The sequence below is a fragment of the Molossus molossus genome, unplaced genomic scaffold (genome assembly GCF_014108415.1).
Source record: "Molossus molossus isolate mMolMol1 unplaced genomic scaffold, mMolMol1.p scaffold_m16_p_11, whole genome shotgun sequence".
Lineage (NCBI taxonomy): Eukaryota > Metazoa > Chordata > Mammalia > Chiroptera > Molossidae > Molossus > Molossus molossus.
This window is the reverse complement of record NW_023425346.1, coordinates 36,153,351-36,225,439: the sequence shown is the minus strand read 5'-3', so window position 1 is coordinate 36,225,439 and position 72,089 is coordinate 36,153,351.

Here is a 72,089-nt window from a genome sequence, read left to right as displayed (position 1 = left end):
TCACCTGAGGACATTTTTCCATTTATCTTCAGATAGAGTGGGAGGGAGGGAAGGGTGGAGGGAGGGAGGGAAGGAGAGAGAGAGAGAGAGACATCAATGTGAGAGAGACTCATCGATTGGCTGCCTCCCGCAGGACCCCGACCAGGGCTAGGAACTGAACCGCAACTAAGGTACCTGCCCTTGACCGGAGTCAAATCTGCAACTCTTTGATTCGTGGCCAATGCTGTAACTGCTGAGCCAAACCGGCCAGGACTATACATGTCAATATTTTAATGACTGCTTTGTATTCTATTTTATAATATTATGGACTGATGATTATGTAATACATTCTCTATTGTTAAACATTTCAAATAATGTTACAGTGTGTACACACACACACACACACACACATTCATGCATCTTGGCATACTTTTTAATTCAAGACATGTTGAAGACCTAGACTAAGTCAGTGACAGTAAAGATGTCAAGATGGAGGGTGTGTGAAATGGAACATGTAGGGGAAAAGTAAGTCTAGGGCAAGCCTTGGATTTCTTTTTAGGACAGATGGTTCTGTGGGATGATATTCACTGAGCTAAGGAATTCCAGAGTAGAAAGTGGTGTTCATAGGGGAGATGATGGCTACAGTTTTTAACAGGTTAAGTTTCAGTTGTCCATGGGGCATCCAAGTCAAGCTTTCCAGTAAGTAATTAGATATAATTGTCTGGAATTCAAGAAACAAGTCTCTGCTGCCAAGTTTCTTCTGCAGCAGACTGTGAAAACGGACAGTGTCAGTAATTAGTAGTCTGGCCTAGGAATTACTTAAAGTCAGATTCTGGGTGAGTCAGAAAGGAAGAACACAGTTATATTATGGATTGAATGCTAAATACAAGATAGAAGGAAACTAATTCCGCCTTGCAATGTGTACTGATGTATAATGGTCATGCATTTCACTTTTTAAGGCTGAATTCATATATTTTGGTAATTATATATTTTTAAATTTAAAAAGACCATACTTTTAATTCTTTAATTTAGTTGGAAAACTATATATTAATTTCAGAAAAATGAGCATATTTTTATACCATAAGTTTTGTTATTTGGTCCAAAGTACCAGTTGGAGGGGAACTCTTTAAGTTGGCAAACAAACAAACAAATAAACAAAAAACAGTAATTGCTGAAACTGAAAACTCAAAGTTATGAAATTCTCATGACAACATGTCAGCCTGAGATGGAGCCAAGGTCTGGTATAGAAACTTTACAAGAGATGTCAGCTTTTTAGGAAGCTGCCCCTCAGGTTCTTTTCAACTCTAAGTCGGATTGCTATGAAGGAGAGCCCACGTTTTCCTTTAGTCAGAAAGCCAGGGCCTATTCCAAAACCATTCTCTGAAGGCAAAAGAATCCTCCATGTAGTCCCAGGAATCCCCCATCCAGCTAGCTTCATGGCTCTGTCAATCAAGAACAAGCCACCTGTGTCTTGCACCTATTCAGTCTCCTGGGGCTACACCTCTAACTGCAGTGAGAAGGGAACGCAATCCTCTTCTGGAAAGCCTGGGAAAATTCTTTTCTATTTCCTGCACTGCAAATTTACAGTGTAAAAAAACAAAAATTTCTCCCAAGCCTAGAACAAAAGCATACAGTATACTTGAACTGTTGTAAAATGCTTCTTGTAGTGGAGGACCTCAGAACACATGACCTGGATCTGATATTTAACCTTCTCTTTCTATACTGCCTGACAGTTGGGCTCCCTTCCCTTGGTAACATGGAACAGAGGAAGTTGAATGCAATCTAGTTTTCTCTGGCCCAGTATCATGTACTTGGGGACAGCAATAAGTATTATTTCATGATGATAGTGATGATGAAGGCACTGATAGATTGGGACTCTTTTTCTAAGCTTGAGGAGAAAAGGGTTCTCCACATTTGTAAAGTCTAATAGATAATTAAGCAAGGTGAGTTTTTGTGACAATGGTTGGTGTCACGTATGGGTTGGAAGAGGTTACTGAGGCCAAGCTATTGCTAATTCTATTATGAGGTAAGAAAAGAATCCTCTTTGTTTAGATGAAAATGTGGAAAGGAAATAAAGAAGCACAGAATTGGTTAATGAATGTTAATAATCTTAGGTCAAAATATAGCTTCTAAGGTTATAAATTAGACAATTTTATAGTTTCAATTAAAATATTGGTATATTAATATTTAATTGCAAAATTGTTTTTTGATTGAATGAGGATGAAAATATGTAGCAATTGAGAAGAAAGCATATCACATCTCCCAGGGGTGTTTGATAAATAGTGAAGTATGATAATGAATTGTGTACAACAAACACTCTATATTTATTATTGAAATTATAGAAAATTCTCTCTGTAGGACTTTTGACAGGCCTTAATTAAAATCTCATGTCATGTTTCCTTGCAGCCCTCACTTGAAATATCTAGGTCTTGAGGAAAGAAATCAAAGTGAGGAACATATTCAGACAAGTTTCGAAGTGGACACCCATCAGCTTCTTCTAGCCAATTGAGACCAACTACCATTACAAAAGAGAGACTAGATTACTATGCTACTATATTACAAGGTCAGCTTTATACTAGAAGAAAATTCTTTGGATTTTCAGATGATAGGCACTCATCAGAATATAATAGACACCTGCAATCAAATTCCATCCAGAAAATATTCTGAGAACAATTTAAAGTGTGCTGAAAAAAAAAAAAAAAAACTTCTTAAACTTAGGGATATAGAACTCAATTATCTGTGGGAATCAGAACTCATTACCTAGTACACCATCTAAAGGACCATCAAATGTCCTTAGAGAAGCAATCACAGTGACAAAATCAGTGTCTGAGTTCACGATTTCTCTGAGTCTCTTAGCAGTAAACTTTATCATGAATCATTTTGCTTCTATCATTTTTTTCCAGACTGACAGATATTTATAACAAAAAGAAAAAAGTGAGAAAGAGAGGAACATGAAACAAAATAAAGAAATGAATGCCATAATTTACAATATGCTAGAAGAAGCTTTAACTTGCTCGTGTGCTCTTATAATAAATATGAATTATGAGAGAAAAAAGATATTACTAGAAAATGAGAAACAGAGTTCATATTACTAACTTGTCAAGTCAGAGTAGATTGTAAGGACCTTCCAACAATTATTACCTAAAACATGAAGTACCTAAAGGACTCCTTCTAACCCCTGAAAGAAAAAGCCTGGTTAAGTAAAATGCCGTGGAGGAGTAACACTCTATCCAAGAAAGCTGGTGTCCCTCTAGGTCTAACCCAGAAAGAGTTAACGAACAGAGAACAGTAAGGCAACATCAGGAAGCCACTGCTATTTCAAGGGCAGGAGAAACGATGGCAGGTACTTATTCATCTGGTGGGAACCACCAGACATGTCTTGATCAGAATTGGGACCTCAGAGTGAAGGGCTTCCTGAAGGGACCTGGAGTGACAGAGAAGCAGCCACTGATAAAGACACCATGGGAAGCAGAAGCAAAGGGGCAAAAAACACCAGATTTTTCTTCTCCTGCCCTCTAGTCTTTGGCCAGTACCTGCCTATATATGTCTGCGTGGGCCGTCATGACTGGGTGGCTTCAAAAAACAAATTTATTTTTTCACAGTTCTGGAGGCTAGAAGTCTAAAGTCAAGGTTTCTGGGGAAATTGTTCTTCCTGGATGACCACCTTCTTGCTATATTCTCACGTGGCCTTTCCTCAGGGCGTGGCAGGTGAGAGGGGCAGAAAGAGAAGTCACTCTCTGGGGTCTGCTGCTCATAAGGACACAAATTCTATCACATTAGGACCCTGTCCTTATAACCTAATTTAACCTTAAACACTTCCTTAGAGGCCCCATCTGCAAATGCAACCACATTGGGGGTTATGGCTTTAACATGTGGATTTGGGGTGGGGAAACAAACATTCAGTCGGTAACACTGCCTTTGGCTGAAATTACCGAGATGCCAACGGGCAGGGGACCCTGGGGAACGACCTGAGATACAGAAAACGAGGGGAGGAGGAATAAACATGAGGGTGTTAACCTGTACAGTCTATCTCAGTGTTATTTTAATCTGATTTTTGATAGAACTTGGAGAAAAACAAAGAGTAGAATTGGGTGGATTTAATATAACTTGCTGAAATATGTGTTCCTTATTTACTATAATGGCAGATCAGTTTATGCTGGCAGATTTGATAGTTGCAACCAAATTCTTAGCAACAGAAGATAGCAAATTTATCATAAAAAATACCTCCCCCAAACCTAAAATTTTATGATTACTGAACCATTATAGAAATTTTATATCTGGGCAACAAACATTTGTCTGCCTGGTAAAAAGAAAATAAACATTTATAGAAATAAAATAAAAATAGGATTATATTCTAATAAACTGAAAAAACACATAAAAATAGGTTGGCTTTAAGATTTCCTTATTAATCCCCCACCCTACCCACTCATACGGTTGCAGATGCTGCTGACAAATATAAAAAAGCAATATTCCTCATTTAAATACGACCAAAACCAAAAAAAAAAAAAAGTCTATTACCTTTTGCACAAGGGGTAAGTCTTTCATCCCAGTCAGTACCCTAAATCTGGGAGCTCACACACAGTACAAATTTCATTCCCTGCTACAATGGCTTTGCAAACCTTCTCAGGAGAAGCTGCAATTACTGTGTATCAATCAAGACACTTTTAGGTTAAACTTAACAGATACTGTTCAGGTAACAAAGGAGGAAATGCATTTGGTCAATCAAAATCAACAACAACCCATTTGGAGAGTACAATGGCCCTTTATGTGAGGTTTCCTAGAACACAGTGCCTTCCCATTTACCTTTGACCTCAATGAATGCTCCAAAACCTGGCAATATATGCCAAGAAACTTGTAAAGTTTATATATTTTGATCCATTGATTTCGTTTCTGGGAATCTAAGAAAATAAAAATTCTGGAAAAGCTTTGCACATAAAGGTGTTCATTAAGTCATTATTTATAATACTATGAATTAGAAACTACTATTTTTGACAGTAAGATGTGAAAGGGGTTTCTGGATCCAATTCCAACATGTGTATAAAGGTTTTCTCACACCACAAAGCAATTATTAGACTCCAACGGGGTATCTGAGAACTCAGCTCAATTCTGGCACTATCCACCAAGAAACAGAATCAGATTCCAAAGGTAAAGGACTCAGTCCCACAAGCCCTCCACTTCAGATGCCAATTCAAATCCAGGCTGTTACCTCTGCTTTAACAGACTGTCTACAAATCAGAGGTTTCCATGACCCCCTCCTCAAGTTTGATTAATTTTCTAGAACAGCTCACAGAACTCAATGACACGTTTACTCACTAGAGTACAAATGTATTCTAAAAGGACATAACTAGGAATAGTCCAGCAGAAGAGATGCATACATAGGGCAGGGAATGGGGAACGTGTGCACAGCCTTCATGCCCTGTGCAGGTGCCCCACTCTCCCTGCATCTCCAGGAGTTCACCAACCCAGAAGCTCTGTGGAAAAGAGGTTAGTGACTACAGCTCTCCTTTTGGGATTTTTTAGAGGCTTCATTATGTAGTTATGATTGACTAAGTCATGGCCATCGGCAACTGATTCAAGCTCCAGCCCCTTCTCCCTTCCCAGGTGGGCAGGGGTAGAGTTGAAAGTTTCAACCTCCTAATCACATGGTTGGCTCCACTGGTAACCAGTCCCCATCCTTGGGTGGGGTCCAAAAGTCAAGACATCATTCTTACTATCATCACTTACGACATTTCAAAGATTTTAGGAGCTCTGTGTCAGAAATGGGGATGAAGACAAAATATATTTTATAATACACAACATCACAGACTGCTTAATGAGTCTAGGATACAGAGATATAATGGACTGTTACATAACCAATAAGAGCTATGATTATAAAGAGAATTTATACCATGGTGAAGCACAAGTATAGAATACTATCAGAAAAAAACATTATATAAAAAAACAGGGCAAAAATGTAGCAACTGTTAATAAGCTATAATGCTACAAATGTTAATAATAGTGAAGTTTTAGGATTATGGATGTCTTTCTCCTTTCTACTTTACTCATATTAAAAAACAAAATTTGCCAGGCTGGTGTGGCTCAGTGGATTGAGTGTCGTCCTATGGACTGAAAAGTCCCGGTTCTATTCCTGGTCAGGGCACATGCCAGGGTTGCAGGCTCCATCCCCTCCCTGTAGGGAGCACGCAGGAGGCAACCAATGGATGTTTCTCTCTCACATCGATGTTTCTGTCTCTCTCTTCCTTCCTCTCCCTCTAAAAATATCAATAAAAATACTTAAAAACAAAACAAACAAAAAATCCAACTGAGTAAATCTGAAGATCTAACGGCTTTATTAAGCAATTCATAAATCTGGCAGCATCCCATCTAGCAACTAGAAGGGCACTCAGAGGTGTTATGCAAAATGGAAGGTTTTTATGGAAAGAAGGGTGGAGCAAGGGAATTGTTAATAAGAACGAAAAAGGACTATTTTTAGACCAGGACATCTTCTGCGGTATGTGGGGGGTGGGAGTACGAATGAAAGAGGGGCTATATAGTAGTAACCATGCAGGATGGTCTGATCATAAATTTCTAAGTGGGCAGGTCATGGTGGGTAGTCATGCCTCAAGCCTATAGCTTCCTTAGTAATCTTCCTAATTAACTTTAGGTGAATCTTTGCCTTAGGTGAGCCCACTCCATTGTTCTTGTACATCTAGCACAACACACCTTTAAAATACTCCCTCATGGGAGCACATGCACCAGAACTCCTCATTATCGTGTTGCCCTCATACCATCTCTATTTACTGTAAATGTTAAATGTTAAGTGTCCTGTACCTGCCAATGTAAAAAAAAGTAAGTATCCCTCTGCTTTACACTATTTATCAAATTGGATTTCCCCACTTTGCTTTCTTTGACCTCCTTAATCTACTACCAATTTTAGATTTCATGGGATCTTCCTCTTGTTTTCCCCTTTGATTTAAATGTATGAAATGAACTGCAAAACTGCCGCTCTCTGGAACATTTTCTTAATTCTTTGAGATCTTTCTTCCGGGTAAGTCCTCATTTTGGCTCAAATAAACTGTAATAAAATATTTCTATAGGTTTGGACATCCTGTACCCAAAGAAGGGAATGGCAAGGGTTCTTGCCATGCAGATTACCCCTCTCTCTCTCCCTCTTTTTCTTTCTCTTTTTTTTGGAGGGATGTATTATGATGGAGAAGTTTCATGTGACAGATTACCTTATTGATGCTTGACTAGAAAATTCCAAACTGGTGATTAAGATTACTTTTCTGGGAGAGGTTGAAACAGCAGTTAGATCCAGTATTAAATAGAGGTTTGGTATCATGGATTTTTGGCAGGAGGGACACCAGTTTGGGCCTGTGGTTTTCTCTTTAACACTCTGTAGTGCATATGTTCTATGTTGACCATCTAATACTTAGTGGCAACTATGTGAAAATAATCATTGCTGATACCTGACACCTTTTGTCTTATTTAGTATTAATGTAATTGTAATTAGCTAGTTATTAATAACAGAAAAGGAACAAAGGGAAGGTCAGACATTATAGGCATGTCATTTAGGGCAGCTTCATCAGGAAGCTGCAGGAAACCAGAGAAAACCACCAGCCCACTTCCTGCAGAACTCTGGGGGAAGGATTCTAAAAGGGGAGAGAGCCTCATGCACAGTGAAGTTGGGGTGACTAGGAAAGTTGCCTGTCAGTCATGCCTGGGAACAGAGATCACTGGCCAGGATGGGCGTGGCCACTGCAAACTCATGAAAATTTGGGAATACATAATCCCCTAAACAAAGGAATTCTCTCTTGGCTCATGGCTCTCTCTTGTGGCTCTTGGCTCTCTTGCATTTGCCTGTATGGCCCATGGTCATGCAGGCCCCACATGAGACTAATGGGCTGCAGTGAGAAGCACAAGCTAAGCCAGCCTGATGCTGGATTGGACTGTCCCAACATGGAACAGAAACTCTGGACACTGGCTCTGATTCTAGCCCTATTGAAGCCACAACTACACTTCTTCCTTGGCGGGACAAGGGGAAAGGGGACCTTGGAAACTCAGGGATGTTAATTCCACAAAAATGAAAATCACTCCTTCTCCCATGCACGTCTCAGAAAATTATTTTTCTCAGGATATTGCAAGAATTCCACTCCCACAAGCAACAGGTGGGGATACTCTCCCTACTGGTAACAGCATCTCTTCAGTTTCCTTAAATTGACACAACAGTTTTGGAGGCCAAGGAGAGGAGAACTGAGCAACCCATTTGGCCCACTACTCACTGCTTCTCAGTGCTAAACTAGCTTCTTCAGCTAAATTCACAATTATTTATTGAGAATCTGTTATTTGCTGAGCATCATTTTAATGCAATAGGAAATCCAAAGAGGTATGCCATGTCTCTGATTTAAGCTTATGATCTAATTGGGAACAAAAGTCATATACTTGAAATAAAAATTAGGAAGTAAAATTGAATTTAATCTGATACTTTGGGCCACAGACTCAAGCTACAACAGAAGAAATGTTATTCTATGAAAAATAAAGTTATAATTTTTTCTTTTATTAATTCAGAGGAATTTTTAAATTATTTAAGAAAGCATAAATATTGCCCGATAAGACCATTATTTCTGCTTTTCTCAAATGTATTTTTTAATTTAACCATATTAAAACTCTTCTCCCCAAAGAGCAAGAAGTTGTTAAAGTACACAGAAAGCTGTTTTAATTTTTAAAATTAAAGAAAAACTCTGTTTTATCAAACTCTGACTTGCATCTCTAGGTATTTGCTTTTTTTAAACAAAGAATATGTTTCATTCCACAATAAGACACAAATTTATTATTAAAATAGAAAGATGTTACTTAGAAGTTATATAAAACAGTAAATATTCATTTCAAAACAATAACAATTTTATAGAAAAAAAAGGAAAGTGTACATTATTTGACATGAAAAATTATACACTGATAAAAAAAAAAAAAAAAAGGTTTGCCAAACCTAATTTGGTGTGGAAATTAATCACCAAAAGCATTGTATATAATCGTCCTCTAAATTATGCTTGACATTAAATCAAAGGGAAACAGAAACAGCTTAAATCATCACATTGCCACTTCAGGTAAACTATGGAAATATGTAGTAGATGAGAACCTAAGACCATAATTTACCTGTTTTAAATTAGAGGAGCAAGGTTGAATTTTATTTTAAATTCTCTTCTTAAATCATTGATGAGAGTCTCTCTCTCTCTCTCTCTCTCTCTCTCTCTCTCTGGCCATTTCTCTCTTGTCAAAATAAAATAAGCCTTTCCATTCATTCCTTAAAAAAAGTTTCCTATTCATTTCAATATTCTGTTATGGTTAATATCTCACCTCTACCTACCTCATGTTTGCATTGAGAGATAATATACACAGGGGAGTCCCCAAATGCTCAGTGCACTGGGGCACGTGGCTCTGTGTGTGTGTGATGTTTAGTCATAAGGAAAAAAAATGAAACACACTGTTGAAAAATAGGCAGATGGTTAAATCAAGAGGGATTGTATAAAATTCTCTGATAAATACATTCTGTTTGATGGTCATTTAATATTTTTCAGGAGAAAAAATCAATCTAGATAAGGCTATTCTCTGTCTTATTTTTATATCAAAGCATGCTATAATTCATTCTCGGATAAAAATAAAACAATAAAATGAAAATGCACTGATTGCAATGTCTTACTCACCATCCCACCCACTCCAAACAAAACAAATCCAAACAAAATGTTGCAAAGGGTATCTTGGGGGTGGACCCTCAGAGGGGGTCCAGAGAAAAAAATGATGGCAAGATCAGGTAGACCACAAGCAGTGGGGGAGGGGGAGCTCTGCCAAACAGTGGTTGAAACTGGAACCCCAGTGTACATTAATCTAATCAACTCGTATTGTCATTGACCTTGAAGTAATAAATTTATCTTCTGGTCAAATACGTTCTGAATAGGTGCTTGCAGTGTAATCAATTTTCAAGCCCTCACTCAGGTCCAGATTAATTTGTGCAACTCAAAAGTTAATTAAACCCCTTCTTCCAACAAAACAGATTCTTTCTAAACCATTTGATGCTAGTAGCTTACATAAACCATTTCTCAAAAATGCTCCTGAAAAAAAATCCACTTGCAGTAATAGAAACCGAGACTCCTGGGGACCCTTGGTTGTTCGCACAGGCTTTGGGACCTTGTCCTGTGGCTACATAGGAAGGTTAACAAATTTCAATGGTACACACGTGTACTACTGACCTCGGTTAGAACCCATTCTGGCAGTCTCAAAAAGCAAGGTTGTTGATTTTATGGAAATTGAAAACTACAAATAAATTCCTCTATGACTTTCCCCCCTTTCATTTCCAATTACCTTAATATTTCCCAAACCAGAAGACTAAAAGAGAAACAAAAGAAATAGTTAATTATTTAAAGATGTTATACAACTAAAAAAGGTAGTTTGAAGTCTGTGTGTTCCTGGAGGAGTAAAATATTCTGGAATACATTTAAAGCTTCCGAGCAGCTAGTCTAGCTGCAGTGCTTGAGGGGGAAATAAATGTAGTATGCAAGTGTCATTCGATGTAATGTGACTATATTCTAGCTATAAATCCAATTGTCTTTCTCGATTGTTGAGAAAGCTATGTTATGCATGTAACTGGTTATTTTTTCTTATAGCCATTGTATGAGAAATATAATAAATGCTTAAAAGCAATGGGTGACCCCTTTAAAATATCTCCCTTAAGAAAGAACTGAAAAATCAGATCTTCACCATGACCTTGGTAGAAACAGAAAGCCGAAAAATAAATCCAGTCCCGTGCTACGTGTCTGTTCAGTAGAGCTCTTACTTAAAGCAAGGAGAGAAAGGCTAGAAGCCCCAAAGGAGAAGGGAGGATGACTCACACATACTGTGTCATCTTTAATGGGCTAAAATGTGGTCTTAGGAACCAAGGGACAAAACAACTGCCATCTTTACTTTTTGCACAATTGTAATTTGAGTCAAGCAGAGAGTACACACAGGAGCTTCTGTCCCTGCCTTCATCTGAATAGCCACCTCTTACAAGCTCAGTGTGAAGACTGTCATTCATTAGTTGAAAGACTTTGACACATGACACATCTCATGCTTACCTCTGACACGTTAAGTTTCAGAGCTCAAATAATAGTGAGTTCAGCAGAGGAAATCTGGAACAGTTGCTTGAGGTTTGAGACAAGAAAGAAAAAGTAAAAGTAGGTTATTAACTTAAACTAGGCAATTCTAGGAGAATTTCAGGAGAATACAATTATCACAAAACTTTATGAATCACATATATAAGCATCAATTGTAACAGTATAAAATGTTATTTATTTAAATGTCTAATCATGATGTTGCAACAGTGGATGGTATTATAAAGACTATCACTGAAACCTGGCCGGTGTGGCTCAGTGGATTGAGTGTTGACCCATGGACTAAGAAGTCCTGGTTCGATTCCCAGTCAGGGCACATGTCTGGGTTGCAGGCTAGATCCCCAGTAGGGGGTGTGCTGGAGGCAGCCCATCGATATTTCTCTCTCACATCAATGTTTTTTTTTCTCTCGCTCTCCCTGCCACTCTATCTGAACAAAAATGAAAAGAATGTCCTCTGGTGAGGATAAAAAAAACACAACAATCAATAAAGACATATTAAAAAAAAAAAAAGACTGTCACTGAAGATTATTTCCTTAAAGTAAAGCTATAACTTTTTAGCAAACTTTCACTATAACATTTAAACACAAATTTTTCCCTACAGAAAACACAGATTAAAATCGGCTATTCATTTTTCTCTAGGATTTAAAATATGTGAAAATTTTCTCAAAACTTAATACTCCAGATTGCTGTCTCTGTACATAATTACACATTTAATGGGTCTAATCTAAAACTTGTCACTCACGGTTGAGGCAAGGCATCTCATACTGTGAAAACCTAATGATTCACACAATTTCAGTTATTATAGTTCCTATTCGCAGTATAAATGCACACAAAGCAATTCTTGTAAAAATTTCTTGTAAATAGAACATATTCTTACACCTATTAGAATCTCACTCTCCTGGTGAGGATACAATTTACATTTGCTGGGATGACTTAAGTAATAGTAAGAGCTTGTTCCCTTTTTTGTGCTTGAAATGTGGGTGAAACATTGTGACAAAAATAGACAGCTGTGAGGGCAAGATGAAGTAACATATGTCAAAGCATGTGGATGGAGGCGAGTGTATGGTATTTTATAAATGCAAGATGTCATTATTTTATCAATAATACGGAGTGCAGGAGTTTTAAACTTCAACATTACTTACAAGATCACTAAATGTTTTATGACATTAAAAGACTGCTCAGTTTCCAAAAGAAATAGGCAGCACATAACATTGTGGTAGGTAGTTAGACAGACATGAGCAGATCAAGGACATTGGGCCTGAGAAGGTCACCAGGGCATAAAGCACTGAGTGCCTAGCATGATCAAAACATTGGGAAAACAAGAATATTGCCCCCAGGGCTATTTCCCCCTCCCCCACACCCCAGCCCAGCATATGGCTGGTCATGTGGTTCAGGCCCTCCCCTGAGCTTTCCTCCCCTGGCATGTTGCTAGTCATGTAGTTTAGACCCCTTAGAGGGGGAACAAACAGGGGGATGGAGAATAGCCCTAAGCATTAAGCCTCCAGGACAGTGAGGTTCTGATGCACATCAAATACATCTAGGTCTTAGTGGTGTTTCAGCTCCAAGCCCAGAAAAGCAGCAAAACCAGACAAGTGATGCCATGGCTGACATCAGGAAGAGCTGCATTGACTAATGGCCTTCTGACCTGGCACTGACCAATCAGTAGAGACCACAACCCTGAAAGGACACACCTAGAAGCTGATGAATAGTCTATTGGGATCTTGTTCTGGGACCTCCAGATAAATACCGTCAAGATTGAGGACTCACTCCAGCTCTCTCTGGAGCACACCTTCACCTCTCCCCACCCTTCTTCCCCCAGGTGTGTTTTTCTTGCCTCTCTCTTTCTCCTAAGCTCCAAGGGCCCTTCTTTTTCCTCTGTAACTTGTTTCCTGTGCCCATTTCTTCTATGACTCACGTCTTCTACCTCTGTGACTTTCTAAATAAACGTCCTCTTATAATTTGAGTCTTGACTCTGAACTCTCAAGTTCCGAGGTTGCTGAACCAAGGTCCAGTCTGATTCCACTGGTCTAACACCTGGTGCCATTTTGCTGCCAACAAAATGAAGTCATTTCATGAAAAAGAAGGCACAAAACAATTTTCTAGAGTTCTCTAGATAAGTACCAGCAGCAGGTAAATTAAGAAAACCTATTATTTTTCTTTTCATTTTTGAAGTCTGATGTTAAATTTGCTCTAGAATTTTAACTAATGCTGCTACTCATTTCTTGTAAGGTATTTGGGAAAGGCAATAAACAAGTATATAAAGTGTAAGGTGGTGACAAAAACTAAGAAGAAAAACAAAGCAGAGTGTGAATGGTAGGGAACAGGGAGTAATGGTGGGGTGGGTTGAACCATATGAATTTCCTGTTTTATAGGTAAAAAATAGTCTAATACCTGAAATTTCATATGATTCAATCAATATATAGTATGCAAATTTTTTAAAGTTCCAAATATTCCAAACTTTAACGCATCTTCTCCAGCTTCCTATCTCTTTCAGTAACTAGATACCCATCTTTTTCTCCAAGGGTAACCTCTAACTCTGTTATTTGCTTTTCTTCTACATCTTTCTTTGACCTTGTCTACTTAATAAACTCCTTTATAACTGTTCTGGTCTTATTTCTCTAACCTTATTCAGTGTACTTTTTTCAGAATTTTTATCTTTAAAACCTTTTTCAGCCCTGGCTGGTTTGCTCCGCAGTTGGAGCGTTGGCCTGCAGACCAGAGTCCTGGGTTCGGTTACGGCTAGGGGCATGGCACATACCAAAAAAAAAAAAAAACAACACACAAAAAAACCTTTTTCACCATAAACTTCTGTAGCTCAAAATTGTATAGATTTGCTCATTACTTAAACCTATTGTGACCTCTTATCTTGGCCTTGAAGTTTCCTAATAGATATTCTTTGTCATTCTTGTGCTCATTTCATCTATACTGGATTATTATTCTTTAACTTTTCATATGCATATAATCTCAATTATATTGTAAATTCCATGATAGCAAGATAGGTCATTTACTTTTTAATGACTTCTCAAGACCTAATTAATCATTCATAGAGTAGGTACTCAAAAGTGTTTGAAGACTGCCCTGGCCGGTTTGGCTCAGGGGTTAGAGCATTGGTGTGTGGTCCAGAGAGATCTGGGTTTGGTTCCCAGCAAGGGCATGTACCTCGGTTGCAGTTTGTCCCTGGCCTTGGTTGGGTCATGCAGGTGGCAGCCACTCAAAAATAAAAATTAAAAAAAAAAAGGGTTTTTAAAGACAAATGTATTTCCAAATGAATTAGAATTTCAAATGTTTTTTGGTGTTCTAAGAAAGTGAATTTTAATTTTTATCACTCTTATTAGTTTGCGGCTTGAGACATCTTAAAATTCCACAAAAGGAGTAATACTGTGAGTGGTTATCAAAAGAAATGCAAAAATGTATGCGAAAACATAAATTTTTAGTAAGATTTATTTTGACTTATTTCTTTAGAGTGTTTGCTATCTGAAAACTCAAAAATACCTTCACAGGGCAGGATACAATATTTAAATTTTTTGAATCGGCTCTGCCAGACAATAAGGAAGACCCACTGCTCTGAATTGTCCAACTCCACAGTTTTGTTTCAGTTTTATAAAATGACACAGTATTGCCTCAGGTTGTGCATGCCAACAAAGCATAAACATGTTGCAAATAAAACGGTTACCACTTAGTTTCTTTTACTAATCATTCTCTTCCTAGAACTATAAAAATAACCGAGACTTATAATGTTAGCGTCAATTTTGTAGCACTGAATTTCCTATACATAAAGCTCTAGGATTCGGGAGAGACATTAGTGAAGAATCCCACACTGTTAACATAAAATTTAAATCTATATTTGGTACTAATCATTGTTAGCAAAACAAAAATATATGAAAATCTGTTCTCTCTGCTCAATGGAAATTCTGTGCCCTGTGGTCTTATGCTTTAAATATCTCGGCTTTATGTGTTTTCAAGACACAGAGGCTATGAAGCTGAGTAAGTATCAATATAGAAAACTAAGATCTATAAACTAAATTTCCATCGTTGATTTAGGGCAACAAAGCTAGAATAGTTGGAGCTAATATGAGCTGGCTGTGTTTATAGAGTTTTCTGTTTTAATGAAATAATGTAATGATCAAGTCATTATTCACATTTTATCTTCATTCTCACTATTAATATTAAATCATAAACTCAACTAATTTAGAATTAAACCTTATGTGACCTAATAAAAGAATTGGTGAAATCTAGAGAAATTTAGGGCATCAAGATGAGCCAAGAAGCTTTTTTTTCTGTAACACCATGACCAATTAGAATAATTACTACTGAAGGAAAATGAGACAGTAGAGCAGAATGACTCAGAAGAAGAAAAAGCCAATCTCCTATTACTAAACTCAAAGAGAATGTAACAGGAGCAGTATCGATTATAATTGCTCATCATGCTTTGTAACATTTTAAATAATACAAGTTTTTAGACTGTGACTTATGGCACTATTTTGTCAGGCTTATTGAATTGTTTTCATTTAATAACTTTTCATATGTGTAGCTTTACTGGAAACTTACATGGCATATGTGTACTTTGTATCATTTTCTATAGACTTGTTATGGATCTCAGATACGTGTTCCTCCTTTAATGTGGCAAGAAAGAAAATGGAGATTTCATGAGTTAGAATTTTAACATTTATTTCCCAAGAATCATGCCTTTATCAATTCCCCACCCATTGTATTTACTTCTTTCTGAACACATGCATCCCTGAGCATCAAATTCAAATGCTTTTTACACACTCACTGAAACCCAATATTCAGTTTTCATGTGTAGTTCTCAGTGACGCTATGAAACCAAAATGTTTAAGCAATCACAATGTTTAATGTATTCCTGTTTTCAGTTGTGTCAATTGTTATATTTTCAAATAGCTTGTTGTTTGAATACAATAATTTCTTTGATTTTTTAAAAATATTGATCATTCTCCAAAGCTTTTCTGAAACTTTCATATGCATAATTATAGTATCTACAAATGAAACAGTTCTGTTTACTTTTTCTAATTCTTATGATTATATATTTAGCATACCTTATTGTTTAGCAGAGACTCCACTATAATGATGAACAAAAGAAGTCTTGAAGTCTTGTTTCTGACTTTAAAGACAATGTTTTAATATTTTATTATGAAGTATTTTGTTTCATGTAGGTAATATTTGGTGGCTAACTTTTAAACATAGTAAATGAGGTCTGTCTCTTTTATTATTTACTAAGTGTTTATGTCATGAATGGGCCATGAGTTTATTAAACAATTTTTCTACAAGTATGGGGATAATCATATTTTTAAAAACTTTTAACATTTTATTGTGATAAAATACACTAATAGATGTTTTAACATTGTTATACATACATTCTTAATTATCCTTTGTCATAATTTATGTATGCACACTTTTCTTTGTTATATTTGCTAATATTTTAATTAGGATTTTTCTATTTGTATTTATAACAGATAATGGTCTGAAATTTCCTTTTATTAGCTGTCCTTATAATTTTATATAATGTTTATAGCAAATATTACATTTCCTATACTGACACATAAAATTGTTGAGGAGCTTTCTTATTTTTTCTCTTTAGAACAGTGTAAATAAAATAGAGATTGTCTAACTCCTAATTGCTTTGTGAAATTATCCTGTAAACACATATATTAAGGATGCATGTTTTTGCTTGTTTGGGTGATTTTTTGTTTTGCTTTGTTATTGTTTTTATTGCTGATTTTCCCACTGGTTAAATTATTGATTGTCAATTCAGTTTTATTAATTTTGTTAGGATTGCTCAGATTTTCTATTTCTTCTCAGACATGTCCTATGAACTGTATTTTTCTAAGAAGTTTATATTTTTAAAACTTATTGGCAAAATGTTATTTTGTGATTGTGTTCTAATTTTCATTAAAGCTTCTCTCTTTTTTTATTTAATCTGCCAGATTTGTTTATGGTATTAATTTCTCTAAGAAGATGTACTTTGGATTGTTTGCCCTATCTATTGCTTCTTTTTATTTTTTATATTTCTATTTTTATCCTTACTTTTTTCCTTCCACTTTCTTTGGATGATTTCATGACTGTTTGTCTTATCTGTAGAAATTGGGAGCTGTGCTAATTGATTTTATCTTTCTTCATTTCTAATATGTACATTTAAGGCTTTGCTTTCTAATTATGACTTTAGCTAAATCCTATACATTTTAATTTACAGTGCTTGCATTATAATTCAAGTCTAAATATTTTCTAATTTCATCACCAGGATACTAAAAGTGTTCCAGGAGTTATTTATTAATATTTTTTGTTCCCAAATTTATGGAAAATTTTTTGTTGCTTTTCTGATTTTAAATCTTATCACATTGTAGGCAGAAGCATGATCTGTATGTTTTATTTTATGCCTAAATTTGTTGTCATTTGTTAATAGTTTTGTATGGGTTCAAAAAATTTACCTTAATTCTTGGGTACAGATTTCTGTATATATCAACTCTATAACTGTTTTTATAGACCTTATATACATAACCTATATATAGAAAATGAAAATATGCTTAAAAACATATGTAATATATATATACACATATAATTTTATCTGGTATATACATAAAGAAATACGTTGAAATATACCATGATGATTACAGATTTGATGTTTACTTTTTGCAAACCAGTCTGTTTTTGCTTCATATATTGGAGGTCAATGTTACTGACTGAGTACATACTGGCAAATTACTCCTTTTACTATTTTGCTATAACCTCTTTCCCCTTAGAAATGCTTTGGCTTTAAATCTATTTTGTTTGATATTATTAGAGTGATATCAGCTTTCTTTCTTTAGTATTTATCTCGAATATAATTTTCAATTTCTTTACATTCACATTTTTGTGTCTTTATGTTTTAAGTCAGTCTTTTATAAATAATACACAGGTAAGTGAATTATTTCTTAATGTACTCTAAGAATTTTTTCCTTTTAACTTGCAAATTTAGTTAATGCACTTTGTATTTCCTTCTACCGGTCTACTTTTTAAGCTTTATTTTGAGATCATTGTAGATTGATATGAAATTGTAATACATTCCCTTCCCTCAGTTCCCCCCAATGGTAATACCTAACAACCATAGTACAATATCACAACCAGGAAATTGACAGTGATACAACCCACTGACCTTATTCAGTGGTCACCAGTTTTACATGTACTCGTGTGTATGTGCTTGTGTGTGTTTGTGTGTGTGTATTTAGGTCCATGCAGTTTTATCACGTGTGAATTTTTTTAACTACCACCACAGTCAAGCAGAGAACAGTTCCATTACACGGATTCCTCTTGCAGCTCACACCCATCTCCTTCCCTCCCTTTTCCCTTTCAGTTCCTAAAAACTATTAACCTATTCTCCATCTCTACCATTTTGTCATTTAAAGAATATTATATAAGTGGAATCATAGCATATATATATGATTTTGACATTGGCATTTTTTTCACTCAGTGTAAACATGCAAGTTGTTGCATGTATTAATTGTTGCTTGTTTTTAATTCCATGGCATGGTGACGATCGACTCTTATTCAGAAGGAGCAAGCACGTAGTGGCAACTGCTGCACAGCAATGCTGTTTCCAATCCTTTGCTTCCATTCTCTCTTGAAGCCAATTCTAATGTGGCATTTCCCACTGTATCTGTACAAAATCCGCCCCTGTTAAGGTCATCAGTGACCTCCATGTTGCTCAATACACCGGTCATTTCTCAGGCTGTATCTTACCTGCCCTGTAGGCAGCATTAAACGTAGTTGATGACTCCTTCCTTCTTGAAACACTTTCCTCATTTGGCTTCCAGGACAAAGCGCTGTCCTGTTTCCCTACTTATTTCACTAATTCCTTTTTTTACTCTGTGTTTGTTCCCAATAAGGGCTGTAACAAACAACTGAAAACTTGTTATCCTACAGTTCTAGAGGTCAAATGTCCAAAATGGGTTCCACTGAGCTAATATCAAGCTTTCTGCAGCCTCCAGAGTAGTGTGAGTTTCTTTGTGTTTTCCAGCTTCTAGAAGCTGGTTGCCTTTCCTTGGCTATGGCCCCTTTCAGTCACGTCACTCTGACCTCTGCTTCTGTCCTCATCTCTTTCTCTGACCTTCCGCCTCCTTCTCTTAAGGACTGCTGTGATTACTTTGAACCCTTCCAATAATACAAGAAAAGTCTCCCCAGATTGAGATCTTGAATTTGTATCTGCAAAATCCTTTTGTCATGTTAGGTGCCATATTCACAGGTTTGGTGGGATTAGAATGTGGACCTCTTTGGGAGGTCATTATTCACCTACCACAGTGTCCCTTGCAGATTCTTCTAACCAAAACTTTGGCATGCTCCAAGGGCTCAATCCTGAGATTTTATTTTCTTCTGTATCTATACTTATTTCTTAGGTTAATTAATAAAGTGTTCATGTTGTTTGGTTTACAAATTCTAAGTACATGTCGATAATGTTCAAATGTACATATCCAGTTTGGACTTCTATATTGAACTCTAATTGCATATTTGACCATCTTCACTAGTATTTCCAATGAGCATCTCAAATTCACTATACCCCAGATAAAATTTCTCATTTATTTTATATAAAAGCATATTTTCTGAGTTTCTCATCTCATTAACTTAAAAATTCTATATTTGCTTACTTGTGACAAAACCAGTACAATCTCTTATGTCTGTCTTTTACTACAACTTATATCCAACATACCATAACATCTCAATAGTTTTATTTTCAAAACTTATCCTGAAACAGAAGACATTTCTTCACTCACACTAGCAGACTGCTCCAAGCCACCATGATCTCTTGCCAGGATTATTGTTCGAACCCTTATCCACCCCCCGTTTGCATCCTTTCTCCCTGTGCTTAGTCTTAATTCAGCAACAAGCGTGAAAGCATAAGACCAATAATTTCACTGCTGGTGACCTACTCTCACTCTCAGAGAAAAAAGCCAAAAAAACTCACGAGGCCTGAGAGGCCCTGCAGCAACTGCTCACCCCTCCCACAAGTTTTCTTTTGTTACCTCTGTGATTCAACTTCTAGTACTTTCTCCTAGGCTTCCTCCGTTTTTGCTCTACCAACCCTTTCCCATTCCTTAAACACAATAGGCAGGCTCTCCCTGTAGGGATTTTGTACTTTCTTCTTTTCCTGGCACGTTCTTCCCTGATATCCCCCTGGCATGTCCCCTCCTTCCCTCTGGGCCTCTGTGTAAGTGTGGTCTGCCCAGTGAGGCCTTCTCTGACTACCATGGCCCGTCATGATCTCCCCTCTGCCCGAGCATGTGCTGGCCTGCTCCCCAGCTCACCTGTGTCCACAGCACTAACTCTGATGCCATAGACTCAGAAGCCCTTCACTTGCATGGGGCCCTTCCAAGGCCCAGTACTTTATTTTGTATTCTTTTTCTTAAAGACAGCCCCTAAATTATCTAAGCTTCAGGTGTTGTAAAACTGAGACCTGCCTAACGGTATCGCCTGCCTCCCTTCTAAGAGCGTAAGCTCCAAGAGGGCAGGGTATTTATTTATTTGTTTATTTATTTATTTTTATTTAATTTTATTTTTGTTTTGACATTTTGGATTACTGCTGTACCTACAGTACAAAGAGAAATACCTGGCACATAGTACATGATGAAAATTTGTGGAATCAACTAATAAAAATCAGTTTAAATTACAAAGAAAACGGCCAATGGATAAAATTCTATAAAAGAAATAACTTCTATATGAAAAAGTACCGTAAATGGAATTAAATGGTAAGTAGTACAGGAAAATATTTTCCCTGACTTTGATAGACAAAGGTTGAAAGCCTTTAGTATACGAAAACAAAACAAAAATAAATAAAAACCAAATCCAACCTCTCTCCTAGACGACAACAAAAACCCATGCAAAGGGTCTAAGTATTCTATAGGGAAATGTGTAAGCAGTTATTTTCCAGCTCTAATGAATATGTCTTTATGCCCTTGGAATAAAGATTCATGTAATTTTGATACAAGAAGCCAACAAGTGATAATTATTTTGCTCAGTACTTTTTTCTTTATTAATATTCTTATGTTGGCTCTGTTTCAGGGTGTCTGGAACCAATGACTATGGGCTGCTCTCATAAAACAGAAGCAGACACAGAGCTTTGGACTCATATTTTTCAAGAAGTACACAAGTACATTTTCTTATTCTTAATACAACAGTAATTTTAGGAGTATTTATTAATGTCAAATAAGAACATGATTGCATATGGATCATAAGCCGTAAAACCAGGGAGATGCTTTTGTACTGTTGTCTTTAATTATGATCAACATTCATATACTTTTTTCTAATATAGACCCTAATTCCAGTAGAGTTGTTGTTGGGCTTGTTTATTTATAGCACATATTCTTTAAACAATTATCTAGAATGATTAAACATTCTTAAGTAGATTGTGGGTATTGCTATTGCCAATTTTTTTTTCTTTTCTTTTTTGTAAACAACATTCTTTTATGATTATAAAAATAATTTCTGTTAATTCATTGTAAAACAAATTATAATATGCAGATAAATATAAATGTTTCCCTATTCTTACCACATAAACTGTTTCTATTTTTGTATATACAGTTTACAGTAAAATTTGAACTATAGTTTTGCAAAGCTAGGATCTTACTCTAAATATTATTTTGCTTCTTGATTTTGTAATTCAGTTTTATATTGTGTTTTCTTATATGTTGTTCAAAAATATAAACACTCACAGTTTTAATTTTATAAATGCAAAGTTTTAATTTATATGATAAAACTGATCATGTCCCCCTGTTTTTATATTGATCTGAATGGAATTAATTAGATTTAACACATAGTCGGTAAGTAACCAGAACCGAAGGTTTCATTTGAATGAAACTAGAGCTAACGGCCATTTTTATTAAATTGTTTGACCTGCAACACAAAGTGTCAGGTTGCATAGACTGCATCAGCCCCTTGCTCTCCTGGGTAATCCTGGCTCAAACTTGGATGACTGTTAACCAGGGGATGTGAGGTAGTCAGCCTCTCAGATACAGTCATGGCTCAGCCACTTGGCAACCTCTTAATAATGGAATCACACACCTCTGGCCCTGGCTATTTGTAATTTTTCTAACATCTGAAAGCTACTAAGAAGCCAGCATCATTTCCAATGCCTTCTGAATCTTCAAACTTAAAATTGTTTTAGTCTGTAGTTGGTTTTATAGAAAATTGACATATTAAGAAACCAAAGCTATAAATAATACTACATCTGTGCTTTACAATAAACATCTGAAATTTTTACTGCCTGGGACAGCAAAGCAATTATAATAGACAATGCCTTTGAAAACTCCTTCCTTGTTCCCAAGAAAGAACACTGCCCTCCCCTTACCATAGTTCTGCTTCCTGGTTGACCTAAAACATTTTAAAAATATACTTTCATTTGTAAACATCAACAGTTGGTCTGAGGAAAATGCCACATCATAACCTTTTAATGTCTATAAATGTTGATCAAAGCTTGAAGGTGGGAATGTATTTTTAGGGTTAAGAAGGACCCCCTAAGTGGAGTAGAAATAAAAAGTATTTTTTAAGCTGTAAAAGCTAGTCAATAAATAAATTCTTAAATTAGAATCTCTTGCTTCTGAATCTTAAAATTTTATTCCACTAACTTTTCATGCCTAATTCCATCTGTGTATACACAAATCCAGACCCAGGACCAATTAGATTGATAGGATTTTTCTTTTTTAATTTCTTGCATGAGTTTCATTGAGTGGTTCCTGTTATAACTTCACCTTTCATTTTTGTGGCAGCTGTAGAGATCAATTATAAAAAAATCTTTCCACCCTGCTATATTCCTAACTCATATGCTCAACATTTTATCAAATCTAATCAAAAAGGACACCATATCATTTCTAAAATAAAGAAGTAACGGGCTGTTTTAGTTTTCTCATACAACTAACTCCAAAGGAGAAATAACTTTAAACCATTTTGCTTTTTATTCTCCCACTTCCCTTATAAATTTGTTTTTTTTTAGAACAGTCACAGAATATATAGATTGGTTCCAAATCTATAAAAATCTTATGTTTTTAAACAATCTAAATCAATCAATTTATATTATGAGATTAGAATTCTCAAAAATGTCTACATTGATACTGTAAATAAAACAGCATTCACTCACATACAAATTGTGTTAGCCAAGATACAATAAAATTGCTCAGAAAAAGAACATTTCCTCCAAACATTTGTCTTAATGCACTTGTCTTTAAAGACTAATGATGCTCACTGCATTTTCCAACTAAAGTCTAACCATTTTGGGTATTTGGGATCTGAAAGAATGAGGCTCTATTTCAAATGGACTCTGTAAAGGCCAACCATGACAGTTATATAACTGAAACTTACACCACTCATCTCTAAAACATGCAGTTTGTTTTCTAGCAGTCAAGAGATGAAATTAATCAATGTCCAAATAGGAGAATGAGTAGATGTATGTGTATGTGTGTACATATCTATCTATACCTAGACAGATATGTACACACACATACTATACATATATAAATAAAAATAAAAATAAATATACATATATATGCATACACATACATATATATACATACATACATACATATATATACACACACACACATATATATACATATATATTCTGAATATAATGTGGATTCTGCTAAGGAAGGAAGACAACAATGAAAGTTTCATGAATATATTGTATGTGGCAATACAGTAGACATTTAATTATTATGCTGCCCTACAACTCTCTGAGCCAGACACCTCCACTCTGCTGTCTGCCCCATGAGGCTGACCTGTATGAATGGTATGAATAGATTCCTCTTTGTGGTTTTGGCCAATGGAGAGTTTAGATAGAATATGGAAGGGAAGGCTGAGGTTAAGGTGCATATGTTCCTGTCCCCTCACCATGATGCTGTCTTGGGCTTTCCCTGTCTCTAACCAGAAAGTCACTGTTCCACTCAACCCAGCCTGGGCCATCTTACTCTGTTCTCCTGGGCTCTGTAAGCTTTCCTTCCTCTCATTCTTAACAATCTGACAATGTGTATAATTCCTTATAGTTCTCCTGCAACATTTTTGTAATTAGTCACTTTTATAGAAACCTTCCTTGAATTTTCCTAATTTGTGTGAGCCATGTAATTTCTGTTAAAGTCCTGACTGTTATGTCTCCTTTGAAAAAATTACTCCTGTCCGGGGAAATATCTCCAGCCCTTTATTAATACATGAATTAATAAGAAAGAGCTATGCTTTACTTTGAAATACCAATAAGACAAGTACTAATTTTAAAAAGAAGCCTATAGATAATCTTTTCTGTGCACAAAAACCACCATCAAGGATGTCAAACCTTCCTTGAAGCCTTCCAAATTATATTGGAAACTCTTCTGTGTTCCCCTCTATTGTAGCATTACCTATGGAGCTAGGGAAGAACGTATCTTAGAATGGCTGCTTATAACTGCTTCTAATATTTTCCTCTCAGCAATTTTCCCCTCCCTAGTTCAGGGATCAGGGAGGGAAGTTCAGGAGGAAAGTTCTAGCCCTGCTAGTTTACATCACCTGTCAATCTAATCTCATACATGAAACCCAATGAAGATCTTGAAATATTGGTAAATTTGGATATTTGTTTGCTGTTCTCTAACATTCTATTAGCTCCCCAAAGGCAACTCATATTTTTAAGATCTGAGTTTGCAAAAAGTTGAAGTTCAAAGGTCAGTCTATATAGGGTAGTTAATATTACATACCACCTTGTCCTGTAAGCATGATTAGTATGTCTCAGGTTTCATTAGCTTACAATACCAATAAGATCATGTTTATATTAGTACTTCTAAATCCTGTTTCCCCATCCTCTACTTCACTAGCAGGTATTTCAATATTTTATTCAGGTTTCTGTTTTAATTACTTCTGAGAATCCATACCTGGAAGTCATTCCTAGTCAGACTTAGTGCTCATTGGGAAAGGAGGAATTTAGGTACCCCCTTGGGTTTGGGCTTCAAAACAACAATATCAATGATAATTTCACGGGAAATTGATCACTACCAGCTCACTGAGGACAGCCCTGTAGGTCCTTTAAGAGTGAGGGAGAACACTTCCTTCTTTTGTGCAATGCTCAAATAAGGACTGCTTTCAGCCAAGCTGTTGGGCTCCAAAGTGCTAGAGGTAACTTACATACATAAAAGCACATGGAAGCCCACACATGCATGTGTGTACAGCACTCCCCTAGGGTGCACCTGTGCAGTCAGATTGACTAAGGTGGATCCTGGTCTCGACTTCACGTGGATGGGGAACCACCATTCTCCAATCCTTACGTACAAATTCCATTGTCCTTCTTGCAGTTTGTAAATAGTCAGCACTTTTACCCAACATATGTATTTTTATATATGGGGATTGAGGTCAGGTTTGCAGTCCTTTTTTGTTCCCAGAGACACTTAACAGTCTCACAGGTAACCTGCTGGATACAAAATAGTATTTTAGCTCTGGCCTGTTTGGCTGAGCAGTTAGAGCTTCGGCCCACAGACAAAAGAGTAGCCAGTTCAATTCCTGATCAAGGGCATGTACCTGGGTTGCAGGTTTGATCCCCAGCCCTGGTCGAGGTCATGTGGTAGACAACCAATAAATTTGTCTCTCTGACATCGATGTTTGTCTCTCTCTCTCCCTCCCTCCCTTCCACTCTATCTAAAAATCAATGGAAAAATATCCTTGGGTAAGGATTAACAACAAAAACAGTATTTGAAACTCTGCCCACTAATAGTATGCAAGCACTGAAATGCAAATAGGCACCTTGTAGGAAATTCAACACCTGCCTCATCCAGAGCCATCAGAGGCTGTGCTCTGTGAGCATATTTCACAGCTAGAATGATCACCACTCATATGTTGGAATATGATTATGAAACATTTTGTTTTACTTTTCTGTGGGAAAATTAAATCTCATCTTTAAAACTCTAGAATAGAGCCCAGCCGGTGTGGCTCAGTGGTTGAGTATCAATCCATGCACCAAGAGTAACCGGTTCTATTCTAGGTCAATGCACATGCCCTGGTTGTGGGCCAAATCCCCAGTGAGGGCATGCAGGAGGCAGCCAATCGATGTTCTCTCTCATTGACATTTCTATCTTTCCCTTCGTCTCCCTTCCTCTTTCTCTAAAATCAATAAAGAAAAAAATTTTTTTTAAAAAACCTCTAGAGTACAAATGTTTTTACTTTGGTATTTAACTACTTTTGTTTCCTGAATTTATTTTCAAATATGCACACTTCCATATATTTATTCACCAACAAATTATTTTTTTTCTTAGTCACTAATACCAAGACACAAAAGTTGTGAATGCTGATCCTAAAATACTGGTCATCATATAGTTGTAAAAAATAATAATAAAAACCATTCTTCCCTAGGTCCTAAATTTATGAGAAAGAAATGGTATGAACTAATAGTTTATTGAAATTTTACTTGATAATAGCAGCAAATTGAGAAATACTACACCTAAATTTTTCTTTTTCTAAAGGCAAGAGCATATATTTCATAGGGGGAAAAATAACAAGTAAATGCAAGAAATAGAAAATACTACTTGCTTAACAAATAAGGATATTGTCATATAACAAAAAATCCAAGGCAGAGCAGGCTTCAGATTTAGTTGATTAATGGTTCATTTTGTTACTAAGATCTCTGTTCATTTTCATTGTCTGCTCTCACAAATACACAATGGCTTCATCCTAAGGCTAAATATCCCTATTTTAATGAGATATCCACCATCAACAACTGGGGCTATATGTCTCTCTGTTCAAGAAAAACAGTGGAAATAAAATCCTCTGCCAAATACCTTGAAATTAAAGACCTTCCTATTAATAAGCTTGGACCAATTTAAGTGGCCAGCCCACCCTTGGACTGTTACAAACCACCATGGTTTTGCTATGCACCAGTGAGCTTAAATCAGTATTTATGACAACTTCCCCAATGACAGGAAAGATTTGCAGTGTTTGGTAAAGACACAGATTTCTATCACAACTCAGACCTACCACGTCAAAATTTCAATAAAGAGTCTGATGATCTCTATATTGAACAAGCTTCTTCAGTGAGTCGTATCATCAGGGCAATCTGGGAAACCTATAGATGGATCAGAATCCATAGCTGGAGTTGGGATGAGGTCAGTTCTCTGAGTCACGCAGGGGAAGAGCCAATACCTCAATAAATTAGAGTTCTGTTAGGGTGGAGGCAGACAGTATCGATGCTGGATACCAACAGGCAGTAACAACCAGAGCAGCAGATTTGATCTTCTTAGCTCTTTACCCTGAGCGCTTCCCCCTTGGGTGATACCTTTCCCACTTTGCCCCCACAAGCAGTCCTTCCTTCTCCCCTGGAAAGCAGGGGCGTTTCATACCTAATTCCAGTTATGTGTGCAAGGCTGGGAGCATCTATTAAAAATATTAGAGCCTTGTTGCAAATATTCTTTTGTTTGTATCAATTACCTTTAAATGTTGACTATGGTGTTTGTGTTTTGAGAGTTTAATTTTTGGGCCCTGGCCAGTTTGGCTCAGCGGTTAGAGCGTCGGCCTGCAGTCCGGAGAGACCTGGGTTCGGTTCCCGCTAAGGGCATGTGCCTCGGTTGCAGTTTGTTCCCGGCCCTGGTGGGGTCGTGTGGGTGGCAACCACTCGATGAGTCCCTTTCACGTCGATGTTTCTCTCTCTCTCTCTCCCTCCCACTCTATCTGAACAAAATATCAACAAAAAAAAAATGTCCTGGGGTGAGGACTAAAAAAAGAGAGAGTTTAATTTTTTGTAATTTATTGTCATACCACCGTTTTAAATGTTGTTTAATCAAATATATCAATCTTTCCCTTAAAAAAGTATTGGATCCTAAGGGTCATCATTGAATGAGAGAAATTTTTCTCTGGAATTCCTCCACACTCTGAATGTATTAGTACATAGGCTGTGGCCTATTTGGACTTCTTGGAAGGCCAGTCTGGTGATATACAATGCAGCCATGGAGAGCTCTCACCAATTTGTATCAGTTCTTCCCATGTTCTGCATCTACTCGCAGAGCTTTGAAACTTGTCATTACTAAAATAATGATAAAATATATAATGTCTCCAGAGGTTGAAAACATATCTATAGAAAATGTATTGATTTGAAGATATACCCAAGAGACATAGGAAAAATAAAGATCCCACAATCAGAAATGAGAAACAGCCTTTTACTCTCAGATACTAACAATGTTAAAGGCATATTTTCATTAGAGCAGATGCTCATTACAGAGCCATTAGTTGGATGTTTTTTATATAATAACTACAAGCTTATAGAAGAAACAATTGAGCCTATGGTTACTTTCTAAGTATTACTCAGAGTATGGAAGCGGATGACAAAACCAACCCTAATTTACTCTCCTGTCATCCGTGTCATAGTTTCTCATTATTTCCCATCATTTTCCCTCATCATACTCACTCTCAACACATGCCATCGTTGGACACACACTTTTCTTGCATTAATTTGCTCTGAGGAGCCCTCTTGCAGGCCTCCTGAGTGGACAGCCAGACAACACATAGTCACCAAGAAAGAGAATCTAACGTTCCTGATAAACTGAAACCCTCTTCCCATTTTCCAGAGAAGGATGAGAAATCATCCAACCTTCCTATGAAAATCATCACTTGACCCAGAGGAACTGCTGCATGTTTCATATCTACGGATTTATTATTCTTTCTGGTGTGGCTCTGGCACAACTCCCTATGTGGTTACATTACTCATCCTTGTGCAAAATTAGTTCTCTGGCTGAGACACCAGACTAGTCACATGGAAATATTTTCTTATGTATGCTGATTATTTTATAGACATTACATGGAGCAGAAAACACATTTTAATATATGTTTATAGAATTCAAAACATAAGTCCATGTGTAATTGAGGAAGCTTTCTCCAATTATTACCATGTTTTTGCACAATCCTTACAGCCACAATGGATCGCGTCAGTCGAAGTAGGTATTTTCTACTCCCTTCCCCCAAACCTTTGCTTACTGATAGGTAAACCACATGGTAGAGTGTTTGTGCTTAAAAGTTTCCAGAATAAAAACTCGATTTGAAATAGGATTTTTGTCTGTTTTGTACACCACGTGTCTCCTGTGTCTAGGAAAGCACTCAGCCCAAAATAGGTGCTCAGAACATACAGAGCTAAGCCGCTCACCTCCACCTTCTGTCCAACGTCACTGGTACTGCTTCAGTGCAGTGATGGCAACCACACAAGTCAGCAAACGATAACCCATGGCCCAAACCCAGCCTGCTGCCCGATTTCGTAACTAAAACTTTACTGAAACAGAACCATATCATTTGTTTACATGATGGCCTCTTTTTCACACTACAACAGCAGAGGTGAATCGCTCTGACAAAGATACCATCTGGACCACAAAACCTAAAATATTTACTACCTGACTTTTATAGGAAATGTTTGCCTGGTCAATTGCAGTAATTTCTAAGTAATCTCCCTTTGCCCAGTAACACCTCCTCCGTTCTCATACACACATTCCCACTCCAGCCCTCTCTGCACTGGCCCCAAAGAAATCATTCTAAAATATAAATATGATCTTGTCGATTCCCTGACTTCTTCACTGAAGTATTCAACAGCTGACCCCCTTTTGATATATATAATGTTTTCTCGATCTTCAAGGAAAAAAAACTTTCGCAATAAAGCTTCAAGCCTCTTCTCCTATACACCCATAAATACACATCTTTAACCAACCATATTGTAGTTGTATATTCTTTTCTATATAGAAACTCTTGAGCTGCTGCTAAGATAAGGAAAGGAATAAAAGAAAAACCAGAAGAGGGATGTCACAAAGTTTCTGCAAATGAGCAAGAAATAGAAAGGTAAGGGTATCCCAAAGAGATGTCCTTGGTTGTCTCCGGAAGTCTAATAGATCTAGGTCTTATGTATTCATGTGGTGAAAAGGATCATAATTGCTAAATTAAGACTGTCACTTGATGTGTTACCCCAAACTTTGACCCCACGTGGTAGGCAGAATTCTAAGATAACACCCAAATACTCATTTCCTGGTGTCCTCACCTGGTATAATCTCCTGCCTTTCAGAGGATGGAATTTGTGAACATGATGAGATTGTCAGATTGACTAAATTATGTTATATGGAAAATGATGATGAGACAGTCATTTTGTAATTACCTTCAGTTGCATGAGGCTCCTACACAGCAGGCTGGAGAGAGATTGGAAGTAAGAGGGCAACCAAGAAGGAGCCCTGGGCAAGGACCTGAGACTGACTTCTGAGAGCTAACAAGACAGCAGGACCCCAATCATACAACAGCAAGGAAATTAATTCTGCCAATAAACCGAGGAAAATTGGAAGTTTATTTTTCCCTGGTTAAGCCTTCAGATAAGGACACAGCTGGCCAATACTTTCATTTCAGCCTGGGGAGAGCCAGAGCAGGGAACACAGCTAAAACCTGCCAGAATCCTGACCCATAAAAACTGTCATATAAGAAATTTGTGTTGTTTTAAGCCTCTAAATTTGTGGTGATTTGTTATGCACCAATAAAAAACTATACACCCTATTCTGGAAAAAAAAGAATTATAGAAACTTTTACTTAAGGTTGGAAATTTACACATATTTATAATGATAGTACTTATCTTTTGATCACTGAAATTGTAACACTTTTTTGTATAGTCCCTGAGATGTCAAATGTCAGACTCTTTATGGTGAGAATATGCCATGAGAGAAGTTCGTGGTTAGGTTCTATAAGTGTACAATGGGCAAATTTTTTTTGTGCCAGGAAAGTGAGGACTAATTAGCATTTGTATAGCCTCAGATTAAACGTGAACTCAGGAAAGTGGGTTCTACTTTCCTGAGTTCAAGTTTTCTTCAGAGACAACTGGAAAATTAAGTAAGAGTTTCAGGTATTTGTATGAGCCCAACTTAAATTACAAAGCCAAGGTTAAAAATAGTATCAAGTGAAATTGTAAAACCTAGGAGAGGAAGAAAATTCTGACCCTGCAGTGTACATTTAGAGATTGTTAAATCAGTCAGGAAAATATAGGTTATATTACAGTGACATCCAATCTCCAAATCATGGAGGCTTAAAAAAGTGAAAGTTTAATTCTTGCTCAAACACTATGTCCATCAAGATATGCTCTGCTTTCTGAGGCTGGAAAAAGTGAATGGGGCAAATCACACATTGGATCTTGAAGCCTATGTTTGAAACTGACACACATGATTTCTGCTCACATTCCATTGGCTAAAAATCATCATGTGGCCTATATTACTCACAATTATCCAGAGTACAGACCACTGGATGTGTGTGTGTGTGTGTGTGTGTGTGTGTGTGTGATTTATTTTAATGAATTGGCTCACATGAGTGTGCATGTTGGCAAGACAGATTGGACACCCAGAGAAGAGCTAATGTTGCAACTTGAGTCCAAAAGCAGTCTGCTGGCAGAATTCCCTCTTCCTCTGGGAAAGTAAGTCCTTTTCCTCTTAAGACCTTCAATTGTTTGGATGAAGTCCAGCTGCATTATGGAAGGTAATCTACCTTGCCTGAAATCTACTGATTTAAATGTTTGTCTCATCTGAACAATACCTTCACGGGATCATACAGCAAAATAGTGTTTGATCAAATATCTGACTACTTTGGCCAAGCTAAGTTGACATACAAAATTATCCATCACATGGCCATACCTTTCTTCTAAGGAAGCACAATGCTACCAACCAGCCAAAGGGACCAGAGAGATCTGTTTTACCATGTATCTATTTCTCTGAACAAAACAAAAAATTTGAGATTGCTGAATTGGTTGTTGGGACTACAAAAAAAAATTAGGATTAAATGTTTAATCATAAGCTGGGGAGTATTTGATCATACTATTACACATCAAGCCACAAGCACAGCTGCAGTTCTGGACTTGATGGTTGCCCAGCACAGTTTTGTTTAAAGATCTCAAGAAGGTGATTAAATTAGGGATTCAGAGGAGGAGTGTAGAATACTTACACTCAGATTCAAAGGGTCTGCCTACCTTCATCCGTCTGAGCTAACTGGTAAAACACTGTCAAGATATCTTTCTCGAAGAAATTGTAAAGATCCTCAACTAAGGAGGTTAGCCTGCTTTGAGATGGAAACAAATGTCTTCATACTCTTGTTTTACAGGAGGAAAATAATATCCCAAGGTCTTAAAATATCAAAGGTGTGTGTGTGGTGTTTTGTTGCTGTTGTTGTTTTGCATTGTTCGATTTCTTTTTCTTAGTGACAAGTTTGAAGTTAATAAATTTAAGTAGTTCAAAAATCTCATGGCTTTTAAGAAGCTTAAAGAAAAATGTTATAATGCTTATAAATTAGGTCATTTGTAAAATTTATAAAAGGACTTTAATATTGTTTGTTATTTCATGATAAAATTTAAAATATAGTATATTTTAAATGTAGTTTATGTATTATAAATATACATAAATCTATTATGTTTTAATGCTTTAAAATATTATTTTTAATATAGATATAATATATTTCAAAGGGTAAAGGTAGTTTTACAATCATAGCTTTCACATTTAGTTGGAAGACATAGGACTTGGATATTATGATTCTCCGGGACAAAGTTGCTTAAAAATAAATAACTGTTTTATAACAATATAAATATACAGAAAGCAATCTAAGTATACTTTTCCTCAACAAAATCTGCAAGTGAAAAAGGCACAGAAACAAACCTTAGAGCTTAAAAAAAAGCAAAACGAAACAAAAAAAACAACCTCTCAAATTTCTTACCGGCAGGGGTCACATTGCGTTGAGTGAGTCTATATTCCACTATAAATTTTAAAAATCCATTATTTTCTTTGAGGATATCATTGGATTTGAAAAAAAGACTTGATTTTAAGACACTTTAACAAACCTTTTTTCTTTTTCATGTTTCAAATTAGAAATGATATATTAGAGATACATTCTACTGGTTCTTACAAAAAAAGACCTACCTATAATATTGCCAGTAGAAATGTCTCACAATCTCTCTTATCTCAGGATATACCTGAAAAGTCAACTTCAGCTGCTAGTCATAGATATAAGTGAATCCTACATATAAGATGCAAAGAGACCGGAATCAGCTGAGCAGTCACATAGCTCTGCTCTGGATGTACCCACCTCCGCAGCATGGGATGAGCCACCATCCTCTCGCTCTTACATTCCTGAATCTGCCTCTTACTTCCTACCCCTGCCGCCAGCCTGATCTCCCAAAGATCAATTTTCAAGAGAGCAGTCAGAGTGATACTGTTAAAACATAAGGTCGATCGTGACCCATCTGTGCCCAAATCCTCCAACAGCCCTCCATTTCTCTCAGAGGAAAAGCCCATGCCTTAAAATTTCCTACAAGACTATACATGACCCTGCCTTCTATAACCTCCCTGGTCCTTCTATGTGGAATGCTCTTACCTAGATACAGGCAGATTTCCTCACCAGCTTGAGTTCTTTGCTCAAATGTTACCTTCTCATTAAAGCTAATTCTGATTACCCTAAATACCCTAAATAATTGTCCCGAATCCTGATTTTTCCAATTTTCCTTACTTTGTTCCACATTTTTCTCAATAATACTTATGATCTAATATGTTATATAATTTAAATAATTTTTTATATATATTTATAAGCTTCTCCCAACTTTAACTCTCTGCTGGAATGTAAGCCCAATAGAGGCAGTTTGCCCTCTAAATTATTACAACCACCTAGAATAGTACCTGACACAGCAGCCACTCCGAATATATATTGATGAACAAATGACTGTAGTAACTGGTGAATGGGCAGAGATTCAGGGAGTTATTGGGAGGGAGAAGTATTCATAATAATATGATAATGTTATAATTAATATTAACAAATAAAATCTAATATTAATATTAATTGCTGCTTTCTAATCTGGATTCTAGTCTAACCGGTGCCCATCTCTAGAACATAAGAAGTCTTCTATGACATGTTGTTATAAAGTAGGGTAAATTATGATATTTATATGGATCTTTATCATCTCCAATGTGTTTTTATAACCACTGTTATTCTTCACTTGTACAATAAACCTGTGAAGTTAGTAAAAATTATTATTCTACTTTGTGGATTCCGAAATTGAGTCTCAAAATTTGAATTTAAGAAAGATTACCTAAGATTCAACAAGCCCAGGTGTTTTGCTCTTGGTCCCAAGCCCTCTCTGACATACACTCTACTAAGTGCTGCCATGGGGAGTCTTATTTATATCAGTTCAGAACCTCTCCACCATCATATCTCTATCTTAAAAACTCACAATGAAACTTTGAGGCCTTTTTTCCTCCTTTAAGACCCACTGGTGTTAATTTTTTAGTTCATTCTGTTGACAGCACAGTATAAAATGTGTGTAATAGATGGTCATGGTGATCGGTGAACAATTTGATTGTCTGTAGATCTTATGCCTCTTTGGAGCTGAACCCCCAGTTTGGAGTTGGAGGATGAGAGTGCAGGCTTAGGGCTGCTCACGTGAGCCTTTCTCTCTGAATTTCTAGCTCAGGTTGCCCTTTCCCCAGCTCCATCTCCCTGCTGGTACCTTTGCTACTTCTATGCAAATTTCCACCTGGGCACAGCAAGACAAACTTGAACTAATCATCACTAATGAGAGTATTCAAATTCAAAACATATACATCCCAATTATAATTCACATATCAGCAGAAGACTGTAACTCTCAAATTGCTGATGCTGCAAATAAATACTGTGCAAATCAGTAACAGAAAAGACACAGTTTGAATCAGCTACATATGACGATTCTTATGCAAGTGTTAACAAGTCCATGCATCATGTAGGCAGTGAGCAGAGCCACTGTCCTCAGAGCTTCTGATGGACTTTATTGACATGAACCATATTATCAAGCACCCAATTCTGCTGCAGACGCAACACACTTTCTTATGGTCAAGATTTTTCATTGTGGCCCCTGAGGAAATGCCCAGTAGCACTATGTGAGGAACTTTTTACTCTCTCCAAGTAGACCCCAGGCACCACCTCAATTGAAAGAAAGCCAAAACCCCCAGAGTATAATAGGGAAAGAGAAAAGCATCGGATACAAAGAAGAGAAATCTGAGTGGTCACAGACAGTCCTCCTGCATCTCCAGGCTTAAGTTGTAAAAAGAAAGAAATTTTGGACTGGGAGTTAGGAGGCCAGATTTCTACTCCTGGCTTTGCAATTAAACCACTGAATGGCCTTAGCAAGTTACCTGAACTCGGGGTTTCTGTTCCTTTATTTGTCTTAGAACGAGGTTGGACTAAATTGCAAAGATTGCTTCAAAATTTAAACTCCAGTGAATCTATGTTCTGGCTGATGAACTTCTGGTTGGTCCTCTGTTGATAGGCCAGGAAGTTCAAATAAAGATTTTCCATGAATCAAGAATGTGCTATAAGGGTCTGAATGCAAGACCACTCTATCCAGCTATCATTCAAAATTGAAGGAGAAATAAAGAGCTTCACAGATTAAAAAAAAAAAAAGCAAAATAAATTTACCACCACCAAACCAGCACTGCAAGAATTGCTGAAGGGACGGTTGTAAGAAGAAGAAGAAATAGAGAGAGAGAAAGAGGAACACAGGCATAAAAAAAAAATGGCAACTAATAACTATCTATCAATAATAATCATAAATGTAAATGGTTTAAATGCTCTAATCAAAAGACATAGGGTAGCTGATTGGATAAGAAAACACGACCCACATATATGCTGTCTACAAGAAACCCACCTCACAACAAAAGACTCACAAAGGATGAAAGGGAAGGGATGGAAAAAAATTTCCAAGCAAATGAAAATTTTAAAAAAGCTGGTGTAGCAATACTCATATCTGACAAGGTAGACTTCAAAACGAGGGCCATAATAACAGTCAAAGAAGGTCACTACATAATATTAAAGGGATCAATCCAACAAAAGAATATAACCTGGTAAACATATATGCACCAAATATGGGAGCACCAAAATATATTTAAAAACTTCTGGAGGACTTCAAGGGAGAGATCAATAGCAATACGATCATAGTGGGTGACTTTAACATCCTACTGACACCACTGGATAGACCTTTCAGACAAAAACTTAACAAGGACATAGAGACCTTAAATGACAACCTAGATCAGTTGGACTTAATAGATATGTACAGAACATTTCACACCAAAGCGGCAGAATATACATTTTTCTCAAATGGGACATTCTCAAAGATAGACCACATGTTAGGACACAAATGAAGTCTCAACAAATTCAAAAAGATTGAAATCATATCAGGCATCTTCTCGAATCACAATGGCATGAAACTAGAACTTAATTATAACAAAAGCACACAAAAATATTCAAACACTTGGAGGCTAAATAGCATGTTATTAAACAACAAATGGGTTACCAACAAGATCAATAAAGAAATTAAAAACTTCTTGGAAACCAGTGAAAACGCCCACACAACAACACAAAATCTATGGGATACAGCAAAAGCAGTCCTGAGAGGGAAGTTAATAGCACTATGGGCCTACCTCAAGACACAAGAAAAATTTCTAACTGACTCTCTAACCCTACAACTTAAAGAACTAGAAAGAAAACAAAAAGAAAAACCCAGAGCAAGTAGAAGGAAAGAAATAGTAAGGGTCAGAGCAGAAATAAACGACATAGAGACTAAAGAAAAACAGTTCAAAAGATCAATGAAACAAAAAAGCTGGTTCTTTGATAAGATAAACAAGATTGATGGACCTTTAGCCAGACTCACCAAGAAACAAAAAAAGATGACCCAAATAAACAAAATCAAAAACAAAAAAGAAGTCCAGCCAGTGTGGCTCAGTGCTTGAGTGTCGACCCATGCACCAAGAGGTCGCCAGTTCAATTCCCAGTCAAGATACATGCCCAGGTTGTAAACCTGATCCCCAGTGGTGGGCATGCAGGAGGCAGCCAATTGATGTTCTCTCTCATCAATGTTTCTCTCTCTCTCATTCTCATTTCTTCTCTCTGTAAAATCGATAAAGAAAAAAAAATTAAAATGAAAGAGGAGAAGTAACAACTGATACCACAGAAATGCAAAGGATCATTGAAACATACTGTGAACAATTATACACCAACAAATTGAACAATCTAGGTGAAATGAGAGTAACACACAGTCTCCCATAACTGAATCAGGAAGAGATAGAAAACTGGAACAGACCAATAACAGCAAAGGAAATTGAAGATGTAATTAAGAAACTCCCAGCAGACAAAGCCCAGGCACAGATGGCTTCAAGGGGAAGTTTAACCAAACATTCAAAGAAGATCTAGTGCCTATTCTCCTCAAACTATTCCAAAAAATCCAAGAAGACTGAAGACTTCCAAACTCATTTTATGAGGCCAGCACAATTCTAATTCCAAAACTGGATAAAGACACTACAAAGAAAGAAAACTGAAGGCTAATATCGCTGATGATCATAGATGCCAAAATCCTTAACAAAATGTTATGAAATTGGATCCAGCAATACATCAAAAAATTATTCACCATGACCAAGTGGGATTCATCCCAGGGAGGTGAGGATGGTACAATAGTCACAAATCAATAAATGTGATACACCATGTAAACCAAATGAAAGATAAAAACCATATGATCATATCAACAAATGCTAAAAAAGCATTTGACAAAATCCAGCACCCATTCCTGATAAAAAAGACTCAGCAATGTGGAAATAGAGGGATCATATCTCAACATTATAAAGGTCATATATGAAAAACCTACAGCCAACATCATACTCGATGGGCAAAAACTAAAAGCATTTCCCTTAAGGACGAGAACAAGACAAGGATGTCTACTTTTGCCACTCTTATTTAACATAGTACTGGAAGTCTTAGCCACAGCAATCAGACATGAAGAAACAATAAAAGGGATCCAAATAGGAAAAAAGAAAGTGAAACTGTCATTATTTACAGATGACATGATACTGTACATAGAAAAGCCTAAAGACTCCATCAAAAATATACTAGACTTAATAAGTGAATTTGGCTAAGTAGCAGTATACAAAATTAAGGAAATTGAAAGCATTTTTATACACCAATGGTGAACTCACAAAAAGAGAAACTGAAAAAACCATCCCATTTACCATTGTGGCAAAAAAATTAAGATAACTAGGAATAAACTTAACCAAAGAAGTAAAGGATCTCTTCACAGAAAACTACAGGTCATGGAAAAAAAAATAGAGGAAGATATAAAAAAAGTGGAAGCATATACCATGTTCATGGATTGGAAGAATTAACATCATTAAAATGTCTATTCTACCCACAGCTATCTATAGATTCAAAGCAATTCCCATCAAAATACCAATGACATACTTCACAGAACTAGAACAAATACTCCAAAAGTTTATATGGAATAAAAAAAGGCCCCAAATAGCCACAGCAATCTTGAAAAAGAAGGACAAAGTAGAAGAGATCACAATACCAGATATAAGGCTATACTACAAAACCACTGTAATCAAAACAGCCTGGTACTGGCACAAGAACAGACACATAAATCAATGGAACAGAAAAGAAAACCCAGAAATGGACCCAAGACAATATGCTCAATTAATATTTGACAAAGGTGGCAAGAACATACAGTGGAGTCAAGACAGACTCTTCAATAAATGTTGTTGGGAAAATTGGACAGCTACATGCAAAAAAATGAAGCTAGACCACCAACTTACACCAAACACAAGAAAAAACTCAAAATGGATAAAAGACTTACATGTGACTCATGAATCCATAAAAATCTTAGAAGAAAATGCAGGCAACAAAATTTTAGACATCATATGCAGCAGAATTTTTACTGATACAGCACCTAAGGCAATAGAAACAAAGGAAAAAATGAACACATGGGACTACATCAAATTCAAAAGCTTCTGCACAGCAAAAGAAACAGCCTTTAAAATGGAAAAGGAATCCACTATATTGGAGAGCATAACTGCCAATGATACATCAGATAAGTGGTTAATTTCCAAAATATATAGAGTACTCACACAACTCAATAGAAGGAAGACAAAGAACCCAATTAAAAAATGGGCAGAGGAACTAAATAGACACCTCTCTAACAGGACAAGAAACATACAAATGGCCAACAGACATATGAAGAAATGCTCAACATCAGTAATCATCAGAGAGATGCAAATTAAAACAACAATGAGGTATCACTTCACACCTGTCAGAATGGCTGCCATCAACAAATCATCAAACAACAAGTGTTGCCGTGGGTGTGGAGAAAAGGGGACCCTAGTACACTGCTGGTGGGAATACAGCCTGTGCAGCTACTATGGAAAACACTATGGTGTTACCTCTGAAAATTAAAAATTGAACTGCCATTTGACCCAGTGATCCCACTTCTAGGAATATACCCTAAGAAGCCTAAAACACCAATCAGAAAGAATATATGTACCCCTATGTTCATAGCAACACTATTTACAATCACTAAGATATGGAAACAGCCCAAGTTTCTATCAGTAGACAAATGAATAAAAAACCTGTGGTATATATACACAATGGAGTACTATGCAGCTGTAAGAAAGAAAGATCTCTTATCCTTTAATACAACATGGAGAAACCTGAAAAGTATTTTACTAAGTGAAACAAGCCAAGCGGAGAAAGGTTAGTATCACATTATCTCACTTATTTCTGGAATATAATGAACTAAACAAACTGATGAACAAAATAGACCCAGAGTCATAGGAGTAGGGTACTGACTCACAATCCTCAGAAGAGGGTATGGGGTGGGGGAAGAGATAAACCACAGAACTTATATGCATGTATGCATAACTGATGGACAACAAAGCTGGGGATGGGGTTGGGGTGATGGGGAAGAGGGTGTCAATGGGGGAAAAAGGAGAAATATCTGTAACAAAAATAAATTAATTTAAAAAAAGAAAATAAGTAAATAAAAACAAATTTTAATATTATAAACAATGTTGAAATGCATAGTATTGCACTCATCTCTTGCTGCACATATGCACAGATTTCCACAGGATACATACCTAAGAGTGAAGTTGTTCAGTTTTAGGATATGTAGATGTTTGGCTTTACTAGATATTCTTCAAAGCTGTGACCTCCCAATCCTTTCCCATGAGCAGTGCATGAGCATTTCCACTGCTCATCATCCTTGGGTAGGTGAGGGGAAGGTACATGATTCATTAAAAAAGTGATATATGCCCTGGCCGGTGTGGCTCAGCGATTAGAGCGTCGGCCTGCTGTCCAGAGAGACCGGGTTCAGTTCTCACTAAGGGCACATACCTCAGTTGTAGTTTGTCCCCTGCCCTGGTTGGTTCGTGCGGGTGGCAACCACTTGATGTGTCCCTTTCATGTCGATCTCTCTCTCTCTCTCTCTCTCTCTCTCTCTCTCTCTCTCTCTCTCTCTCTCTCTCCCTCTCTTTACCTCCTGCTCTATCTGAAGAAAAAATGGAAGAATGTCCTCAGGTCAGGATAAAAAAAAGTGATATGTAATTCACATGCCATACGATCCACCCATTTAATGTGCATATATACTTCGATGAATTTTAGTATATTTAGAGTTGTGCAAGCATCACCACAATCAACTTCAGAACATTTTTATTACCCCCAAAAGGGACCCTACACAAAAGTTAACTGTCATTCTCCAATCCTCCTACCTCCAAAAGAAAAAAAAGAATGTGCATGTGGCTGCAATGCGCACAGTGAGCCAGGACAAGCACGTTCCCTCCGGTGCGCGGGCGGCTCGAGGCTGGCAAGGCTCTGCTTTACAGCTCAGGGAACGAGGCCCGGGAGAAACTTGCCTAAGGCAGGGCTGCCTCTGAGACAGGTTCTCCCTCTTTATCCTTCCTGCATGGCATAGCTTCTCATAACTAGCAGGTTTTATGACCACTGAAACTTTGAAGAACTAAATGTGGAAATACTGCTTCCATTTATTTAGATTAATGAATTAGAGAATGTGGAGCTAAGGCAAGCTTTAAAGTTGTATTTCAGCCCATAATTTTACAGGTGTGGAAAATGACATCCAGGAAAGTTGAAGTAACTAAGAAGTAACAAAGTAAGGACTAGGGTACAAATTTCCCCTCCTTCCTTCCCTCCCTTCTTCCCTCCCTCCCTCCCTCCCTCCCTCCCTCCCTCCTCCTCCCTCCCTCCCTCCTTCCTCCCTCCCTCCCTCCCTCCCTTCCTTCCTTCCTTCCTTCCTTCCTTCGTTCCTTCCTTCGTTCCTTCCCTTCTTCCTTCCTTCCTTCCTTCTCTCCTTTCCCTCCCCTCCTCCCCCCTTCCTTTTTTCCATTCATTCCACAATTCCCAAAGTAACTATGGTATGACACATATATTAGAAGGAATTATTATGTACTAAAAATATTTCTTTTCTCCCAGGGGCTAACCAATGACACTCTTTGCATAGGCCTTCTTATTTCTTTACTAATTTAGACACTATTATCAATACTCCATATTCAAACCAGAAGACTGTGGAGCTTCTTGTGGCAGGTGTTTTTAATTACATCATCTCACTTCCACAAACTCATCTCTTTGTACACAAGGATAAAGGGAATAATTAAAATCTATAGACTTGAAGACGTGCAATTAAAGTTGTAGGTACTCTTTAAAAGTTGTGTGATACTTTATTCATGTAAAATGTAAAAATAAATGTTTTTTCTTCATCTTAAACAAGTCTTAACACCTCAGAGGCAACAAATAAATTCAGTGGATTGCTAATAATGCATAAATTTACAAATAATGCATATTTGATATCTATTCTTCTAAAGACAAAAAACATATTGATATGTTAAATGGTGAAAATGAAACTCCTTTATGACAAAGTTTGTCAAATAAAATAAAAACAAAGCAGCTGATGCAAATGTAATAATTAAAAGCTTTATGGCATATTTCAAATGAAAGCACCCATTGGTAACACATTTTAAGAACACACATGTATAATCTAGTTATGTGTATGTGCATGTGCGTGTGTGTGCGTGTGTGTGTATTACACATACTACAAACTCTTACTCTGTCTTACTGTTTAAGTTGATCATCCTGGGATAAACATTGTATATTACTTAAATCTTCTGAGAAACTAAAATAACTAGATATTTATAGAGTTGCACATCATTGTATCTTCTCATTGTCTAAGGAAAAAACAGGCTCCTTTCAGGGGTTACCTTTAGTAATTACCTTCACTTTTCAGTCTCTAGAATTATGTACCAGAGCCAAATGCTGAGGTGATGATTAATACAGTCATTTTTCTTTTCCCTTCTCCGAATCAGAATTTCTGAGACTAGATTGTCCACAATGAAGTGTTTTGGGGCGAGGACAGGAATTTGTTTTTTAATTTGCTCATCACTATAAATCTGAGCTAGTTATTTGACATTATTATTATTATTATTATTATTATTTTATCTAAAGCATTTCAGGCTTGAGTAAAGGTGGAGAGCATAGCTTCAAGTATTTGGGGGATAGGTAAAGAAAGAAATTCTTAGGAGGCCTGTATCTAAATATATATCCCCAGAGACCAGCCACTGACACTTGTGAAGATAAAGTACTGCATCCATGTACGAGAGCAATTGTATTAAATACACGCGGACAGAGCACATTGACCTGGCCTCTGGGCCTTGTTCACATCGATGAATCTGACAGATTCCAAGCAGAGGGTAGAAGCTTGAACATATAGGATAAGGTCTATGCCCTTCTGCTTCCCCTTGACTTCCCCCTTCCGGAATCTTCTCCCCTTTCTATGCCTCTAAGCCCACCAGATCCCACATTACCACAAAGCCACCCTGGCCCATTCTAGCTTCCGCTCACATCTCATTTCTAAAACTCAGAGTTCAGGAGTGCATTTGTACTTTACCAACTTTTGTACCTTTTTCACTCTGTTGCTTTTTTTTTTTTTTTTTTTTGCCTATCTAGGTATGTAGTGACTCTCTCTAGATATGGCAGTTTTAAATTAATTATTAACTTACTAGCTGATAGATTTTTATTTATTTACTTATTTGTTTATTTAATTTTTAATCCTCACCTGAGGATATTTTTGCATTGATTTTCAGATAGAGTGTGTGTGGGGGGGGGAGAGAGAGAGACATATCAATGCAAGAGATACATCCATTGGTTGCCTCCCACAAGCATTCTGACCAGGGATGTGGATGGAACTTGCAACCCAGGTACATGCCCTTGACTGAAAATCGAACCAGTGACCCTCTGGTCCTCAGGCCGGCACTCTAACCACTGAACCACACCAGCCAGGGCAAAGCCTTTCAACATTTTGTGCCACCGCTGGGCCAAAGCTTTGCCTCCAGATACCTCGGAGAATTCCCCCTAAAATTTAACAGCAAAACAAGAAAGTAAAAATAAAGTGAGCAGTATGGTTGAAAGGGAATAGAGTCCAGCACTATAAAATACTAGGCATTATTATTTAATTTCATTCTTATCCCTGTTTCACAGGTAGAGCCTCAGAGGGTTTTTGATCAAAGTTAAGGCAGGACTGGAAGCACACACACAGCTGACTGACTCCTTAGCTCAGAGCTCCAGGAGGTTAGATACTGACTGGGGGACAGAAGGGAGAAAGCGTACAATAGTGGACAAAGGAGTCATTGTGTTGGAAAGGAAGGTATTATAAACCCGTGTGCATGGCACTCAGAGCTCAAATGACCCTGGGCCACTCTTAGTACAGAAAATGGAGACAGTACTTGTTGGAGACAGAAAAGACAAGTCTACTATCAAAAGGGGAGAAATACTACCTCTTTCAGTAGACTGGAGAAATGTCCATTTCAAAACCATTCAGAGAAAGTATCAGTGCTTTTTCGTTCCCTGAAAATTGCTCCTACCCTTTAATGCAGTTCCCCTAATTAACTTCAAAGAGAAAGACTTACAAATGAACTATCCAATTAAAATTGCCTTTGGTTCAAGTCAACTAGTTTAAGACTAATTTTTCTCTGCTTTATGATAAAGGTTCACTATTTTGTTGTCACATCAATTTAGCAAAAATTTCCTTGCGTGCCTTAGAAGTTTTTCAGATCTCCTAAAAATCTAGTGTATGTGGAAGACTGAATACTAAATTTAGGACTTTGTACCAAAAAAAAAAATCCTCCTTTAAGGGATCGGATGGTATTTTGACACTGATTCCTTAGAAAATATAAATTTCCAGAATCAAGAAATATTATCATGGTGAAGAGTGGATTTTAAATAGATTAATTTGCCATTAAAATATATATAGAATGAAATGGGCTACATGAATGCGGTTGATCCATTTTATGTTTTTAACTTGAAATCTATGGGGTCACTCCTCCTCTTAAGTTCATCAAAGCCTGAATCATGTTTTATTCACTTATTGTGTATCTCATGATACCTGGGACATTGCCAAGGCTAAATATACCTAATAACTACTTTCTGAATTGATTTGAAAATAAAGGTAATTTTATTTCTCCCCAATATATTTAACAACCTGAAACAAAAATGTCTCCGAACCAAGGCTGTAAACCAGTATGTTCGTTGGTACTAGACTCGGTGCACAGAGGTGTTTTGTTTGGATGGAATGTTACGTTTTAGGGTTTTTGGAAGAGTTTCTTTTAAGAATCAAGAGATGTTTAGATAAAGGTCCAGATGTTTTTCTTGCCTTTAAAAATTAGTGGACCTGGCAAGACCAGACCTTAATTTCAATGTGACAACAATCATCTGGAGTGGTGTCTCCTTTATACCGGCTACAATTTAGTGTCCTCCACAGCCCCTGATGTCCTGCACCCAGCCTGCTTCACTCATTTATATCACCTGCCTGATTAAGATGCTGTGAGAAAGAGCTCATTTCTCCATAACTTGGAAAACATGAAGTTTTTACAATGCTATCGCTTTCAGTATTTCCCAAAAGAGCCTTTAAGGGTGCAGTTTGCAGAGAAATAGAATATCTTCCGATTTCATTTGGTCACAGTACTTAATCACCTACCTGTGCAATGACACAATTGGTTCCACAGTGACAATGATCTTGCAAATAGAAAATTATCACAAGGAATCAATACTATTTCTAGGTTGGGGGGGAATAATTAATCAAATTTGAAATATTTTTTTCCCCACAAAAATGTTCCTGGTAATTCACAAGTGAAGGAACAGGAAAAATAATGTTTGCTATTTAAAATTTTTTCATAAGCAACTTCTTTTCAAAGTTCTATTGGTGAGAATTTAAAACTTCTGCCCCCATGTCTATGCAGTATCTCTTTCCCAATGAGTTTCAATATCCTTCTCACATGCAAAGAATTGTGGTCCATTTGATCTTTCTGCCACTTATTGGGCTCATATTAGTCTGGACACAGTGTTTCAGTAATACTGCCTTCTCATGAATACCATGGCATCTCTTCATTGTAAATTGGATGCTTTACTGAACAACTAATCAGGAAAAAAATTTATTCTTAGGGTATATGTGTTATCATGACAATTTAAATGAATTAAGTAGACACAGCATTTAAGTAACCTAAAGGAGGCAACAGAAAGCCACTGATAAACCTGGAAACATACTGCATTTTTCTCTCTTCCACTCCAATAGAGACTTTTTTCCTACCGTTAGACTGTTGAGGTTTTTTTCAGGTAGCACTTCAACTAATGGCATAAAACAATTTTCAATCTAGTTCAAGCTTATGCTTCTATTTTATTAACTTTGGTTAATTTTTTTTTATCCTCACCCAAGGACATTTTTGCATTTATCTTCAGATAGAGAGGGAAGGAGCAGGGGGAGAGAGAGAGAGAAACATCGATGTGAGAGAGATACATCAAGTGGTTGCCACCCACATGACCCCACCCAGGGTCGGTGACAAACTGCAACTGAGGTACGTGCCCTTAGTGGGCACTGAACCCAGGACTCTCTGGTCCACAGGCCAACACTCTAACCACTGAGAAAAACCAGCCAGGGCAACTTTGGTTAATTTTTTTAAACACACTAAAGATTGATGAAATGGAATTTTTTTATTTAGGAAATGAATTCAACTAGTTATAGCATTAAATATGAATATTTAGAAATAAAAAAGTTGGTATGACTGCATAGAACCTTCTTAGAATTATGTGTATGTGTGTGTGTGTGAGTGATCATTATAGATTTTTGTAAGCTCTACAGGTAAGTCCATTGAATTGTGACCTCCATGCAATGTGAATGCTAAAGCTGGTTTCCTTAGTGATAGTTACTAAGCACTTGGAAGATACTGGAATTTCCTTCTACCCTATCATAATGTGTACCATACTTTTTATTCCAGAGACCTCATTATGTTTACAAGGTAATATTGTTTAATTCAAATATGCTTCAAAGTAAGGTAATGTGTCTACTTTATGAATCTGCTACTGAAAGAACTTGAACACATGAACCAGTTTCTTATAGATATTAAAATATGAGCAGCTACAGAAATCAATTTCAAAATTAGTTCTTTAAAGATTTCTATAATTGCATATAAAGATTCCTATAATTGCATATGTATATAGTGATATTGTTTAGTGCTTTGGACAGAACATTTTATTCATAAGATTAAATAGAAAATTCAGCTTAATTCACCTAGAGTTTGTAACTATTGCTCTTTATTAATAATTCATTACACTTCCGATTTTTGTTTTTTAAAAATACTCACCCAAGGATATTTTTCCATTTATCTTCAGATAGAGTGGAAAGGAGGGAGGGAGGGAGGGAAAGAGAGCAAGAGAAACATCTATGTGAGAGAGACACATTGATTGGTTGCCTCCCGCACGACCCCAAACAGGACCAGGGTCAAAACCACAACTGAGGTACATGCCCTTGACCAGAACCAAACCTACGACTCTTTAGTCCACCGGCTGGTGGACTAACCACTGCACTGAATCGGCCAGGGCTACATTTCCAATTTTTAACCGACTGGCCATAGATCGATTTTTTCAGTCTGCCATACATTCATGCTACTCACGGTTTTATCATATAGTGAGTAAAATTATGCTAATTTGGACTTACCTAAAAGTTTAAGCATACTTATTATCTATCCTTTCAGATTTGTCCCTAATTTATACATTTATTATTCAGACCTCAATGTTACACTTTAGTTACACACTTAGTAAATAATAAAAAAAGTTTAAGCAAATAACCGAAATAAGAAAATTTACTCTGTTGCTAAGTAAAAATGATTTGGTCTTGAAGTCAGTGATTAACATAAAAGAGGGCGGGACCAGGGAGGAAATTGATTCTATCAAAAGTCCATTTCTAGCTCACTGAGTTCTTATTATTAGCCATGCTGAGAATCACTGCAGTTAGTTTAGAAGTTCAACCTTGGTAATTGGCTTTGCTTGTTTCCAGATATTTGCTGGACTACATGGAGTTTTTCATTTTTTGTTATTAGGTTTATGGCATTATTTTCCTGTACACGACAATCCCACTGGGGTAAAACGATCAGGGGGTTCTTTGTGTAACTCTCTTTTGTTTACCAAAAAGTCTCACAAATAACAGTATAAATTCAGGGTGATTGGCTGGTTCAATATATAATATTGGTTTCAAGTGGGGGCTTATAAAATTTAGATGCCTGTTCATCAAAACGTTAATTCCTAAAATTCACAACTTCCTAGACATTTTTAAGGTTGACTGGGCTCCTGTGTGTCTCAGCTGATTTTTTTCCCTGTCATTCTCTAAATACCTCACTGCTACTTTCAGATCCTGTGCTTCATCTCACTCCATTTGCTTCTTAACTCGCTGCAATCTGGTTCCCCTACTACCTCTGAAACGTACTTTCTCAACTGTTTCCATTTTTAAAAATTTGACATGACTTCTCTGCAAAATTCTCCTCTGGGCTCTGAGACCCTGCTCTGCCCTAGCTTTCCTGCTAGTTCTCTGATGAGTCTTCATGCTCTCTCACAACGTCCTTTTCCTCTCTTTGCAAGCTTAACCGGAGTAATTCTTCAAGATCCTGTCAGGGCTCTTCTCTGCAATCCGGCCCCCGGTGGTCTCACTGTCACCCACTGATTCAAATTCTGTATGTATAAACATGAATCTCGGCCTTCTATCTAGCATCACTCAGATTCCAAGTCCACATTTCCATACGAAGAAACCTGAATTCTATTCATTGTTTTTCCTCCACCCTCCTTTGAGAATTGGAACTTCTCCGTGTTCCATGCTTCACGCAGCCATAGAGTTACTAGTTGATACACTCACTATTCTATATCAACCTTTACACCCTCATTGTTCTTTCTTCAGCGAGTCCCCATCATCTATAACATGGAGTTCAAATTCCTTAGCATGAGATTCAAGACCTTCCGCTGTAAATCTGGTCATAATGTGCCTTTACGCCCTCATTCCCCATTATAGGTACACATTCACAGGTACACCTCCCTGTGGCTCCCCCCTTCCTCCTCTGCCGGGCAGGCAGAGTCCTGTCTCACTCCTGCTTATCTCTGCTGTTTTCATTTTCCAGCAGCAGTTGAAATAGTGCTTCCTGTAGGAAGACTTTCCACATCTCTCAGGACATGTGTACTGCTCTTTCTTCTTCTCTTCCAGAATTTTATTTACATTCATTTTCAGTACTTAGACTAATATTCACGAATGCTATGTATCTGCCACATTGAATTATGAGATCTTTGAATGTAAGGATTGTGTCTTTCTTAATTTTGTAGCTTTAAAAGTTTCATATGCCTAATGAATATTCAGAAAATGATTGTTGAATGAGTGTATATATGAGATTCTGTGCCACAGAGATATCACACCCATGCAATAAAGATCGAGACCTGAATATAAAAAAGTCTCATTTTATTCTTCTGTGGCATTAATTACAGTGAAGTAAGACAATGTTGGCTCTAAATCAGATTTCCAACTTCTTCCTAGACCCGACATCAGTTACCTTAAATATCCTTCATGACCTCACTGAGCGTCCTAATCAGAGTAAATGAAAAAAATGTTGTCATATAAAATGCTTTATTTGGAATAATAAAAGCCTGATTGCTGCCTAATCAGCTAGATTAGTACCTAATAAAATGCATTTCCCTAAAGGAGCTCTGTATTTATTTTTAATTGCCTGATTCTACATTAAGTTAAGAAGAACCAGTAGGTTCTCCTTAAAAAACCTAGGCTCACTTTGATGGTCTCCTGCCCTTTCCAAAATAAGCACAGTTAGCACGGATGCCAGGAAATAAAGATGCTGTGTTATTGTCTTGCTTAGTTTTTATGAGCCAGATGTACTATATGTACTTAGGTGTGCATTATTCTAAAAATAAAATTATTTGGCCATTATTAGAACCAAATTCATAAACTTCTGAGTCTTTCTAAATTAACTTTGCTCATTTTTATTTAAAATAAGAAAGATATTGGTGCACAATTTCATCTAAGTATAAGAGGGACCCTTATAGTATCTCCTTTTCTAGGGTTACTTCTGGAATTATCCCCATTCCAGGCTCTAGGGGTGAGTCCTATTTGGTCACAACTCATTCAGTGAGGTTGAGACCTGCTACAACACAGTTTGAGTCCTTGAAGGAATATAGCCAAAACGAAGGGGGAATTGCCAAAGAATCCCAGAAAGATGGAGTAGAAGCATGATTACTCTGTCCACCAGCACTAGTCTGCCAACGCTCTGGACATTTCAACATGTGCACAAGCAAATTCTCTCCATTGTTTAAGCCAGTTTAAGCTTTCAAACTAATGAATTACCCAGAGGCCCAGGCTGACAGAGGCCTTTGTCACCTCCACCACTGAGCCATCATTATGTTTTATAATCACATAAAGGGGAAATCAGATGCTTTTCAAACACAGTCTAAGTAGTACTTCTTAAAAAGTAAACTTACCAGTGGGAAAAACTGTTGCTTAAATTTGGCCTCTGGAAACATTTGAGGGTGAACCTTGCTGGACAGTTTGTGCACTCTCTAGAAGACAGGCAACCACTGGGAATAAAGTACCTTGCATTTCAAGTGGCCTGCAGAAGAGAAGCTGTCCTCTGACTTCTGGTCCATTACGGATCCAGCCTTCTCAGTTCAAAGAATCCGAGCCAATTATGCCAGCAAAAGATTTATTTTCTCTTCACAGCTATTGTTTTCATATTGATACCACAACTGCATGTTCCAAAATCACTGAAATATGAGTTTATTTCCTAGCAATAATTTGTTAAAGCCTGAAGAACTGACATTTACTTAAAAAGTACAAGGTATTAAATGTTATTTACACTTCTGGGAACATTGCCTCTGTATAATATATTAAGAATAATGTTTCAAAAATAGCTTATAAATATGAAAGGTCAACACACTGAAGCATATCACCTAATTACTCCACATCACAGAATAAGAAACATTTTAATTTTCATATTTTATCCCTGGATTTGAATCATTCTGAAACTCTTAAGAACAATCTAAACTTAATTTGGCACCAGAGAAAATGGCAAAGATAATGAAGAAGAAGTGAATCAAACATTTAAAAGTTTTATTAATAAATTATCCCTTGCTGAAAAAATATAGTCCAATTTAATATCGTCTTTAAATATTTAGTTACTTGCTGCAAAATGCTTAAAAAGTAAATTGCTATGGTTAAAAATATGATATTATATACTTGAGAGTTTCTGAGACTAGATAGATCTTAAGCATTCTCACCACACACACATACACACATGAAAAGTTAACTACATGAGGTGATGGATGTGTTAATTATTTTGATCTTTGTAATCATTCTACAATGTATATCAAATTATCACACTGTACTCTTTAAAGGTATGCAATTATATTTATTAATTATTTCTTAATAAATTTGGGGGGGAAAGAAGATTTATGCAAATCAACCATGTGTTTTGTCCCTTCTAACCATTATTGTATGTTATTTCCTTGATCTAGAACATACTTCCCATATTCCTCTCACTTTTACTTACAACTATCAAAATCCCACTTGAACCTCAGGACTCAACTAAGAGGTCACCTCCTGCTTGAAGTTTTTGTTGAACACACAGTCTGAATGCTTCCATGTTTCTCTAGTTCAAGAAAATTTGAAAAATGTATAACTATTACAAACATAAAGATAATTCAGCAAAATAATCATATCAAGAATCACTAGGCTTCATATGTACAAACAAAAACCTGCTACCAGTTGTAACAAAAGAAGATAACATTTACAATAAGAACTCTGATAAAATACCTAGGGTAACAGGAATTATAAGAGATCTTGGCATAGAACTCTGAAAAGCTAATGAGAAGCACACATTAGTACTTGAACAATGGAAAGAACACCCCAGTGACTATGAAATGAAGACTCCATGACTAACGACTCATACAGATGCCACTTACTCCTAAATTAACCTATAAATTTTATATGTGCTCAATAAAAATACCAGTAATATATTTTTAATTTGATAAGCAGATTCTAAAAGTCAAACAGAAAATAAGCAAGGACAGGCACAAAAATTGTAGGGAAAAAATGAGTAATATTTCATTTCTAATATCATAAGAAATACCAGATGAATCAAACATTTGAATGTAAAGTCTGAAGCCATAAAAGTAATAAAAGAAAACATAGGATACTTTATTTATACATTTTTTTATGGAAATAGTTTTTTAATATATGACAAACTCCAGAAACAAGTAAAGAAAAACTAAGATTTTTCTATATATCAAATCCACTATAGTCAATATCCCCAGTAGAAAAAGATAGTGCACCCAAATCAAGTGATGTGAGGAGTGTGGGATACATGGGCTATTTACAAAGCTAAGTGCAGGTTATAAGGAAAACACTAGATTGAGTGCAAAGTCTGAGAACTGGACTAGCAGAGCACATTATCCCATGTAAGCCCAAGGAGGTAACAGAAGAGCAGGCACTGGGCTCAGAAAGAGAAAAATACACCTTAGAGGCTGCCTGATAGCAGCTGATCCTGCAGGAACACAGACAACCTGTAGGGGTCAAGGAGGAAATCAGGATTGTAAATATTCTGCCCTCACTCTCCTCTCTTACTTTCCTCTCCTGCTAGTACTCCTTGATTGGTGAAACTTAACCAGTATCCGGCAGTAAGTCCATAGAGTTCATTCTCTTAAGACATAAACCTCACTGGCTGTTGTGGCTCACTGGTTGAGCGTTGACCCATGCACCAGGAGATCACTGGTTCGATTCCGGTCAGGGCACGTGCCCAGGTTGTGGGCCCGATCCCCAGTGAGGGCATGCAGGAGGCAGCAAATCGATATTCTCCATTCTCTTTCATTGATGTTTCTATCTCTCTCTCCATCTCCCTTCCTCTCTCTTTAGACATCAATAAAGAAAAAAATGTTTTGTATTTTTTACAAGACATAAAAGCTAAAAAAGCACAGTAGGCAAAATTAAGAGTTTGATGAATGGTTAATTGGCTTGGACACCGCAAAGATGTGAACTCGACTATACACCAGTGTAAAATACAGATTGAAGCACAGAGATGAAAATTCAGAAAAGAGTAAGAGATATCGTATATCGGTTAAAGTTCTGAAAGAAAAATAGGCAAGAGAGCATGTGACAGAAGCAATATTTGAAGATGTCCTTAAACTTCTTTGAAGATATCAAAGAAGTTTAAAAAAATTAATGAATGTTTCAACAAATGGTTTTCAGAAAAACTGAATATTCTCATGCAAGAAAATGAAACTGCACCCTTAACTCACACCATATATAAAAATTAACTGAGTGGATCAAAGACTTCAATGTAAGATCTGAAATTACAAAACACAGAAGTAAACATAGAAGAAAGTTCTATGATATTACATTTGGCAATGATTCCCTGGATATGATACAAAAAGCATAAGCAAGCACCAAAAAATAAAATAAAATAAGAACAGGCAAGTTTAACTACATCAAAATTTAAAACTTGTGTACATTGAAAGATATTATCAACAGAATGAAAAGGCAACCCACAAAATGGGAGAAAATATTTGCAAACCATATATCTGAAAAGGGAATAATATCCATAATAATAATAATAATAATAATAAACTCTTACAACTCAACAAAGCAATAAAAGAAACAACTGAATTTAAATGTGATCAAAAGGCTTTAAGAGACCTTTCTCCAAAGATACACAAGTGGATAATAAGCACATGAAAAGATGCTTGACACCACCAATCATTAGGGAAATGCAAATTAATACCACAGTGAGATATCCAAAAAAAAACCCAAGTATTAGTGAAGATGTGGATTAATTCAAACCCCTGTGCACTGTTAGTGAGAATGCAAAATAAAATGTTGCTATGAAAATAAAAGTAGAGTACAGATTGACAAAACCTCAGAAGGCGGGGGGAGGGAAGAGATAAACTTATATGCATGTATGCATAACCAATAGACATAGTAGACATAGACAACAATGCTGGGTGGGTAGGGGGAGATCAGGAGGAGGGTGTCAATGGGGAAAAAAGGAGAAACATCTATAACAAAAATAAATTAATAAGAAAAGAAAATGGTGTGGTAGTTCCTCAAAACATTAAAAATGGAATTACCATTTGATTCAGCAATTCTACTTCCAAAATAATTAAAAGTCTTAGACAGATATTTGTACACCCATATTCACAACAACTTCAGTCACAATAGCCAAATGAGGAAGCAACTCAAGCATTCATTGACGGATGGACAGATGTTATATACACATGATGGAATATTATTCAGCCTTTAAAAGAAAGGAAATTCGGACACACGCAACATCATGAACCTTGAAAACATTATCTTAATATTTTAAAATAGGTCAGTCACAAAAGGACAAATATTGACTGATTGCATTTATACGAGGTATATACAGGGGTCAAATTCATAAAGACCGAAAATAGCACTGTGGTTGCCAGGGGCTAGAGGAAGGATATATGGGGAATGATTGCTTAATGGATGTGGAGATTCCGCTTGGGAAGATGAAAAAGTCCTGAAGATGGATGATGGTAATGGCTGGACAACAATGGGAACATATTTAATGCCACTAACTGACTAACTGAACACTTAAAAGTGGTTAAAATGGCAAATTTTATTTTCTGAAAAATACAATTTTGTAATGAAGTAAATTCTCTGCAGTTTGGTTTACAGAGTACATTAAATTTCAATTAAAATTTTTTATAAATGCTCAGGTCAGAAGCAAGACAAACAACTGAGGCCAGTCAGGCAGATGGGGCTAAGTACATCTAAAAAGGCACAGGAATTGAATCTTGTACTCTAAGAAAAATAAAAACTCAGTTTTCCAATATCTTCTTTTTTAAAAAATTTTTTTCTTTATTGATTTTAGAGAGAGAGGAAGGGAGAGGGAGAGAGAAATAGAAATATTGATGAGGAAGAACATCAATTGGCTGCCTCCTGCATGCCCCCCCAGTGAAGATTGCGCCCACAGCCTGTACATGTGCCCTGACTGGGAATTGCACCGGCAACCCCTTGGTGCATGGGTCAATGCTCAACCACTGAGCCACATCAGCCAAGTACAATATCATCTTTTTATCATAATGTATAACATTTAGTAGGAGCTTTATATCTCTTTTTTTTTTAATGAGAATGATTTGTGGTAAATATATTTTGCTTGTCTTAGTTAAGAGGGACATTATATTCATATGTTTTACTGACCCAACTTTATTTTTTGTTCCAATTATTTTTTATCTCCCAGGAGATGAAGATTGCCTACAAAAAATCACACACACACACACACACACTAAAAAAATGGGCAAAGGCTATGAATTAACAATTCACAAGAGAAAAGAAAATGACCAATAATCATGAAAATTATAGCAACCTCAGACAAAAAAAAATTAAATGGCTTGAATTAAAATGTTCATTTATTTTCACTGAGTTTTAGAACTCCACTAAAATAACAGCAAATGAATGTCAATAGAAAGGAAAACAACAATGAATAATGTTCATCAATATTTGCGAGATACAAAGTGGACAAAGGCATGGCAGTTGATATAAAAAGATAAAGAGTTTAATCCTGGAGCTAGCACAGAGGATACCTATAAGAGCATACTAATCCACCAAACAAAACCTATCCTCATGCAGGACGGAAGCAGCATTTTCTTTCAAAAGGGGAGATGAAAGATGTAGTGCAAGGCGTGGAAGTCAATTTAAAGCGAGCATGAAACAGAACTAAAACCGTCTCTTCTGCTTCGCTGCCAACCACATGTTTACTGCTCCCTGTGGAGAAAACCAACATTTTTCCCCTGGAGAAACTGAACTACGGTAGCTCTAGATTCATAGAAACTAGTTCATTGAAAATGGGGGTCAGGCCTGGCAGGTGTGGCTCAGTGGTTGAGCGTCGACCCATGCACCAAGAGGTTCTCGGTTCAATTCCCGGTCAAGGCACATGCCCAGGTTGTGGGCCCTATCCCTAATGGGGAGCATGCAGGAGGTGGCCAATCAATGTTCTCTCTTATCGATGTTTCTATCTCTCCCTTTCCCTTCCTCTCTCTCTAAAATCAATAAAGAAAAAATATTTTAAAAAAGAAAGAAAATGCGGTCAGGCATTGAAATAAAAATAACAGGTTAAGTGAAATTATACTCATTAGATAGTGGAACACTCTCTCTCCCTACCTCCCAGCCATCCTATTCCCCAGCTTATTTGATTAAATGCTGACAGCAAGGCATTTATGAGCACATATTAAGTCATAAACTGAATGGTTCTTCACAAGAGGAATTGAGGAGCCTAGAGATAAGCTCAACAAATACTGGTATTTACGTTTTCCAAAAAATGCAGAGGCGCTACCCGCCATCCTGAAGGGAAGCCCACTAATGAACACGCTTCACCAAATGCACAGAGGTTTCAGTGAGCGTGTTAGACCTAACCCTTAGATTTTAAAAGGTTTCAAAGATCACCAGATGTTTGAGAAAAGATACATTTTTGAATCAGCTTGTTAGTATCTGAGCAACACTATAAAGATCTCCATCAGATTTAAACTTAAATTATTTTATTTATCAAACATCGCATGATGGTGCATGGAGCTACATTTAAATCATTTAAAGGTCTTTTGCAAAGGACTTTTTTTTAAAATTTATCTTTATCATTGGAAGTATTACAGGTCTCCCTCCTTTTGTCCCCTTGACACCCTCCTCCTTGCTCCAGCCCCACTCCCCTTCACCTCACTGTTGTCTGTGTCCATTGGTTGTACACATATGCATATAAGTTCTTTGGTTTATCTCTTCCCTACCCCCACCTTCCTTCCCTCTGAGGTTCTACCCCAACCTTCCTTCCCTCTGAGGTTTTCCATCTGTTCCCTACTTCCATGACTCTGGATCTACTTTGTTCGTCAGCTTAGTTTTAAGTAGCCTGTGGAACTGCAAGCGATGGGGTATGTTCCCCTTTACACTTGAAAACCACATTTCTACGCTCATGTAAATTCTTAACCTCTGGCTGTGTGTATATAGGAATATCCAATTCAGTAATAAAAATCCGTATGTCCCTAAATACCCCTGGGTAGAACATGAGGAGCTATCCCACTACAGGGATTTATCATGACAGCCTAAAGATGATGTACACTTAGTGATGTGACGGACGCTTACTTCCCATCAAAATCACAACAAACAATGTAATTAATTAGAACCAATATCTGCTACCTCCAAATGCATCAATCTGACAAACATGTTTACAAATGTACAGTGTCTTTTTAAAACTATCAACACAAGTAAAGGCCAATGTAATTGACCCTGAGCAGAGTGAAAATGGAAAATTAAGCTTGGAGTGGCTACCAATAGTCCAAGATTCTGCTTCCATCCTTCTATTTCAATATTTATAGAAGTGGTGTCATAAAAGTTTCTAGATAGCAAGCTTTACAAATGTCTCAAGAAAAACAGAAAAACTTCCAGAACACCTTATGGCCCCAAATTGCTTCTGGTCATCTTATTTTAAAACCTCATATTCCATTACTTTGTACACAGGCAAGTATAATTTCTTGTAAATGCCTCAGTTTTGCTAATTTGGAAAAATTTTAAAATTTAATTACAATCCATTATTAACTTAGATCATTAGCATTTTAATCAGTATAACTTGGTAGTGCCATGTAATAAAGAATAATTAAGTTGAAATAAACACCTTCAGTAATCAGGTTTAACCCAAATTACTTGCTGAGGTACATTACACTTAAATTTGAATAATATTTTCCATTAAATGTGTTCCCAATTCTGAATCAAGATGACATAGATATAAAGTGGAAAGTATCAATTCAATTATTGCCTATGGTTGCATGCATCACATTCCAACACAGTTAGGATATACCTACACAGACAAGGAAGATTAAATATCTATTATCTACAATGATCAAATTAATTGGAAAATTTCCACATCTCTATTTCTCTCTGTATTTTGCACACCCAGTTTCTCTGTTATCCATCTATTCATAAACCACCAACCACCTATTTATATCTAGGAAATTGATTCACATATTAATTTTAAAGTATTTTATGATAAGAAACCCAGATTGCTTTAAGCATTACGTGATTTATTTGCTTTTATCCAGGTAGCACAATTGGTATATGGAGCAGTCTCTCATTTCTGCAGCTCTGGACAATAAAATACAAATTAATTAATGACTAATGAACAATTCTTTATTGATTTCTTACTGAGGGGAACACATTAGAAAATAAAGGAAAGTTATCAGATATAGCCACTGTGTCCTAAAAACAATACATTGACACAAAAGTGAACTTTCCATACTACCCAACGACTTCACCAGATTGACAGAAATAGCTGAACCAGTGGGGAGAATATCTTTGACCTACAATAATCCCAAATTTTAGTCATTTTAATCCAATTGCTCTCAGAAATATAACATGCCTCTGTTTCACTTTATTATTATCTGTGGTCCTCAAATCTACTTTTTCTGAATTTCTTTTCAGTGACTGACATATAATTTATATACTTATATAATACATAGAGACATAGATAGAACATATAATTTCTCTACTACAAAGTTTACTAATGCAATAATCGAGTTAGCTAAATGCAAAGACATATATTGTGCTGCTGCATTAATTTGGGCACATTGCAAATATTATTACATTCAAGTCTCACAACAATAGGGAAGTCAATTTTAATATTTCTGTTCTATAAATATGTAAGGAAGCAGGTCTAAGGATCCTCAGAATTGGCAAAGTTAGAATTCAAAGCCAAGTGTCTTTAACTCTAAAGGTTAGTCTTTTATTCTTTTATGTTACTTTATAAGGACAGAGCTATAGATTGTGAAAAAGTGATAATATAAGTTTTAGTTTCTAAAAGATAGGTATTAATAGCTAACATCCTTCGGTACCTGCTATGAGTCAGGCAGTCTTTTAAAAAGTTTAGAAGACATTTTTTTAACTCATTTGATCCTCTTGAACTCTTGCTGGCACTAGAATGCCCTCGTGGTACACACCAGGAAGGAAACACATGCTTCCCGAGGCCCAGCAAAGTGCCCAGGGTCACGGGGTCAGCAAGGAATCCTGCCCGTTTGCATGCTCTTTGATTAAGGAACCCAAACTCTGAGCCACTGCATGAAACCGACATCAGGTGTAACATTTCAATACCATCCTCTTTTGATCCATTGTTTTCATGTTAACATATTTATGTTTTCTCTAATTACCACTTTATATAAGACACTATGCCTTGTGCTGGCTTCACAAAGAGAAAAAGCCGAAATTTCTATGAGAAGAGTCTGTGTTCTACTGAAGGAAAAGAAAATGATGATTAAAATATTCTGTAATAGGTATATACAGAGATTGATTATGGGTGAGCACCTTATCCATAATGAAGGAATAGAAAAATGTGAGCTAAGTATTATACAAAATTAGCATATATTTATTCATAGCATCCTCTCTTTATAAAAATATAGTATATTTCATATACCTATAATATTTGTACTATCTTTGCTCCAGATTTCTCTGACTTAATCATATTTTTAAGAGGAAAAGTTCTGCTGCAGCATTACCTTTGTCAAGATTAACAGACAATTCTAGCTAAGTTATTAACCTGTTTTCACTCTCCCCATGAAAAAGAATCAATCAAGTTTCCTTTCACTCTGCCGAACGATGTGATATTTGGTGTGGATTGTGTTGGATGAGAAGGCGTCAGCTAATTCTTCTCTAGAGAATGCTCTTGATTTGAAAGACTGAGAACTGTAAAATCCAATATATTTGGACATTTCAGCTCAGAAAGTACCTGGCTCAACGTTTCTCTGTGCTTCCCCTGCAGCAAGGGGAACATTGGCCTGTATTGTGAGTGCTACCCCAGGCATCTTGGCGTTAGGATGGGCCCCACTGAAAAACTCTGCCCATCAATATACATTAGAACATGACCTTAGGCATCTTGAAATGTCACATTTAATCCTTGACATTATAAAACTAGCATGGAAAAGTAGACCTTTTGTTATAAAATACAAACGGAACTGGTTAAACTCTTGTTTGAAACCCTTTGTGATGAACTGGGCTTACACAAGGGTGATAAATGTGACTGGACAAAAACATAGCAGGTCAGTTTGATTTACCGGAGCAGGAAAGATGTGAACAAGCCCAGTTCCTGCCAGTCTTACCTGGAGTGAATTGTAACTACCGCTCCTATTATAGTTGCTTCTAATCTGCTGTGGTCATGGAGCAGCCCTTATTAGGTTTCCCACACACTTGCCATAGTACCATACTACTTTTTAGCATCTCATTGTTATCTTAATGCATACATATCTTCCTTCTCCCTAAAAAAAAGTCCAACTTTCAGCTAATTGGGACATGGAATATTGTTTCACCACAAGTTTAAAGGCCAACTTGCTGCTGGCATCACAGTAAGTCAATTTAACATTCTCTTACCCTGGCAAAATGGTCCATGATTAAAGAGACCTTTGTAGCAGGTATAAGAAAATGGTCCCCACTCCTTTGAGAATTTACCACCTGGGTGGTGTTTTCTTGAACTCTGGCATTTCAGAAGAAAGAGTCAAACTCTTTTTCAAACCATAAGATTAAAAAAAAAAAGTCTAGGGTTTGATTCTTCATGTTTGTTCCCTTTAAAATAAATTTTATGTAATATTAGTGTTTTCCTTATTACTTAGTTTATAGTCACCTGTTTTCTAGATAAGTCAGCTAAATATGAGAAAGAAAATACATACATGTTACTTAGTTCAAGTAGCTCTAATAAGTATGGTCACATACAGCAGCTAATAATTCTAAATGTTGTTTTGTATGTACTACATTCCCCCTCTCATTCTAATTTGTAGACACAGTAACCTTAGATGGTGCTTATCTACTTCTTTCAGAGAACTTTACCTAAAAAGGTAAAGTCCATCACTCTTCAAGATCCACAAAATCATTTAAGAATTTTGTTTTTCTGTTTATTTTTAGCAGAACTTGAGCAATACTTTGTATCCTGAGATATATTATTGTTTTCTGCTTTGTATTAGGAAATCTAAGTCGGAGATTATTTTCTCTTCTTGCTTCAGAATGTAACCAGGGACATAGAAAGTGGATTGGAAGAGCCCTGGCCGGTTTGGTTCAGCGGTTAGAGTGTCGGCCTGCGGTCCTGAGAGACCCGGGTTCGGTTCCCGCTAAGGGCGCGTGCCTCGGTTGCAGTTTGTCCCCGGCCCTGGTCGGTTGTGCGGGTGGCAGCCACTCGATGTGTTCCTTTCACGTCAATGTTTCTCTCTCTCTCTGTTCCTCTCTCTCCCTCCCACTCTACCTGAACAAAAAATGGAAAAATGTCCTCGGGTGAGGTTAAAAAAAAGAAGAAAGAAAGTGGATTGGAAGAATTAACACCATTAAAATGTCCATATTACCCAAAGCAATCTATAGATTCAATGCAATCCTCATCAAAATACCAACGGAATGTTTCACAGAACTACAACAAATATTTCAAAAGTTTTTGGAACCAAAAAAAGACTCCGAATAGCCACAGCAATCTTGAAAAAGAAGGACAAAGTAGGTGGGATCACAATACCGAATATCAGGTTATACTACAAAGCTGCTGTAATCAAAACAGCCTTGGTACTGGCAAACAACAGACATATAGACCAGTGGACCAGAACAGAGAACCCAGAAATGGACCCAAGACTTTATGCTCAATTAATATTTGACAAAGGAGGCAAGAGCATACAATGGAGTAAAGACGGCCTCTTTAATAAATGGTATTGGAAAAATTGGACAGCTACATGGAAAAAAATAAAACTAGACTATCAATTTATACCATACACAAGAATAAACTCAAAATGGATAAAAAACTTAAATGTGACCTGTGAATCCATAAAAATCCTAGAAGAAAATGTAGGCAACAAAACTTCAGACATCACATGCAGCAGAATTTTCACTGACACATCCCCTAAGGCAACAGAAACAAAGGAGAGAACGAACACATGGGACTACATCAAACTCAAAAGCTTCTGCACAGCAAAAGAAACAACCATCAAAATGGAAAGGCAACCCACTGTATGGGAGAGCATAATTACCAATGATACATCAGATAAGGAGTTAATTTTCAAAATATATAGAGTACTCATACAACTCAACAAAAGGAAGACAAAGAACCCAATTAAAAAATGGGCAGAGGAACTAAATAGACACCTCTCCAAACAGGACATACAAATGGCTAAGAGACATATGAAGAAATACTCAACATCACTAATCATCAGAGAGATGCAAATTAAAACAACAATGAGGTATCACCTCACACCTGTCAGAATGTCTGCCATCAACAAATCATCAAACAACAAGTGTTGGCGAGGGTGTAGAAAAAAGGGGACCCTAGTACACTGCTGGTGGGAACGCAGACTGGTGCAGCCACTGTGGAAAACACTATGGTGTTACCTCAAAAAATTAAAAATTGAATTGCCATTTGACCCAGTGATCCCACTTCTAGGAATATACCCTAAGAAGCCTGAAACACCAATCAGAAAGAATATATGTAACCCTATGTTCATAGAAGCACTATTTACAATAGCTAAGATCTGAAAACAGCCCAAGTGTCCATCAGTAGACAAATAGATAAAAAAATGTGGTATATATACGCAATGGAGTACTATGCAGCTGTAAGAAAGAAAAATCTCTTATCCTTTGAGATGACATGGCGGGACCTGGAGAGTATTATTCTAAGTGAAATAAGTCAAGCAGAGAAAGACAAATATCACATGATCTCACTTATTTGTGGAATATAATGAACATAACAGTCTGAGGAATAGGGTAGACCCAGAGACGTGGAAGTAGGGTACAGACTGACAACCCTCAGAAGAGGGGGTGGGTGGGGGAAGGGAAGAGATAAACCACAGAACTTATATGCATGTATGCATAATCAATCAACATGGACAACAAAGCCGGGGATGGGGTGTGGGGGATGGGAAGGAGGGTGTCAATGGGGAAAAAAAGAAGAAACATCTGTAACAAAAATAAATGGAAGGAAGGAAGGAAGGAAGGAAGGAAGGAAGGAAGGAAGGAAGGAAGGAAGGAAGGAAGGAAGGAGAAAGAAAGAAAAAGAATGAAAGAAAGAAAGAAAGAAAGAAAGAAAGAAAGAAAGAAAGAAAGAAAGAAAGAAAGCTATATGAACAAGCTATTTCTTCCTAACTTTAGTGACATCACCACTACTGTTGTCTCCACTTGGCATCCATATTAATTAAGGCTTGCACCCTCTAGGTTAGATATGCTTTCTGATGCCAACTAGGTCAACAATGGTTGAGGTAATATGGATTACAAACTGACAATGCTTAAATAAATGAATGTCTATCTGGTTACACATGTGACTTTAAAGAATACTTAGCAACAGGTTTCTGAAGAGATAACGTTGTGTGGTAGACAGGTCTGGTCTAAGCAAAGAAAGCTGCCAAAGAAAACTATTTGAAACATTTACTTTATGCATCCGTCAATTTGTCTTATCATTGTAAATTATTTTAAAAAGAAGCTATTTGGATTATGGAAGAAATGCGTACTTATAACATAAAAGTATGACTACAAAGAAGAGGGTCAAGATTACCATAAAATTACATAAAATTCAGTCACTCTCAGATTGTGTGTGCTAAAAACCAGAGAAGAAAGAGGAAGGGCAGTGCCTAAGGAAGTGTTTGTACATGTGTTAGGCCAGGGAAGAGAAAGCCTGGACAAGTAGTGTGGAAAAGAAATGTAGGTATGTCAAGTGAGGTCTCACCATGAAGTAATTGGTGCATTAAAATTTTTGAGAAGACCACCACGTTTCAGTTAAACTTCCAGTCCAAATTCCCTAACATCTGGAAAACCACTTAGAGTTTTTCAGTGCTTTATGTTTAATTGGACTCTGGTTAATCACCTACCTCCAGTCCTGAAGAGTGTTGACTTGTGTGGCATTCAAACCAGAGAAGTTGGCAAAGAAAGGAGCATGCTACATCCATAGCATATTTCTCTGACATGGCTTATGGGTGTTCTTCGTGTGGAGCAACGGGACAGATAAACCTCATTTTGTTAGTGGATGGGTTAAGGCAAATTTAGAAGTGATTCCACCTTGGCAGAATAAAAGAGCAAAAAGCTCTGAGTGCTTTTTCAGAAATGCAGCTTGACTCTTAATATCATTTCTGGGAATCTGCCACCATTTTTAAGAGCTGTCATTTAGGACTTATCTTCCTCCAACTGTTCTTCCCCTTTTTTGTAGAGTCAGAATAAATGACAGACACCAATTCCACACCCTGTCTTGAATACTTTCTTTAGCGAAGCCATGATGATAATTTTTTTTCTAGTCAACGGATTAATTTGATATCTGTAGAAATATTTATTGTCTTAATAACGCCAGGCACGACGATAGAGAAATGATGAAGTTGAGCCATTGTACCAACAAAGCTTGCATGCCTGACATATAATCAAGTACACTATTTATGCTCCTTGACTAATCACAGACATCTTTATTCATATTAAAAAGAAAATGCAGAGTTCATGGAGCTTAGTCATTTTGTCAATTTTTCCCCTCTGACCACACTCTGAAGTTGCTGTCAGGGCGCTACCAGCAGAGAAACGCATGACCCACGAAGCTCCAAATTTCTTCCTGACAGTCCATAAGGTGGAATCTAAAGGTCTGGGAGATTGAAATGCACTTATCATTGTTATTTCACCATCTATAATGGTGGCCTGAATGTTGGTAGTTTTAAGTAATGTTTTGTCATCCTCTACATGGATTGGAGTGATACACAATAGAGAATGTCAGGAGAATTTCAGGCTACCACCGATCCCTGTCTGCAGGAGGCCAGCTCAAATCTCCTAAACTCTGAGCTCCTGGCTCCCCTCTGATGTGGAAGACAGCCTCGTGCTCAGAACATAGCACTAACTAAATCCCAGTGCTTTTAGCTTCCGTAATTTGTTTATAATTTTGAGTTCTTAAATGTCTATCATGTTAAAATAAAATAAGCAAGGCTTACATATATGAATTTTAATACGTTCCTTAGAATTCCAAAAACACTCAACAGACTATACCTATTGCATTTCTCAGTTAGGCACCACAGGAGAACTGGGACTTTCTATGTTCTTGGAAAATACAGTTTATTTTCCATATCATGCTTTAGTTACACAATTTATTCCACAGAATTAATTTGTCACATTGTTAAAAACAAACACTTCATGAAGAACAAAGCCTATCATTTTCTAAAGAGAAACGGAGGGAAGAAGCCTTCTGAATATAAATTCATTTCTAGGCACAATTGCTCTCCTAATGAAATGAATTTCACAAAGTAGGTCTCAGAATTAATCATTTCAAGTCACCTGGGTTGGTTTACATATTAATCCACTTCCCCAGCATCTCCCTTTGTGACCTGGCAGGCTTCAGCTATGCACAATGGCAGAGAGACAGTCTGCTGAAAGGTCTGTTCTTTTAAAATGTCACTCCTCACTGTGGAATATGTTTTATTAAGGGTAATGGGAAACATGCAGGTCCGGTGGTGAATTTGCTTTGCTTTCCTCAGATGAAATTTGAACACAGACTCAATAGGAAAAATTGTCATTAGATTTTAACAGCACAGTGGGCTGGGCTGGATGTCAGCCTCCACCCCAAACAGAGGACTTTAGCCTAACTTCTCCAGGAGGTTGACCATCACATCCCAAGATGACCACTGTCTGGGCCAACAGCCACGTGGTCGAGATTAAGCATTGCTTCAGACAAAACTAATTAAAAGGTTATGGAGGGAAATGTCCAGGTCACCATAATAGGAAAACATTTTTTCAAGCATTAATAAGGATGCATTAATATGACTCACATTTCTTGCTTTCATATAGAGAATACTATGCAGCTCAAATCATTTGATCAAAAGCATAAGGACAACCAGGAGTCAAAGCCTGCAATAGCATGACTGCCTAAAAGATGGGGATTTGTCTCTTCCCCAACATCAGACCTATACGAGGATTTCTCTTATCTCAGTAAAAGCCTTCTGTGAGTGATTTTGATCCCTAATGGATTTGTATCTCTTATTTCTTCCACTGAATAGCATAATTTCCAAGATGCGAAGGAATTAAGCTTTTTAATCCTACACAACTGTTGGATCCCAAATGTTGCCTTAGTCCTAATGATGCCACTTCATGGGTATGTGACTTTATGAAGTTTCATGAAGTTTAGTCTTTTTCATGCATTCTCTCCATCTGAAGACAGGGCTCAGAGAGGGTCCCGTGTTTGGGTTTTAATGTTTTGCAGTTGCTGTCTTGAAATTCTTCATAAATTTATATCTGGATTAATTTGTGTTTTCTTAAGCAAAGTCTGATGAGGCACTGCCCGTGTGTCAGGGGCTCACAGCCTGCAATCAGGTGTCATTCTATCTCCCACAAAGTCCTGCTTTCCTGGGATTAGTTCTCATCTGCCTTCACCTGGGACCCCAAGCACCACCTATCTGGTGGGGCCTGGAAGGGGAAGGTCAGGTTGGGCTGACATGCCCAGTGCAACAAGTTGCAAAGTGAGGCTCTGGGCACATATCATTTGAGTATCCTCACATCCAAGTGAGGGCAATATTCAACAGCAAAAAAAAAAAAAATCACTATCACAGCTTGAGACAGAGACTGCAGAAGAAAAGGGAAAGCTTTTTTATCTACTTTTTGAAGTAGGGTCCTATATTTTCATTTTGTACTTGGCCGCATAAATCCTATAGCCAGCCCTGACTGTCAGTATGGTCTTGTGAAAATTATGTATCGTTTATAAGCCTGAATTTCCCTATCTAGAAAATGGAAATGATGACACTTGTAACATAGAGGTTGTTTTTTCTTTTTTAATTTGTTCTGTGTTTTTTTTTTAAGTTTATTTTAGAAATTTTAAATTATAGTTTACATTCAGTATTATTTTGTATTGGTTTTCGGTGTACAGCATAGAGATTTAATGAGGGTGAACTTTGAAAAAAATTATATAGAACCTGGTGCACTGTAAGGGGACTAATAACATTAGTTATTTGTTTCAAAATTGTAAAACAAACTAACAAGAACATGCTCTGACTTCATGTATTTACATGGACAGCAGAGTAAGTACAAGACACACATAATTCAGGATATCTGAGAAAACCTACATTTACATTAAGAATATTGTGGACCGTAATTTCTTAAAGTTCAAACATACCGAATTAAAATGCATATGTTTTCAATGTTACTGAAGACCTTGGCATTTAAAGAAAAACTGAGAGTCTTTCCTTTAAAATAAGAATAATTCATAAAGTGTAGAAAATATTAGGGGAAAGGGATCTATTGAGGAATAATTGCAAGAATGTCATTGTACCCTGGTGGGGGAGAGCATGGAGAGAACATTTAGTACAAAGGCTGTGGATTCGGGTGTCTGGCCCCAAAGGACTGTCTGTGCAGCCCTGGGTGGCAGTGAGGTCCCCATTCTCCACTCTTAAAAAGCTCTCTAGGAGAGTCTTCCCACCAGGACTTTCACGAATCTTTCAAAACAATTTGCATGGAAGACGTGGGTGGTGGAAGAGAGAGCTAAAAAAAAAAAAAGGATTTGCTAATTATTTGTGTGGAATAGGAAAATGTCTGCTTTCTATAATTTTGGGGGGGAGAATTTAAATGTGATATGTTTTAGTATACCCCTAGCAAATTCCAGAAGTTATTTCATACTCTATCCAATCCTGAGAATAATTTATTGCCTGGAACAAAACTCCTTTGCCCATCTAGAGAACTCCTCAGAAGCATTGAGACTGGACCAGACCCTTGGCCAGAGCTCTGTCCAGCAACAGAACCTTGGCAACATTGTGGCTTGTGGAGCTCTGGTCCCTCCCCTCCTCTTGGCTCACAGCCCTGGAAAGACCCTCTAGCAGCGGTTCTCAACCTTCCTACTGCCGCGACCCTTTAACACAGTTCTCCATGTTGTGGTGACCCCCAACCATAAAATTATTTTTGTTGCTACTTCATAACCGTAATTTTGCTACTGTTTTGTATTAGGCGACCCCTGTGAAAAGGTCATTTGGCCTCCGAAGGGGTCGCCACCCACGGGTTGAGAACCACTGCCTACACGAGCCTCAGTGGCCAAACCCACATGACTGCTTTCTAGACACTGCTTCTACTGCTGGACCACAGCAGTCAGAAGATGGCCTGCCTTCCACAAGAAACCCATAAAAAGATTTTTATTTACCTACAGTATGATTAAAGCCAGAAAAATATAACAGGAGTATGCCGTGAAACACATCTGAAATTAAGAATACAGTAAGTCCCTCTCCATTTCGCACTTTGACTTTCGTGGCTTCACTTTAGCATGGTTTTTTCTAATATATTCATTAAAAAGTTGATCGAGACAGTGAAAATGATACAGCGCGCGCTTGGTTGTCTGAGTCAGTTATACATCCCTATATTACAATTAAAATTAAAATCACTGTACGTATGGACTGCAGGCCTATGTATTCGAGCACCCCAGGGATCCTTCAACGCCAGGTGCAGCCGCTAGAGTCTGGAACCACAATAAACGAGGGACGACTGTAAACCTAGTATTCAGAGTTATTTTCCCCAAAGTGAAACTAATATCCTGTTAGAATTAATATCTCCCAGCTTGGTGTTTATGTTGGTCCTACACTGGTTTTTACCACTGTTCTATTTCTATGTTCTGCCTATTATTTGTAAGCATATCTCTTCTTGAGACTTAAGTTCTTGAAAGGTAAGTATCATTTCTAATTGATCATTGTAGCTCCCATATCAGCTTCTACTTTGACACTTGGTACATGCAAGTGTAGTTCAATACTCGTATACTTGGACTACTATTCCTTAAGCCAAAACACTTCATTGTTAGCAATGTCAAAAATAAAATAGCCTCACCTTAAGTTATTAATTAATATTAACTATAACTAAAGCTTTTTACAGTTTAATGTTATTCAAACTTTGACATCCATTAGCCTGTTTCCCTAAATTCCATTTACTTCTTAGGAGAGGCAGCATGGTTGACCTAGTTGGCAGCAGAAAGCATATCTAATATAAAGGGTGCAAGGCTAGCCCTAACCTTGACCCTCTATGAGCGCCATCAGCATCACCCAGGTGTGACAACTTAGTAATGCAACTTCTTAGGGCCCAGCCAAGACCTACTGAAGCAGCTCTGGAGTGAAGTTCAGAAATATGTCTTAACAAGCCCTCCACGTAATTCCCACGCACACAAAGTGAAGGATAACTAGTGTAGAGGAAGAAACAAATCATGGTGAGAAGACTCAAGTTCTAGTCCCAGTCCATCCCTTGTTTTGTGAATTTGTGCAAATCAAGTAACCTCTTTAAGGATCCATTTTCTTCTCTGAAAAATAAAGAATAATAGCACTTATTTCATTGGTTCACAATACAGATTATGTAAGATAATATTTGCTAGGAGTCTGACACAAGCTCTCAGTAAATGGTAGCCATTCTCACAGGATGGTTCATTCCGAAAGGCCTAGCTTACAGCCCTTCACAAATGCCTAATCCTCCTTATGCCTGTCTCATACGACTTTTTATCAGCTTAATTCCAAGTTGGTATTCAGAAATAACAGTTATTACAGTTTTCTTATTTGGAAACTGTTCCTGACACAATTAACTCTTTGCAACTAAAGAAGCTGTTCTAATCTGTCAAGTGCTAAGCAAATACTCCTTTTCACAGCATATCAGTGATTACCCCCAGTAGACTGTGTATATGGCCAAAGAGGCACTTAAAGGAGATAAGTCATTCCCAGGGAATCCAGACAGTGGTAAATGATGAATAAAATTGAACATTCTGGATAAAGAATACCTGGGTTTTGTCAGCAAGATCAATAGGAAAACCTACACTGAATGCTTGCCTTCTAATTGGCTCCTCTGTTAGAAAACAAATCTCTTGTGTACTGTGCTATATGACTGACAGGTAAAAGGTAAAAAAAGATAATAATAATTGTTTTGGAAAGGGCTGCTTCGTTGGCAGGCTTACCAGGCTATTATACTGTTACCTAGTGAGCTTTTCCCAAGGCATTAATTACCAGAACTGACCACCTGGAGGTTGGGCGGGCCCCCTGTGTCCAGGGTCTCCAGTTGCACAGCTCTGTGCTGAAAACCCTCACCGGCTGCGATAACGCCCAGCAGCCAGCAGCAGCAAGGTAATGAGATCAAATCACTCCCCTTGCACTTGAACCTGTCTGGGGGAGACAATGGCTCAACCAAGAGACCACATCATTGAATTTAAATTAGATCTCTGAACTTTAGACTTTTGTGTTCATCAATAACATCAATGTTTACATCTGCAGCCATTTGCAAGGGCAGAAGCAGTGAAACACTGATTGTTTGGCTTCTAGATAACACTAGGTTCTTGCCAGGGCATACATTCCTAATAAAAGCAAGAAAAATGAAAATGATGAGCGTTGTTGAAAAGATATATTCCAGTCATTGTTTCCAGTGATCTTCCACACATAAGCTTAAGTTTCTTGGATGTTTATAATATTTGCCTCTGTGTTTTTGAATGATGTTGCAATTATGTTGAGTCTGAATTGTAGGTCTGCATTTGCTAGGCACAAGATACGGTCTGCACTAAATGAGTTTTTAAAGAGTTTCCTAATGAGTGTTGTTCAATATACCGGGAGCTGTGAACACCACATGTATCCACGTGCTAGCTATGAAAATAGGTTTCCTTAATTAAGAGGAATTAAATTATCTTTAAAGAAGCCATTTGACTTTATCAAATAAACACATTAATGATATGGGTAGGAGTCAGGCTCACCGTAGGTGGTAAAGTGAAAGGACAGGAGATCAATTATAGTTTCCCATTTTCTTTCTTTTCTTCCCCCCACCAGCTGATTTATTGGCTTCTAAGTTGACAGAAATATAGATGTCTCATCTTCCTGTTGACCCTGGCTTTGTTGCTCGAGGTCCTAATTTTGTCTTTGGCACTTTTGACTTCACAAATATCCTAGGTTACTCCATTCTTTGCCCATCTACATCCCATATCAAAGAGTATAAATATTTTAAACATGAGGCATTTGTGCTATGTATTTAACAGCTGTGCAAAACAACATTACATATATGCCAAGGGAAAGACCAAAGAGAAAAAAACCTAAATAAAAATAAAGAACCAATATTGAAGGCAAGTGAAAAATCAATGCACTTTATAATCCAACATTTCATAATTCTATGAAAGTTTCCTAAAAATACACGTCTGGCCTGTGTGGCTCAGTGGTTGAGCATCGATCCATGCACCAAGAGGTCACTAGTTTGATTCCTGGTAGGGCACATGCCCAGGTTGCGGGCCCAATCCCCAGTGGGAGGCATGCAGGAGGTAGCCAGTCGATGTTCTCTCTCATCAATGTTTCTATCTCTCTCTCCCTCTCCCTTACTCTCTTTCTAAAATCAATAAAGAAAAAAAATTTAATAAAATCTTGAAAAAATAAATAAATACAGAGTATTTGGCCCTGGCCAGTTTGGCTCATCAGTTAGAGCATCAGCCCACAGACCAGAGTTGTGGGTTCAATTCTGGTCAAGGACAAGTACCTCAGTTATGGTTTGATCCCCAACCTTGGTCAGGGTATTGTGGGAGGCAACCAATTGATGTGTCTCTCTCACATCAATGTTTCTCTCTCTCTCTCTCTCCCTTCCTCCCTCCTGCTTTATCTGGAAAAAAAAAATCAATGGAAAAATATCCTTGGGTGAGGATTTTTTAAAAAAAAATAGAGCATTTACCGTCACAATATTTGTTAAATATAAGTGATGAATGACTTTAGACCTAATTGGACTACTCAGTTAATTGCTGGTATATGTACTATGGCTATGGTTATAGGAGGAATAGCCATACAAGATTAGAAAGCATCTAATTTAAGCCTCATTATTTAGTGGATTTATGTATTTCTGTATTACCAGCTATCTACCAAGCTTAATAAAAATGAACATATAATCAGAGAGGTGCTATCAACACAACATCTTTAACTAAATGCTATTATTAAACAATGAGAGAAGGTGTTGAAATTTAATAGCTACTATTTTCATTATTAAAAGTATCTATAATTTTTTTAAGATCAAGGAGAGTTTTATCCGTGTTCTGCAACAAGCCAACCCAACAAGGGCATTGGTAAATCCTGAATAATAATTAATTTTTAATATTCAACAAATTATTTATTCAGTTTATGAAGGAATGTGTATGTCTGTTGTCAAAAACTTGGAAAACAAATAAATCATACAGAATAAGAAGAACCCATAAATTCACCACCTAAAAATAAATTCACCACCTAATATCTAATGTGTCTCTGACACATTAGATATTAAGCTTATTTTTGCATATCATTTCCACACTTTTTAAATAATAGACATCACACTTCCCTGGGGAGCTTCTCAGTCTTCTTCTCCCTGACCAGACTAGCTTCCTCTCCCAAGGTATCCGTATGTCCTCACTTATTTATTCCATCTTACTTTCAGCATCTATTTAAAGGTTTTCCCACCCTTCTCTACTAAGAATTCTAAATTAGAGGGAGCATATCTAATTCCTCTAAATAGCTAGCACCCAGTGCACTGCATCTGTAAACATTAAACCCAGGATTATGAAAAGAACAAATGATTTAAACTATAATTTTGTATCCAACCTTTTCACCTAACATTATAAGAATTGCCCCATGTCATTAAATTCCTTCAGAAATTTCTTTTTTAGGTATAATAATTCATTATATGGCTATACTGTAATTTTTAACCTTTTTTATATTATTAGATAATCACCCTCTCCCTTTTTATTTTTTTGCTATTGTACAAAGCACAATGTTGATTTAAAAAAAGAAGTCAGTATAGCAGAGATGTTGAAAGTATAAATCTTAGCACTAAAAGTTTTTCTGTCTTTGGTCTTACTTTGAGAAAGTAAGATTAAATATAGAGAGTGTGTTAGATGACACTTTTGAATTAATGTTAAA